General features: G+C 33.4%; 3 protein-coding genes across 4 annotated transcripts; 2 read left to right on the top strand and 1 right to left on the bottom strand.

Moving 5' to 3' along the window:
- The first annotated feature begins 6,338 nt into the window (after positions 1 to 6,338).
- Positions 6,339 to 8,284, top strand: LOC107888653 (pentatricopeptide repeat-containing protein At1g33350). The gene has a single exon (XM_016812822.2). It carries the CDS (start codon positions 6,511 to 6,513, stop codon positions 8,092 to 8,094), a length of 1,584 nt encoding a protein of 527 aa, XP_016668311.1. The 5' UTR covers positions 6,339 to 6,510; the 3' UTR covers positions 8,095 to 8,284.
- Positions 8,285 to 16,452: 8,168 nt separating this feature from the next.
- Positions 16,453 to 18,135, top strand: LOC121203100 (RING-H2 finger protein ATL46). 2 transcript variants are annotated; one of them, XM_041077504.1, is made up of 2 exons: positions 16,454 to 16,726; positions 16,886 to 18,135. In XM_041077504.1, the coding sequence occupies exon 2, from the start codon at positions 16,890 to 16,892 to the stop codon at positions 18,000 to 18,002; it is 1,113 nt and encodes a 370-aa protein (XP_040933438.1). In that variant the 5' UTR covers positions 16,454 to 16,726; positions 16,886 to 16,889; the 3' UTR covers positions 18,003 to 18,135. The 2 variants fall into 2 exon arrangements, with proteins under 2 accessions (XP_040933437.1, XP_040933438.1); XM_041077503.1 differs by having other exon boundaries at positions 16,453 to 18,135.
- A 1,374-nt stretch (positions 18,136 to 19,509) lies between these two features.
- Positions 19,510 to 48,023, bottom strand: LOC121206524 (potassium transporter 8). The gene is made up of 8 exons (XM_041077502.1): positions 47,543 to 48,023; positions 46,962 to 47,451; positions 46,833 to 46,886; positions 44,921 to 45,181; positions 21,495 to 21,547; positions 21,093 to 21,216; positions 20,755 to 21,009; positions 19,510 to 20,665 (listed from the first exon to the last, which is right to left on the bottom strand). The coding sequence occupies exons 1-8, from the start codon at positions 47,561 to 47,563 to the stop codon at positions 19,629 to 19,631; spliced, it is 2,295 nt and encodes a 764-aa protein (XP_040933436.1). The 5' UTR covers positions 47,564 to 48,023; the 3' UTR covers positions 19,510 to 19,628.
- Positions 48,024 to 72,089: the final 24,066 nt, after the last annotated feature.

Raw genomic sequence — 72,089 nt, forward strand, 5'->3', positions numbered from 1 at the left:
CCTGAAAAATACTCCCACGTGGATGCTTTTTTTCTACAGTGGTATCTGAGAAAATAATTTTGAGAAGACGCTTTTGAAAAAATAGTGTAAAAAACGCTTTAAGCAGGATGCACTGTCAGCAAAAGTATTGAAAAAAGCTCCCACGTGGACGCTCTTTTGATACAGTGGTATCTGAAAAAATAATTGTGAGATGACCTTTCTGAACAAATAGTGTCAAAAATGCTTCATGCAGTATGCACTTTCAGCAAAATTACTAAGAAAAGCTCTCACATGGACGCTCTTTTTCTACAGTAGTTCCTATTTGGCCTTAGACTATAAATGAGCCAAATTTCATTCTCAGGCTGCATAAGTTATAGCAAGAGAAACTGAGGTTAAAATAGAATAAAAACTAAAGATGAGTGAACGTATTAGTGTTGTTATTTACTATGATGATGAGGTCCATGACACCGAGAACGGTGTTATTTTTTTATCGGAGAACACAGCGCGACTGGTTTTTAACCAGAACATAGATTTGACAGAACTTCGAAAAAAATTTAGGCGTAAAATCTTCGGAATGACTCCAATAAAAGTTTTGTCTATTAAATATCGATTTTGTATGACTCATTCGACATTAAAGGTCCTCGTAGCTTGGAGGCAATGGTGAAGACTCATCTTGCTAGTGGATCACCCTACCTCGAGTTATATGTACAATTTGCATCTCCAAATAATGCATTTGCGACTTCAACATCTACTGTTGTTCAAGAGGAATACACGACCTCTACCTGAGACTCTGCTAGTGGTGGCAAAACACGGAAGCGTCCGTGTTTTGTAACAATATGGAATACACAACCCCTGGCCGAGACTCAGTTAGTGCATGGGACATGCACCTCGATGGGTCGACGTTTGATACTGGAAATACATACTGGGGAACGACATCAACTACTAGTGGTTGGCAATCAACATCTGATTAGGGACATTATGAAACGTCCACAAGAAGGGACTATTTACTCCCAACGACATCCACCGGCAAGAGAACTTCGTTTGTTATAGATGATGGTGGGTCGAATGATGAGTCCGATGTGGATCCACCTCGAGAGCTCGGGCCTGATGGTGCAGAAGTTGCATTATTTGCTGAACCGGAGCCTACTCTACCCATACCTGAAGATGTTGAAGGTGGTTCAGATGAAGAAGAATAAGATCCACGATTCAAGGCGTACTCGCCTCCAGCCCACATGCATAATGTCGATCTATCTCAAGATGATGCATTAGAGTTTTCAAATGTACCACACAGAAGACGTAACCGTGCAAGTTCATCATTGGATTCGGGTGAACTGGAAGTTGGTAAGGTGTTTTCCAATAAAGATAGTTTTCTTAGTGCATTGAAATAACATAGCATCATGGACGGGGTTAACTACAACGTGGTTAAATCCAAAACCGATAAGTTTGAGGCCAAGTGTACAGTGAAAGACAACACATGTTCATGGAAAATTATGGCCTCTTTGAAGAAAAAGACAGGCTTGTGGGAGATTAAAAAGAACAAAGGTCCACATACATGTGTTGGCGGTACAGTTTCACTAAACTTCTAGGGTTTCTGAATAATATTGTTATTACATAATGTTGCATTATTTAACGTACTTTGTTTACATGTGTTTCACAAGATCATCCAAAGATGGATTCAGATATGTTAGCTGACTTAATACTACTGACGATGAAGGCAGATCCCAGGACTTCAGTACAAGTCTTAATTACCAATATTCGTAGCCAATTGAGGTACACACCCTCTTACCGCAAGGCTTGGATAGCTAAGCAAAAGGCATTGGAAAAGATGCATGGTGGGTGGGATACTTCATATAATGAAGTGTGGCAGTGGTGTTAAGTGCTGGAGAGATATGTCCCAGGTTGCATAGCAGACCTTGAAACGACACCTGCGTACTACAACGACCGATTGCTCCGTGGATGCCAAGTGTTCAAGCGTCTGTTCTGAAGCTTTAAGCAATGCCGAGACGCATTTCTATACTACAAGCCATTGATACAAATTGACGGTACATTTATGTATGGTAGATATACCCATCGACTACTGCTAGCTGTGGCACAAGATGGCAATGGGAGAATCCTTCCAATTGCGTTTGCAATACCACAGAGAGAGTCAGCTGATGACTGGGAATTCTTTCTTTCTAGGCTAAGGAGGCATGTCTGCCCCCAACCTGAGATCTGCGTTATATCGATTCAGGGCACTAGAATACTAGCCTCAATTGAGCGTCAGGGTAGCCTATGGCATCGTACACACCATCGATATTTCCTAAGGCACGTTGCGTCAAACTATTACGGGTAATTTTGATCTACAAGTGAACGACGACAAGTGACCAACATGGGTATTTAATCTTTACTAATATAATTTTTTTTTGTAATATTCAATTTATTCTGAATGGAAGAGTGGTAAGTAATTTTTGCTATCATCTTATATTCGCAGGGTATGAGATAAATAAGGACCGTTTTCATGAAATGTTGGCGGTTTTGCGTTCAGTTAATGAAGAAGGCCATGACTACCTCCGTAACATACCTTTCGAACAGTGGACACAAGCATACGACGGCGGCCTACGATATGGTCAAATGACCTCGAACTTGGCTAAATGCATAAATTCTATTCTAAAAGAAACGCGTCATTTACCGATAACATCGGTTATGCGAGAGACGTATTTTCATTTAGCAGCACTATTTTCGAAGCGAGCAGCGAGGTATAAAGGCGAGATGCAGGGAGGTCATGTATGGTGCGCGAATATATTGCAAGAAATTAACAAAGCAAAGGCACGGGCCAACACCATGCACACAGTGTGTCACGATCGCGACAACCTATGGTTTTGTGTGACGGAGTTTGGCAACCGAACCAAGGTATTGTTGGCGGGTAATATCGTGTACACTTGACAAATAGGACCTGCAACTGTGGGAGGTTTGACGCACTTCGTTATCCATGCGCTCATGTAATTGCAGCTTGTCAGAATCTCCGTCTAAATCTCATGAGCTATGTCGACGAAGTGTACAAAATAGAATACATGTACAAAGTGTGGAGACACGTATTCCCACCGGTCCGAGATGAACATAAATGACCGTCTGTATCGCTTGCTCCGTTTAACTTGTTACCGGATAGAGATTTGCGTCGTAAACCAAAGGGTCAACCTTGCTCAACTAGAATACGTAACAATATGGATATTCGAGAAACAACCAACCAACACAAGTTGTGCGGATGGTGTAGGAACCCAGGCCATACAACTCGATCATGTCCAAATCAGAATAGTTGATAGTTGTTGTAATAAAATTATGTTGCATTATTTACATTTTATTAAAATGATGGAAAACATTGAAAATATTTCCTTATTCAAAACAACTTTTATTTTATTACAAATATAAAAGAGTAAATTATAATTAAAATTTTAAAAACAACTTTTATTTTATTAAATGAAAGAATATAAAAAATTTTATACAAGTATATTAAAAAAATTAATGTTGGTGCTGGTCGGAATCAGTGCCACATGGGGGTCGTCGACGGTTATGCGCTGGATTCCTCCTTGGTTCAGGTTCCAGAAAGGGTTCTGGTAGCTCCGGCGGGGATTGTGGTTCATCCGGCTGGAGATCTAGTTGTGGGTGTTGGGAGGATGAGCCACCTTGATAGAATAATGACTGTAGAGGTGTTTGCATCACCCATGGCGGAGGTGTTTGAATCCCATAAGGCGATGGGGTTTGGTAAAAAGAAGGGCTCCCGACGGCCTCTCGTGCGACAACGGCCTATAGATCGGTGGTTGATTCGGAGTAATTAGGAACGAAAATGAACCGGGCTATGTATTCCAACCTACCATATGACTGGAAAAAGGAAACATATAAGGGTTAGGATATATATAAGGGCTAGGATACGCACCTGGCATAATTTGAATAGGCTGTGATATGGGTGTCGTCGGTTGAAGTGTTGGGCCCGGTGACTGTGTAGGCGCTATTGATGGGCCAGCTGATTGTATGGGCATTGTTGATGGGCCTGGGTCATTATCCCTTCTTCTTGGATTTAAAGGGCCTTGTCGTTCCCTTTGGACACGAATTTGTCGTCGCCTCTCTTCTTCGGACAATAAATATGGCTTCCCATAGATCCTAAACCATGGCATGTATTCCGGCACGCACGCTAACTCAGGAATGATGATCGGTTTCCGAGTAGGTATATAATCATACCGATTCTCTCACATTTTGATATATGCTGAGTGGAATCTCGGCCAATCCATATGCAATTACCGTAAGTCCATTTTGTACTCATCATTGAACACCTCAGGTGCCACGGGAATCGGTTTTCGGAAGCCAAATTGCCGCAATACTCGATCTGACTGGTGCATCTCCACGATAGCATAGTTGACCAATGGGACCTTCACGTACCAAACATTCGGATTTTAAAATAATTCATCTAGAATTACTGCCCGAATTGCCGGATCCTCATATGGTGTCCATTGAAACTATATGAATATAATAAAAATATTAGTTGTATACATAATACTAAATACTAAATAGTAAATATTAAATATTAAATACTAAATACGAAACGAGTATTTTATTATCTATATATATTTTATTTAAAACTTACTTGTGCTTCCGACCGTTGGTCTAATAGAAGCCGTATATCTTCAAGAGATGTAGGTATTCCAACATAACTCGCCGAATGGTTCCACCTAATTAAATAAATTTTTAGTATACAATTATATTTTAAATCTACGTAATAATTGTAAAATCTAATTTAAAATTTACCTCGTTATAAGTGAGAATGTATATGGCTGGTCCACTCGAGGACATAAAAATGGAAAGCGAAACCGTGCCCATGATTGCAGTAGTGATAGGCAACCTCCTATTTTGGCTTTGTTCAGTCGCGTCGCCCCGCACATTTCCCGATACAATGTTGCTAACACGGCACACCCCCAACTAAGTTCACCAACTGCTCTAAAATCAACGAGTTTCAGCAGCCATCTCAGATGTACGCGGTTTCGTGACAAGTCCGGCATTAGATAACCTCCGATCATCTCAAGAATGTATGCCTGAGCATATCGTATTCTTTCTAGTTCAGTCGAATCATCATCTGGCTCCGGAAATGTGTCTCGTAACCAGCCCATCTCGATCCGACCTCCGTTAATATTGTCCGAAATAGCACCCAAAAGCTCGTAACATACAGCGCCCCAATCAGCAGAATAAGCAGACCCAGTGACCGCGTACCCATCCACTGGCAATCCCAATTGTAACTTCACGTCTTCTAAAGTGATAGTACACTCTCCGCATGAAAGATAGAAAGTGTACGTCTCGGGTCTCCACCTTTCTATCAACGCACTGATTAGTTTCGGGTCCAACTTGCACCCTCGGCCTATCTTGACCACGTGCCAAAAACCCGCGTCCCGCAGTTAACCCTCTATCAACGGTGAAGGAGGACCAGACATATTACAAATATAGCATTGCAACACCCGATCTACAGACTGTTATAAAAAATTATAAAATTAAAATTAAAATTGCATAAATGAAAAAAAAATATAAAATTGTATTGAAAAATTAATTAAAATTACATAAATTAAAAAAATATTAAATACTATTGAAATATTAAAATTATCACTTACCATTGTCATTTGATCGACGGAGATGTGTTTATTATCGAGACGAATTAATTCCCTTTCCATTGCAAAAATTTAATTTAAAATACAACTAATTCAAAAAAAAATTTTAAATAGAGGTTTTTTGCAAAAATTAAAGAGAGCTTTGAAAAAATTTGAGAGAATATGAGAGAATTTTTAGAAGAATTTGAGAGAATTTGGATAGGAGGACTTTTTTGTGTAAAAAATCAAGGGGAAGGGGGGTTTTATAGTTTTTTTTTACCGTTGGGGGCCCAACGGTCAAATTTTTGACTGTTTGAAAAACACGAGAAAGTGCGTCCCTGAGGAAGCGCTTTGTCCACATCAGCACAAATCGCGTCCTCAGGGAAGCTTTTTCTACTGATGTGGACAAAGCGCTTCCTCAGGGACGCGCTTTACTGGCAAATACCCTGACTTCGCGCTGACGTGGACGTGATTTCTCTGTTATCAGCCTATTCCAGTAAATAATTAAAAAATCGACCCATTTCTGTAAAAAAAAGTTGGAAATGGGTCTTTATTGGTAAAATACCCCTATTTTTACTAGTAAATTCTGATTTCTTAATAAAAATGACAAAATACAATTGGAATTTTAAAGAGAAACCTTGAATAATAAACGTACATATATTTTCGTAAAAAAAAAAAGAACGTATATATATGGCTTTTTTTTTTTACACAAAACGTATATATATCGCTGTAACCTGCAGGAGAGGGATCATTTGTGAGGAGTGAGTTTTGGCAAGAAAATTCATCCTCTTCCGGAAGACCATAAACGTATATATAGCTGCCACGACGAAGGGTCTCTCCACGACTACCATGTTAGCCGGCGGCTTATATAATCGAAGGGGGTAAGCTTCAGTTCTTTCTGTACAGTAGAAGCAAATATGCATGCTCCATGTATGGTTTAAACCAACTCAAAATGAACCAACACTTCCTAACAATCCTAGAAAAATGCATTAATCTCAGCCATCTTAAACAACTCCAATCTTTCATCATCTCTCAAGGCCACTCCCACACCCAATTCTACATCTTCAAATTAGTTCGCTTTTGCACACTCAAGATTTTCAACTTTTACTATGCTCGCTTACTGTTTGATCATCTTCCTTCTCCCAATATATACTTATACACTGCCATGATTACTGCTTATGCCTCTAACCCCAACCACCATACTTCCGCTTTTGTTCTTTACCGTCACATGCTTCGCAAAGGCAAGCCGGCACCCAACAATTTTATTTTCCCTCATGTCTTGAAATCAGCTCCTGAGGTTTTGGAGTCTAATGGCACGAAACTGGTTCATACCCAGATTTTAAAATCGGGTTTTGGACAATACCCAGTTGTTCAAACGGCTCTGGTTGATTCCTATTCGAGGACGGGTTCGTGCATTGGGATTGCAAGGGACGTGTTCGATGAAATGTCTGACAGAAATCTTGTGTCTTGGACTGCTATGGTTTCTGGGTATATGAGAGTAGGGGATGTTGGAAAGGCTGTTTCGCTTTTCGAGCAGATGCCCAATAGGGATATTCCTTCTTGGAATGCTGTTATTGCAGGGTGCACGCAAAATGGATTCTTTTCTGAGGCTATTTCAGTGTTGAGAAAGATGGTAATGGTGGGAACAGGAGAAGGGAATAGGCCTAATCAGGTTACAGTTGTTTGCAGTTTATCGGCTTGTGGAAACACTGGGATGTTTCAGCTTGGCAAATCAATCCATGGTTACGTTTATAGAAATGGTATTGATAATGATTGTTTCATAGCTAATGCTTTAATAGATATGTATGGGAAATGTGGGAGCTTAGATACAGCAAGAAGGGTTTTTGAAATGAGTTCCAAGAAAAACTTGACATCTTGGAACTCTATAATCAATTGTTTTGCACTACATGGACAAAGTGAGAATGCAATTAGTTTGTTTGAGGAGATGATCAATTGTGGTTTTGAGGATATTAAACCTGATGCAGTTACCTTTATCAGTCTGTTGAATGCTTGTACACATGGAGGATTGGTTGAAAAAGGCCGTGCTTATTTTGAGTTGATGACTAGTAGTTACAATATCGAACCTAGGATTGATCATTATGGTTGTTTAATCGATCTTCTTGGTAGAGCAGGAAATTTTGAGGAAGCAATGGAAGTCATTAATTGTATGAAGATGAAACCTGATGAGGTTGTTTGGGGCTCATTGTTAAATGGATGTAAAATATACGGTCGCCTGGATTTGGCAGAGTTTGCAGTAAAGAAACTTATCGAAATCGACCCGAACAATGGAGGTTATGGCTCTATGTTGGCAAATTTATATGGAGCATTAGGGAAATGGGATGAGGTACGCAAATTTAGGAAGAAGTTGAAGGAACAGAGTGCTTATAAGACCCCAGGTTGCAGTTGGATCGAAGTTGACGGAAAAGTTCATCAATTCTATTCTGTTGATAAGATGCATCCTAGAACTGATGAGATCTATGGCATTTTGGAAAGCATGGTTGCTTTTTCCTAAAGCTCGGTAAAAGTACAATGAAGGCTATTATATTAGGAGTTATATTGCATTTTATCTTATTTACTCAAAAAATGGATAAATTAATCTTTGTAAATAAGATTAAAGAGCAAATTGCTCTTTTCATTTAAAAAAAATCTATTGCTACTTATAAAAATTAACATGGTTGACGGGATAACTAGACAATTATATATGATATGCACCTTGTCTCATTCCAGCATACAATACCAGTTTTTTAACAACAGAAACAATTGAAATTTTTAATATAAAGGTGAGTTTACACTTTGATCTAATGTATAAAAATTAATTTTTTTTTTAATATACTTCTAATCTAACAACCTCCGAGATATTTTTACTCTAAAGCTAATAGTATTTTTGTTCACATCACTCTAGAATCCATGTGCAAAATAACAATTTTGATTATAGAAAACTATTGTTTCATGTATTTTTGTTTGACACTTAAATTTGATGCTTATTCAAATAAGCTAACAAAAATTTGACTCTCTAAAGAATATCAAAATAAATGAAAAATTTTTTTAAAAAAAATGAATAATTCGTATCTAGACTTGATCATGGATTGGATTGATATAAAATTTTATGTTCGTTTTTTAGACTCGGTTTAAAATTCTGTCTAAACTCGACCCAGATTAAAAATACTAAATTGAGTCCAACTCAACTTGCCAGTATTAATTTTTTTAGATTATTTTTTATATAAAAACGAATTTTTAAAAATATAATATATCAAATACATTAAAAATATTAAAATAAATGTTTATGACAAACTGAAAATACATTAAAAAATCTTTATACTTAAATAACATTAAAATAGTTGCAACTTAACAAATAAATACCTCTAAAATAATAGTAAAATTAACAATAACAATAAAACAGTAGAAATATAATAGTAAAATGGTAGTAAAACAACAATAAAAATAGCAGTAAAATAACAGCAAAACAATTGCTTTGGGTCGAGCTTGGGCTAAAAAATTCTACTCGAGACCTAATCTGTTTAAAAAATAGGTCTTATTTTTTGTTTGAACCTATTTTTCGAACTTATACTTTTTACCAAATCCTCCTATTTTTTAATTGAAACCTGTACCGATGTCCCAACTTATGATTAGTTGTACCTATATCCCTTTTGACTGTTGGCATGTCAACATCCTTGGATTAATGGGGCATTAAGTTTTCAATTGATGTGGAACAAATATGTTACCTCAAAGTCAATGGAGGTGAAAGTTCCAACAACAACTCAATTGGTAATCATGAATGAAAAGAAGGTACCAGCATTTATGTTATCTCAATTTTTCTTTATTTTTGAAGTATTTATATTTTCAACACATTAAGATTTGTGTATGAAATTTATAGAAAAAAAGTTGGAAAAAAATAAATACACTTATTAAATATATATATATCCATATCAAATACTTATCTCAAAATTTACATCTGGATAGAATTCATGAAAGCCTTTCAATATCCAAGAAAGATAATATTTGAATATATGCAAACTTCTTAAAATAAATATTAAAATTTTACTTTTAATCCTTGTACTATATTTAAATCATCAATTTAGTTTCTATATTTTTTAAATTTAAAATTTCAATCTTAACTTAAATAATAACAGTTAAAATTATTAGGTCAAATTCCGCTGTTAGTCTTATATAAAAAGTAAGTTTTAAATTTTTTCTTTATTCTCAAATTATGCTTTTTAATATTGAAATTTGAGTAAGCAGTTTACTAAACTTCCATAGCATCAGCCATTAACATGTTAATTGTTAGAAAAATATACTTGAGAAACAGTTTTGTTACACAGTAAAATTTTAAAACTTTTCATAAAACTGGATTTTAGTTGTGTTATCTATAGTAATAAATTTTACTAAATTTAGTATATATATTTCCGAGCTAGAGAGATTTTTCCAATCTTGGATCTAGAATACAAATTCTTTTAACTTTCAACTAAATAATCTTTTTCGCTATTCTCAAGCCATAGAATGAGATTTATTCCAAGAACCAAGCACATGATCAAAACCTAGACTTCTCAATGAAAAAAGTCGACTTTCTTTAGGGAAAATTCAAAATAAAAATAATTCAATCTATTAAATTTGAAGCATAATTGCTAAGGAATAGACAATTATAACCTCGCAAAATTGAAGCAGAAGTACTCACAAAAAAATAGAATTTATTTAAGTTCCAGGAAATGTCCCAAATAATTTTTCACTAAAATTCGACAAAGCATTCTAGTATATGTGAATCTTTTCCAACAACCCCTTAATCCCTATATATAGCAAAAAAATCACAAGAGCTCTAGAATATGAACAGGGAAAATAATATTTCAATAGAAAACTAAAGTCTTGGTAAAACTCCAACAGGATGGGCTGCACAAACAGGGAATCTCTCAGTAAAGTGTCCCCCATCCCCATGCTCATTAACTAGGCTCTTTAATTTCATGTATCATGTACAATTATACATGCAGTCCACTTTTAAATTAAATTAAAACAAGTCCATATAATTATTCATTCTAATAACTAATTTTTTTCTAAAATATTAATTAATTAATTAAAAATTAAATTAAATTATTTTTTAACTAAATTCTAATTTTGTCAGTCACGATGATTTTATCGTATTAGAAGCTATGAGTAAATAAATTTAATTATCCTATTCAGCGTAACTGAGATGACTAATTAATCTTAATTTCTCACTTTGAGCTCCATTATTCAATTTAATAATAATCTAAATAAATTAAATTAATTTCTAAGTCATCTTTTGTTATTTTGTGAAATTGCATTTATTATAGCTACTAATTTAGGCAATATATTTCTCATTCATCGTTTTCATCTATTTGTCAAACTTTTTCTTAATTTGCAATCCTTTCAAAATCATATTGAGCTGGAAAATGGACTAATCTAACACATATATAATTAGAGATCAAATAATTTGTAATTAAATTATTACTCTTTGTCTTTTAATTATAAATTATTTAGTCATGAAATCAATCTACTAAAAGTATCATGATTGAACTCCCATTATATATCATTACGAAATGGACTTAGATTTATGCTTTTGTCCACTAACCTTGTCATCTGTGTTACTCTCATAGAATATCATTGATCTTTTTATGTTAAATTAGTGCACCTAATTAGATCTTATTTTATCTCATAATCACCATTCCATTTTCCAAGATGAAAAAGATCATTATTAATAGATAGTAATAATCATTCATCCCTAACGAATAACTTGTGGCCATATTCATTTTCCATAATTCATGCAATGCTAGTGGGAGGATATTATTTACTTTTTAACCTAGCTATGAATTCCACTATTCTAAATGAAGTCATACCGTACATAAGTCATATTCCTAATATATCAATTTTTGGCTCCGATACCAAGAGAGCATTGACTTTCAATATATCAAAGTACATGAGTTATGTACACATAGTCAGTCACTTAGTTAGGATTTAGGTAAATCACACCATAAACATAACAAGTGAATAAATCCATAAACAGATCTAAGATAAATTTTATTTTTAGGAGTCAACTGTTTCGATACTCAAGACAATGTATCTCCCAAATTTAAACTTATAAATGACATAATAGTCCCTATGAATAAACTATTCATTTTTATTCTTATGTATTATGAACAATTTAGATTATCTCCTAATATAAGTTGTCTTCTCCCATCTTAATTATTTCCTTATGATGCAACTTAATATTAGTTAAAACTTATGTAATCAATGAGCGAATATTTGCTTATTCATTTTACTTTTCATGCAAAAATTATTGAGGACTATCATACAAAGATGAAATAATTTAATTGAATGGAAATTTATTTATTCAATTAGTTCAAAAATTACAAGTAGAATGAGAAAATCACTGCACTAAGGGAAAATATCCTAACAATATTCTACTTGCTCTAGTGAAATAAATGAGACATATTTTGCATACACATGCCCTTTACAGGTTTCTCAAAACTCCTAACCACTAGAGTATTGGTAAAAAGATTCGTAAGGTTGTCCTCGGATGCAATTTTGACTAAATCTACTATTTCACCTACTACCATCTCTCGTATAATATGATATTTGCAATCAATGTGTCCTATTATGATTTCTTTTTCCCTTATTATTAGCTATTGTGCAACGTTATCACAATACATTGTAATAGCTTCTTCCATACTAAAAATGACCTCAAGATCTGTTAAGAAAATTTGAAGCCAGACTGTTTCTTTCATTACGTCAGAAGCAGCCACATATTTGGTCTCTATAGTGGAATCAATAGTACAAGTCTGCTTAAACTTCTCAACACTATGGCTCCACGACCTAGAAAAAAAAAACACACTTCGATGTTGATTTCCTCAAGTCTCTACTCGCCTACAAGTCGGAGTCCATATATCCAAAGGGCGTTAGATCCCTTCTAGAATATACAAGCATATGATCTCTTGTTCTTCGTAAATACTTGAATATATGCTTAATTGCTTGACAATGTCTAGGTTTAGTATTTGCCTAATATTGACTCTCCATTCTTACTACAAAATAGAGATTTTTAAATGGGATGATGTTACATTCGGTACATGTTCTTTTATAAAATATCCAATGTGGTACCTCAATTATCAATATGTATTTTATTATAGTACATGTACTTTCATGAAATTTCTAATGTGGTATTTTGGTGTTAACACTATTAGTGAATTGGTAAACCAACAAATAAAAATTTAACACGTAGAATTTATATTCAAATCAAGTCTACATTATCTGAAAAACTAAATAAAACTTACATAAAAGTATTTGTACTTGATTCCCATGCCAAATCATCATCAGTATCTCATTTTTTTCGATTTAGTCAAATTGTATTTCAATCCTCCAACTTTTTAAAATATACAACTTGGTCATTTTTCTACATTTTCACATTTGCAACTTTCTACATCGAGTTCCATCTCCAATACCAATTTAATCCCTGATTCAACTCATTTTCCTCAAAATTTCATTGTATCTGCTCCTGGAATAGTACCAGATGTGATACCAAAAATTTTGAAGCGTTGCAGTACGGTTGAGCAAAAGGATTCAATGTATTCTAAAACCTTGGAATGAGTTTTGGGAAGGACAAGATTATGGATGATAGTTACAACGTACCAGATTCGTGTTCTCCATCCTGGTGGCTGACGCCTAATGCTGTAGCTTGGCGTCCATAATATGGCTTGGCTTTTGTCAAATGTTTATATGTTAGTTCTAATGTAGTGGAGCTTTATGCTTATTTGCTTGTAATGTTTTAAAAATCAATGAAAGTTTTGTTAAATATAAATAAAACTTATCATAAGTGCTTAAAAATTAGACTTAATGCATATTTTAGTTCTTGACGTATATCGTTTTTTTTTTTTTACTTTGGTTCTTAAAGTTTTTGATCCCTAATATTATCAAGTGTTTTCAATTCAGTCCCTAATGTTATCAAATGTTTTTAGTTTATTCTTTTAGATGTAAAAAAAAAGGGTCATCCAATGATATGTTGTCATGTATCGTACAATGACATAACTATGGCATCATCATAAAACCTTAAAAATATTTAAAAATTACTAAAAATTATAAAGAATTAGGAAAATTTATTAAAATTATTTAAAATAGAAAAAATATAAACAATTATATAATCACAAAAAAATTTACACAAAAGTATTAAAATTATTTAAAAATTGTGAAATTTATTAAAATTATTAAAAATAGAAAAAATATAAAATTACAAAAATTATATAAAAATATAAAAGTACTAAAATTTTTTAAAAATATCAGAGATTTTAGTATTATTTTAAAAATTTTTCCTCCTTATTTTTAATATTTTTAGTTGGATTTGAATTCTTTGAGGAAGAAAAAGCTGAAAATCAAGAGAAAAAAATCTGATTTGTTATTTTTCTATTGAAAATGAATAAGGATAACGTAAAATCACAATTCCATACTATTCTTTTTCATATTTAAAGTACAATCAAAATCTTATATATATAATTACAACAAATCAAAATATTTCTAATGACAAACTGTTGCTCACTAAATCCATAGATTCATGGCAGATCATCATCATATATCAACCAAATCATGTTTCTTTTTTATATTTACAAATTGAAATAATTAAAGGGAAAACATTCATTAATTATATGGAATGCCCAACTACAAGCAACCTTAATCACTTAAATCTGTCCCTTAATTACATATATCTTCCTTCAAATATCCAATCCAACCAATGTCTTACTGTCATCCAATCCTTCACCTAATTAGCCTTTTAACATTAAAAGATGAAAAGATTGAAGAAAGGTTTCACATCTCCCATACTCAATTACAAGTTAAACCAAAAACACTCAAGAAATGTGACAATTAAACTACATTTTTTGTGACCAACAATAACCTAAGATTCAGCTTTAAAACTCAGATCATTTCAATGAAGTGGGGGCTCTAATGTTCTTGTTTCTTGCATTTCTTTAATATTTTGTTTGAATGGAGACTGAGGATGCATTGGAGTGTGTATTTATGGAAATAAATGTTGGGTTTTTCTATTATGAATGGATATAGAATATATGCGATTGGTTTAAAAGATAGGATTCGATAAACAAGTGTTTGATAAGAATTTTAATTGTTGTTTTATATAAATTAAGACAATTTTTTTTTTTGAAAACATGGAAATAATTCGCAATATTCTATTTTCATTTCATTAATAAATATCTCTCATCAATTAATTAGGAAAAAAAATCTTAATATTGAGAAAGAAAATCGATTTTAGACCCAATAGAGTAATTAGATTGAAAATAAAATTATTACTTTTAATTCTCTTTGGGGATAGAGTGTAATTACATTATAATTTTCTATATTATGTTTAATAGTATAAATTTTAATTACGCAACTATATAGTTTTAAATTAAAAAAGAATATTAATTATTATAAAAATTATCCATAATGTTTGAGAAAAAAATTTCAAACAAGTAAAAAAAAAAAGAAAAGCTAAATACCAAATCATATGAAATATATTAGTCGAAGAAAGTATTTGACAAGACGATTGCTAATAAAATTAACAAGAAAAATAAACATGCTATGTAATTTTGTTTAATTACTCTAACATTCTATATTTGTCGGATTATTTCCTTTTTAACATTAAACATATTCTCCTTACTATCGATACTCAAGTATAAATAGTTAATAACAAACACAATGCAATTTAGTAAATTTAGTGTAATTAATTTACAATAAATATTATTTAATTATTTTGAACAATGCATGAAAATTTATTTTTTAATAAAAAAATTAAATTAGTAAAACATCATATAATTATTCCTTAAAAATTAAAATATATATTCTAAGATTAAAATATCATCATTATATAAAAGAAACTTTTTAAACTTAAATAATATATTGGTATATTTGGAAAGCAGTATGATAATTAAATTTAAGTGTAATTGCATTTAATTTAATGATATTTACTTAACAAATATGGCTAAACTACCTATTTAGTCATCTAAGTTTACCCGTGTTCCTATTTTGGCCACCCATTTAAATATTTTATTATTTTGTCACTCAAGTTAGATAAATTGTCAATTTTAGTCACTCCTATTAAATAAGTTGTAAATTTTAGTTACTTTACCGTTAAATGACTTTACTCACTAGACAGAATGTTGAAGTGATAATCTTTTGACCGGTATAATAATAAATTTAGCCCTTAACATTTTGAATATTCTGTCAATTTAGTCTTAATTCTAAAAAAAATTAACAAATTTAACTCTCAATATTCACACATTTTTTCAATTTAGTCAAAATTTTAAAAATTCAAAATAAAAAATTGAAAAGATATATTATTTAAATACATAAAAATATAAAATATATATATAATTCTTAACTTGAAAATTTGAAATGTATATTTAATTGAATAACAATGATTTTTTTTTAAAATTCTTATGTTTTCAGATAACAAATAAAACATCCTTTCTTTTGTTTAAGCCCAAAACTTTCAATTAACTTAAACTCATTTTAAGTTTTTAAAATTATAATGTTTTTGAATTTTTAGATTTTAGACTAATCTATTAAAATGTACAAAATGTTAAGGGATAAATTTGTTATTATACCAATAAAAAGATTACCACATCAATATTTTGTTAGTGACTAAAGATAAGACATTTAATAGTAGAGTGATTAAAATATAAAAAATTGACTTGAATAACTAAAATAGAAACGCTAATAAACTCGAGTGACTAAATAAATGTTTAACCTAAAAATAATTACATTATTAGGTGATTTTTTAATAAAAGTTAAAAGTTTTTAGGCAAGCTAGCCCAACCTCTGAGAAGACCCAAACATTAAACAAGACAAGGACAGCATCAAGCTGCCTGCTTATGGTTGACCCTTTGAACCCCACGCGCTCATATTGGGAAGTAGGGCCAATAATCCAGCTTTTCTTTTTGGCATCCTTTAACCTTGCACTTTGGAACCTATTGCTTATGTTCTGCCACACTCTCATGGCTCTTTTTTTTTTTTGTTCCCACCAGAGAAGCTAGAAGAAAAGGAAAAGAAAACCCAAATACCAATAGTGTTTTTTGACATTGGTTTATTTTGATAAATACTTAGATTAGATACCTTTCTCCCATTGTAACGCTTTTTTCTTTCTAAAACTACAGCCTTTGGTAAGTTTCAAACACTCAACCTTTGGTAAATTTCTTCCCTTTATTGATAATGTAATGTTTTTTTATGTTAGTGCAAAGGAAATGTTTTGCTTTGAACATTTTTTGTTAGGCTGAAATTTTGGGGGTTTGGGGTTTTGAAGTTATGGTCTTTGAGTGCAGATATATGATCTGTGGGATGTTAGAAAGCAAAGAAAAGAGTTGGGTTTTGGAACATAACCATTTGAAGATGTCTTGGTTTCACCATTATCATCAAATCAAGCAAAAAGATGGCTACTTTCAATACCCATCTCCTCTTCCTCCACCCCCTTATACTCCTACTGGTTTTCATAAAGATTCAAGCCCTTCACCACCATCATCATCATCTGGTTCTAGAATCAGTCCAGCACTTCTTTTCATTATAGTAATCTTGGCTGTCTTGTTTTTCATCTCTGGTCTTTTACATCTACTTGTTAGATTCCTTACAAAGCATCCACCTTCATCCACATCTTCACAATCTAATAGATACCCTGAAATCTCCACTTCTGATGCTCTCCAAAGACAGCTTCAACAACTCTTTCACCTCCATGATTCTGGGTTAGATCAAGCTTTCATTGATGCTTTACCTGTTTTCCACTACAAAGAAATTGTTGGTTTGAAAGAGCCTTTTGATTGTGCTGTTTGTTTGTGTGAATTTTCAGAGAAAGATAAGCTTAGATTGCTTCCCATGTGTAGCCATGCTTTCCATATCAATTGTATTGACACTTGGCTTTTGTCAAACTCAACATGCCCTCTTTGTAGGGGCACACTTTTCACTCCTGGGTTTTCAATGGAGAACCCAATGTTTGAATTTGATGAGATAAGGGAAGATGAAGGACTCCATGGTCAAAAAACAATGGAAATAGAAGAAATTGTTGTTGACAAAGGGGTGTTGCCTGTGAGACTAGGCAAATTCAAGAGGCTAGATGGTCAACCAAGGGAATCATTAGGTGAAACAAGTAGCAGCAATTTGGATGCAAGAAGGTGTTTTTCAATGGGTTCATATCAGTATGTGCTTGGTGCTTCAGATCTTAGGGTCACCCTCTCTTATGATAAACGCCATGGATGTGATTTTAAGCCATCAGTAGAAGGGAAAAAGATTAGCAGTGCAAGTAAAGGAGAGAGCTTTTCAGTTTCTAAGATATGGCTTTGGTCTAAGAAAGGCAAATTGTCAACTTCTTCTTCAGATGAACAAATGGGTATGCCTTCTTCTCTTAGTACAGAACTACCACCATGGTTGGTGAAAACACAAGAAAAATGAAATGTAATTTCTCTTAATAGTATCTGGTTTTAGACATTGTTTAATTAGATCATGCTTGTTATATGTGCTTTTGCTTAGCTCCTCTGAAATTTTTTGATGTGCTAATTCTAATATCATGATTAGTTTACAATGATGATTTGCTCTTTGTAACTTGAATGGAATGACGGGATAGAATTCATGAACGTAATCCCATGTTACTCTAACTTGTTTCTCATATTATTTAGAGGGTCTTTGAGGGTCATACCGCTATAATCATGTCTGAAAATATGCCCGACATAAGTGTCGGGTAAATACGATATTACGGCCGTTTTCGGCTCAGTCGTAACTGAAAAACACTTGTGCAACTGCAATTTTGAATTCTTCCCGTCTGTGTAGTGTGAAAATTGTGTAGGTTATTTCATAGGTTAATTTTGGTAAATGTACCATATAGGCCCTGTATTGGGAGTTGGATTGCATTTTGTCCCATTTACTAAAAAAAATTGGCATATTAGTCCTTATACGTTAGAACAAAGAGCAAACTGATCATTTTTGTTAAAAATTTCATCCATTTCTACTATTAAAAATTAGTGTCACTAACTGAATAATCAAATAGTTATACAAGGCATGCCATGTGTACCTCATGTTGACGTATAGAATTAGTTTTTAACAGTAGAAATGAATGAAATTTTAATAGAATGACCAGTTTATTCTTTGATCTGATGTACAGAGTTTAATTTGTCTATTTTTTAAATTGAGGCAAAATGCAAATTGACTCGTAATATAAAGGCGTGCATGATACTTTTACCATGAATTTTGTTATAGTAAAATTGTATGATTAAGGGTGAGAAGGTTCTAATTTTACCATTTGTAGATCATGCCATCTTTCATTGTTTCTCTCTGTTGTCTGTCCCGTGTTATGTTACTCGAATTCGGGTATATTCAAAACATATCGTTACGCACATGTTCGAATATAAATAAGACATGGGTATTTCGAAAAAAAATGAAGAGTACTAGTTTCAAGTTTGAAGCATGGGGGGTGTCCCCTAACTTGTAGGAATCATAGATCTACTTCAAGGCGCAAACTTTTCATTCAATGTTTACTGTTTTTATGGCAAGACAGCCAATTTGATGGTTGGATTGATTATTTGCAATCAATTTCAACACTCCTATAAAAAGAAAAAGAAATCATGTTAGTGCTTTTGCTTTTTTTCTTGGGCTTTTGATGTGGCGCTTCAGTTTTTTTTCCCCTTTGTCCCCTTTTCTTTTTCTTTTTGAAAACTAAATATCAAATTCTATAACTTTAAGGATAATGTGCACTCAATCTGTTGTTTCTAAAGAGTGATCTTTGGCTTTGGAAGTGGGCAATGGATGGTGGGATCCATGAAAGCTCCCCCTTTTTTTTCTTTCGTTCTTTGCTTAGAAGATGAATATCCGTGTCAATATCGGTATTCGCTTCGAATCCAAATAGATAAAAATGATCACGAAAATTCTTATAATAGAACTCAGATTGCATTTTACCTTTTTTATCTAAAAAGTAAGTAATTTAGTTTTTATATATTAGTTTTTATACAATAACATTATTTCGAAACCAAAGCCTCGAAAAAAAAAACCTTTAAAGGAAGAAAATAAGTTAATACATAGAAATATTTATACCAAGTATACCATCCCAACTTCTAATGTAGACGCATGAGGAATGTTTAAAGCATAAGTTGGCTCTCTGGAGTTTCTTCTCAAGAAATCATATCCATAATTTATCACTATTCTCTTCATCAAATTTGATCCTTTCTTTGCTCTTACATATGAATGCCCCAATATGAATGCCATACCTGATTCCCTAGCTTCCATCAGTTCCCGCAATTCCTCTCTCGCCTCATTGTCGATCCGGGGACTTTCTGGGACCACAAACCTCACCCTCTTCCTTGGCTTCTCGGGGGACTTTGCGCTTACTATTTCGGATGAATCTTCATGATCATCACCACCATCTGCACAAATTGACACACCTTGTGAATTCGATGATGATGTCCCAATAACTGTCATTTTCTCATCGTTCTCCATTCTGGTAATATGTTCGGGCCGTTCTGACCGGATGAATTCCGCAATGCTGCAAGCGAGGTCTTTCTCGAATTCAATATCATCTTTGTGAATATCTCGATATCCATACCGTGCAATACACCGATAAAGCCTATACCCTTTTGGACCAGCTCTTCCGACTAGGAACCGTTCCCCGGGACTAACATGGGGCACTGGAACTGATTTGATGCAAAGAAACACAACTACTTGGTGGAAAGCTAGAAGGTTGGTGACAAAGTGAGAAAAAATAGCCGGGATCCCGGAAACAAGCTCAGTATGTATAAGCCCGATGCCACGAACCCGAACGATACCCAGAGTCGGACCGAGAGCAAGGAGCCAATTTATTGAGACCTTATTCTGAACATCAAACTCGTATTTCTTTAGTGTTCCATAGTGCCAAACGTACATTATGACTGAAAATATTAAAGCAAGGGCTATGGGAACCCAAGCCCCTTCAAGGAACTTCATGAGAGATGCTGAGAAATACAGTGCTTCAATGGAACCAAAGAAGAACAGAAAGAAAACAGCTAACAAGACACTTTTATGCCAGCATAACACAATAACCAGAGACATTAAGCATGTTGTAACCAACATAACTGTAATAACTGCCAAACCTGTCATATAAAAGAAGATGATTGTGTAAAAATAATTGGAATAATCAAATCGAAATTGAACCGAATTTAATAAAACCGACAATATGTACCAGAGGCATTCCCCATGCGTTTGGTGTCTCGAAAACCGATGGTTACAGCCAAGCATAAGAGCATCAAAGTCCAGTTGATCTGTGGGATGTAAATCTGGCCATGGATTTTGGATGAAGTGTGGATGATTTTGATCTTAGGGAAACAAACCCAAGCAGAACATTGTTTGATAATAGAGAATGTTCCAGTTATGATGGATTGACTTCCTACAACTGCTGCAAGTATGGCTATAACCAGAACTGGCCATCTTATTTTCTCTGAAAAACATCACCAATGGTGCCTAAACTTAGCAAATAACAACTTTGAAGATTGAAGAACATCGGTTTCGTCGAACACGTACCTGGTACCGACACGTAGAATCCGATCCTGTAGCCGGTTTCATTGATATGGTGCTTAGAAAGATAAGCAGCTTGGCCCATGTATGCAAGGATTAAAGAGGGGTAAACCACAAAGGTGAAAGCAACCTGCAGGACAAAAAATTGGATCCTTGTTAAGTCACTGCATCAAATATTACGTAGGCATTGGGAAATAACTTGAATACAGAGGAAGTAGATGGTATTCTTCATCCTCTACCTATCAGTTGTTGATCAACAATGCATTCATGCATGCAACTAAGTTATGTATCCAACTCGAGTTTTAGCTAAGTTGATTCATATAATGATTTTTAAGAAGTGGTATTCAATAGGTTTGAATTCGAAAAAGAAAAAAAAAAAACTTATGAGCCTGAAAACAACTAAAATACCTTGATAGACAACTGTGAAAAATGTCCAAGATCAGCAAACATAGCTTCTGAGCCTGAAACAATGAGAAGATGAACATTAGCACAGGAAAATGGCAATCAAGTCAACGTCAAAAGATATCGTAAAGTTCTATGATACCAAGATTTGGGTTTAACTTGACACTAGTACAGATGTTAAAAAGTTATTCCAAATATATAATTTTTTATATATACAGTATTAAATATTATATCTTCGTATCCATATTCAAATATGTGTCGTATATAATTTTTTATATATATTTAGAACATAGTATTAAATATTATATCTTCGTATCCATATTCAAATATGTGTCGGATTAGGAATGACAAAACAAAAATCTGAATTATCATGTTAAAATCCATCCCACCATTATAGTTTTTTTTTTAAAGAATTGGATTTAAAACTAAGGTGCCTAAATTATATATAAAGGGCAATATCCATCTACAATATATATGAAATGATTGGTTGAGTTGGTATCACCCTCAATCAAGTCTTAACTTTATTAGAAAATTATCAAAAACACATTTATTTAATAAAGTTAATATATACAAAGTATTTGAACTTGACAATTTTTATCTATTTAGTACTTAAACTTTTTTTTTTGGACCTAATTCATATCTAAACTTGAAAACCCTAAGTTAATTTAGTGTTTTTTTGGCTTAATGACAAGTTTGTTCACTAACGTTTACACATTTCGTCAAAATGGTCCTAATTATATTTTTGAGCTTTTTTATGCCATTAACTTTTCTTTTTTTCAAATTGTTTTTTTAACAGATTTGATGAAAGTACCGTTAAAAAAGTTAACGGGGACGATGTGGAATTTCATATGTGGAATATTTTTAATGAGATATAATTTATTACTTAAATAACTCAATAAGATAATTACATGTGGAAAATAATAAAATAAATAAATAATACATTAAATTTTAAAAATAACTCTTAATTTAAAGAAAATAAACGTAATTATCTAAAAAAAATAACTCAATAGAAAAACTTCTCAGTAAACAAACGTATGAAAGATTGAAACCTTTTGAAAGAAAAGAAAAATTAAAACCTTGAATTTATACATTAAATCTATTAGAAAAAGTGGATTGAAAAAAAAAGAATAAAGGTTGATGGCAAAAAAAAAATTCAAAAATACAATTAGGACCATTTTGACAAAATATGTAAACGTTAGTGACCAAATTTATCATTAAGCCTATTTTTTTTTAGGTACCACACTAACATGTAAAAATATGTTGATATGGCATGGAGACACGTGGAAAAAAATTAAAAATATATCACTTTTAATATTTTTACATATAAAAAATAAACTTGAACAAATGGTTGTCAAGTTTCATTTCAATATACACAATCATTTGTCCAAGTTAATTCTAGACATACTTTTTAATATGTTTTATATATTTTTAATTTTTATAACATATTATATTTTTATATTAATTACTATTTCAAAATTTAAAATATACAAAATCTAATATATATTTATAAAAATATTAAAAATATTATTTGATATTAGAATGAATTTGGACAAGTGGTTGTCTAGATATATTTTGAACTACGACAACTATTTTTTCAGATTCATTCTAAACATGTTTTTGAGTAATTTTATATATTTCTATATTTTTATAAAACATTATATTTTATATTATTATTATGAAATTAAAAATATAAAAAATTTAAAATATATAAAAATGTATAAAACATTAGATTTTATAAGATATCAATTTTTATGTATTTTTAATTTAATAAAAATATAAAGATATGATAATTTATGAAAAATGAAGAAATATATAAAATTACTAAAATAATATGAATGCTTCTAGGTTGTCTAGGTTTATTCTAGTGTCAAATAATATTTTTAATATTTTTATAAATTTTTAAATTCTTTTTAGATTTTATATATTGTAAAATTTAAAATAATAACATTAAAATTTTGAATGTTATAAAAAAATTAAAAATATATAAAAATACTAAAAAAAGTGTCTAGAATGAACTTGGACAACATTTGTCTAGGTCTACTCCCTCTGTGTAAAAAAAGTATAATTTTTTTTATATAAATTTTATATATTATTATAATTTTTTTTATTTTTTTTCACGTGTCATAATGTGAAGCTGCCCTATATCGTCATGCTATTGATTGTCAGTGCCACAGAAGCATGTGTTATTGGTGTTAGTTAGTTACCAAAAGAAAGTATCAAGTTAGACTTACAATTTTCAAATTCAAGTACCATTTAACTCTAAAAAAAAATTTTATGTAGATACCTCAATATATATTAACTATTTTATAAACCAACAATTATTTTTATATTTTAATAAATCTAGAAATATATATATACTATGTTAATCATGGGATTTGACTCCTTACATCAATAATTTAATTTTACCATTTCAATTAAAGTCATGTTTGCTTTTTATATAGATTTTTTTTTATATTACACAAATATTTTCACTCAATAATATATTTATATTTTCTTATTATCTATAATTAGATTTTGAAAAATTTATAAATAAATTTATAAAAAATAAAAAAATAATTTCCCTATTATCTATAATATATATTCATATATTTTATTTGCAATTTCTTATGTTTATAAGGTTTATAATATATATATTGTAACGCCCTGAATAATTTATTCCTATTTCTGTAAATATTTTATACAATAGTGTATTTATTTAGTGGCTAAGTGTTTCGGGTGTGTGTATGAGGTCTTGGGTTCAAGTTCTAGATTTGTTAATTTTGTTATTTTTTATCTAAGCCTTGCCTTTATTCAGTAGGCTTATATTTAATTGCCTATAAATTTATATCAGAATGAGCCTGTTGGTTTAAGTGGTAAGGGAATTCGTGTGTTGGAGGTCTTATGTTCATATCCTTGCACAAGTGTAGATGTTATTTTTGCTCGGTTATCTGAAAGAGTTTCGGTGGAATTTAAATTCTGTAGTGGGAGAGATATGGAGGATTTGTGTTAGTATTTTTTTTTCAAATTTCATTTTCTCTCTCTTTTAAGAAAATTTTGATGTGAGTTTTTCCTCTTTTCTTCTTCCTTTTGTCAATCTGAGTGATTTTCTTTTTGTGTTCCTTATGTTATACTCGGATTTGGGCATTTGTCGTGGGTTATAGGTAAGAGGACTATTCCCGTTTCAATTTTTCGTAAACTATTAGATATACTCTTTTTGTAAGTGCATTTTTGGCATAGTTTAAGGATTTGATTCCTGCGAAATTCTTGTGTAGGAGAAGGCGGTGGTGAAGGAGATTCACTTTTACAGTTTAGATCGTGTCGATATCTATCTGGTTGACGGTAGGTTTCTTGCGCTATTTTGGGATTATGAGTTGACTCGTTAAATGGTTGCTAAGTGATCAATAGGTTTCTGTTTTTTTTATGTTTCGGAGGGCTTAAGGTTGTTGTAGCATCTTAAACAAACTAGGTGTGTACCTGAAATGCAAAAAAACAAGCTTCGACGAAAGCCAAAGAACCTCACTGTCGACGCCACATGGGCGTGTACCTGGCCGTATGCAAGACACGACTGTGTGATCAATGAAGGCATGACCGTGCGCAGGGCACACCCACATGGGCACGTGGACCCATATTTCTGTAATTTTTCCTAGGGTCGCACGGGTCATTCCGATCGACTATGGGCCTACTGTAGGGTTGGTAAGGGCTAATTAAACCCTATTTTGTGTGGTATGATATTTTGATAGACTGAACTGAGTAGGATACTAAGTGTATGTCTGGCTGTACTGCAATATGTATATCTGTATCTGTATATAAGCATGCTGAGCATGTTTAATCTGTTATATCTGTATCTGATTTTCTGTATCTGTTATTGGGGTGAGATTTGTATATGAGAAGGAAGTGTTTTGTATGGCGGTCATCGCCCATATTCTGGCAGCTTGGCTGATAATACTCTAGAACGACATATTTTTATGTGTTAATTGTATATTTATTTTGAGTATGATCCTACTAATTTGGGCTATTTATGGTCTTTTATCTTTTAGGGACTAAATTGAAGGAAAAAGTAAATTTAAGGTCAAAAAGCATGAATTTAGAGATAAAGTGGGCCAACATGCGACATAAGAAAAAAGGTGGTGCCGAAAATGCAAGCATGGAAGACATAAGGACAAAAATGCAAAGAAGAGATATTTTATAAATATAAGACTCTATTTAATTTTAATTATATTAGGATAATTTTTAAATTTTATTATTTAAATTTTATTTTAGCTTTTATCTTTATCTTTAATTATCTTTAATTATCTGTATTTATATTTTAGAATTTAAGTAGGACTAGACTAGTTTCCTAGTACTATAAATAGGGGATGGAGTGACTCAAATTAGATATCATATTTTCTGTAAACACTCCCTCTCCCAAAAACATAGCCTCTGTTCCTTTGATATTTTTCAATAAAATTTCTATTTCCATTACATTTATTTCTTTTTCCCCAAAAAGCATAATTTTCGAAATTCCCCAAAAAGGATTCATGAGGCTTAGAATCCGCGCTTAGTCTTCTCAATGAATATTCATCATTTCTCTGCATTACGGGGCTAACGCTTCCGTCCATGTGACAGCCTTAATTTGACCTTAGTCGGAAAGTGGTTTCGGGACCACAAAATCGAGTCATAAAAATAATTAACCGTTATATTCTATGCTTATTGTATGTGTACATGAATGTGTGAAAGTTTCATGCTTTAATTTTGTCATTTGTATGTGAAATTTATTAAATAGGACTTATGTGAGAAAATTTTGAAATGTGATAGGTAAATTTAAAAGTGGCCTATTAATGCATGTTATAAAAGGTTGGGCTTACATGTCAAATATCCATTTTGTTTATAGTGGCCGGCCATGATGATACTTTTATATTAAAATATGTATTAATTATTAGTTAAATGGCTTTATGTTTAATAATATAGATGAATAAAATAAAATAATGGATGTTCATCTTCTTTCTTCATTTTGCCAAATTTGAAAAAGAAAATTTTAGAAGAAGAAGCCAAGGCATTCGACTATGGTTATCTCCATTTAAAGGTATGTAATGTAAATTTGCTTGGAAATTGATTGTGAAATTAAATGGATAAATACATAGCATAGCTAACCCATGGTCTAAATTTATGAATCAATGAACAAGTGTCCATTCGGCAAGTGCTAAATTTTGTGTTATTTTGATAAGTTTTTGGGAAGATGTTAGTTATGTTTAATGTGTTAAGTTGCTTGTTATTTTAGCTTAAAAGTTGAGGCTAGTATTTGGTTTATAGGGTATGCCGAATTTGTATTTTGGGAGAAAAATAGGTAATCGGTCATGCTAGATTTTTGATGAAAAATTATTTTAATGCTTTATATGTTTTATAAATGAGCTTGTAAGTGATTTTGAAGATTTGTAAAATTTTGGATGAGAAGTGCTGAATGAAATTTTTGGGTGTGACTTAAGGGATAAAAATATGGTGGCTTGAGTTTAGTAATAACTAGCCATATGTGATGATATATTGAGCCTTGTATATTCGGTCTTATAGGTATGTACTTATGTAATGATATAATGAATTTGGTATATCCGGTCATATAGGTAAGTATTTATGTGGTGTTCCAATTGAACTTGTAAATTCGGCCACATAGGTATATATATATTTGTAAAGATATGTTTGATCTTGCATATTCTACTAAATAAGTGATGATGGTATATGAAGTCAAACGTGGTTTTGTAAGCTTGTATAGATGTGTGAAAGTATATTTTAATTTATAATGATATTTGGCTTTGGAAGTGGTAAGAAAACTTACAAAATGCTAATCTTATAAGTATTCGACCAAAATGGTAGATATGATAATCATGTGTGGTTATGGAATTGTTAAGTTAAAATTTATTATACATTGATTTAGTAAATTAGTTTATGAAATTCGTAAATTAGTTTATGAAATTAGAATATGCAAGGTAATAAGTTAGTAAAATGTTCCTTGATAGTTTTAATCTATCATATGGGGATAAATGTAGTTGTTGATTGTAGCCTAGTAATATGTTCGATTGTGCATGAGTAGGGCATATGTATGATGTTTAAGTAGCTAGTTAGTAAAGTCATTTGTACCTTAAATATATGATATACATGTATTAAATTAAATTGCTTAATTGATAAGTAATTGAATAAATCTATTTGTTTTAAATCAAGCTCAAGAGCAAAAAGGGTCGAAATCAGATAGGGGAAAAGAGAAAGCAATCGAGTAGTCTATCCGTAACTGTTCAAATATATCTGAGGTAAGTTTTGAGTAGTCTCCTTTATTATATAATTGATGATGCCTCTATACGAGTATATTAGGTGAATTGCGATCTTTTGGTTTGTACTTAAATTAGGTTGTGAGTTAAATAATTCATGTATATGACTTATAGTCTAATGGTCACTTTGGGTTTAAGCTTGAATGGTGAAATAAATATGTGATATTATGTATGACTCTTGAGCCGAATAGTGAATGATGATATGCATATTTAGCTTATATCCGAATGTAGCAAATGACTACTAAAGTGATAAGTCGAATGAGAATATGACTAAGAATGCATGATATTTGGAAACATATCCGGACTTGAGGTCTGCAGGCTACGTGCTGGAATATATCCGGGCCTAAAGTCCCGCAGGCTTTATGCTAGTAATTGGATTCGAGTTTTAAAACCTAGCAGCCTTAACGCCGGTGATTCTAGTAAGATTATGAATTCGAATATTCGAGGAAACCACTATTGATTATGTATGATACATTAAGATGGCCAGGTACGTATTATGTTCTCATATGTAAATTGATTTTTAAAGTGAATTATTATTATCAAAGAATGATATATATATGAATATATATGTGTGGATGATTACCGTATCTACGAATAAGAGAATGGCCTATTCGGTCGACGACCATCGTTATATGAAAGTATATCCCTAAATTTAATTGTATGAGCCAAATAGTATAGTGAAAAATGTGCTGGAAATCTCTTGAGTATTTATATATATATTCGGCCAATAGGTCTTATAACTAGTGTACTTATGTATAATCGGCCAAATGATTTACAATTTGAATTCGAATTTTGTGATACTTAATGTTCGATTTTAATGACAAGTTTTTTTTCTTTAATTGTTTGAAATGCTTAAAACTTACTAAGTATAGAAATGCTTACTCTGTTGCCCTTAATTCTCTGTTTTATAGATCTCGTTTATTAGCTAGGGTCTCGGGGATCTCAGAGTTGAAGTACACTATTTAAGCCTATTCGGTACTCTAGTAGTTAAACTTTGATAATGGCATGTATAGGCTTGACTTTTGTTGTTAAATATATATCTTTTTGATGTTGTATATATGTATAGTTATGCGAAAATGGCTTGTTAAGTTACTATATGTATTCCACATAGTTAATGTGAATGTGTGGTTGATATTTGATTAATTTTTTCAATGTTTGAGGTGAATCGAACTTAAGAAAGAATCAATATACCTATTACCTGGAGATGACTCTTTTATAGGTGTGCCAACGGAAGTTATTCAAATAAAGTTAACTGGAATTTCATGCTTGTATGGCAATACTCTTTAACCCTCCGGCGACGGGTACGGGTTAGAGGTGTTACATTCTATTGGTATCAGAGCTGCGGTTTAGTCGATTCTAGGACTAACGTAGCGTGTATGAGTCTAGCTATACATACCATATGGTGTTAAACGATAGTGTGACGATTTTTGACAGTTAAAAATGTGTTTTTGTATAGTAATAGATCCCGATCCCAATCGAGCGGTAGCTGATGATGCTGAGAGTGTAGCGCCTGCTCCTGCGCATGGGACAGCGCCGATGGACTCTCAACCTATTGCGAGCAATCAAAACGATGAGGCTAGACAGGTTTTTTATAGTGTGATGAATGATTGGTTCAACCAATACATTCGAACTAATACGGCTGCTCCACAACCCCCACTCCCGAATAATACGCCCCCTGCACCCATGATGCCTCCGGTAATGGATCAGATGAGGTTGAATAAGCCCTCAGTTGATAGAATTTGAAAGCACGAGGCTACTGAATTTAAAGCTACAGACAATGATGATGCCGAGCAAGCTGAATTTTGGTTGGACAACACTATTCGGGTACTTGATGAACTATCTTGCACACCTGATGAATGCCTGAAATGTACTATATCCTTGCTACGTGATTCTGCTTATTATTGGTGGAATACATTGGTTTCTATTGTACCCAGAGAGCGGGTGACGTGGGAGTTCTTCCAAACTGAATTCCGAAAAAATTATATCAGTCAGAGGTTCATCGATCAGAAATGAAAAGAATTTCTTGAACTTAAACAGGGTTCCATGTCAGTTACCGATTATGAATAAAAGTTCGTCAGACTTAGTAGATACGCTCGGGAATGTGTATCGTCTGAGGCTATCATGTGTAAACGCTTCGAGGACGGGCTAAATGAATATATTAAAATGTTTGTTGGCATTCTCAAAATCAAAGAGTTCGTAGTACTTGTTGAACGAGCTTGCAAAGCCGATGAGCTTAGTAAAGAAAAAAGGAAAGCTGATGTTGAAGCTGGAGAGTTTCGTAAAAGATCTTCGAAAAAGCCTTTTCAACAATCATTGAAGAAATTTCGAGATGATTCGGGCCGATCTAAGAACACTTCGGGCTGTTCCAGACGAGACCGTGATCGACCTCCTATGAGTACGCGAGCCACTTCAGTTGCCAGTGTTGAAAATGATCGTCGAGATAGGACCGACTGTAAGTTTTGTGAAAAATGGCATTCAGGGAGTTGTAGATTTCATGATCCCTCCTGTTATAGATGTGGATCATCCGACCACTTCATCAAAGACTGCCCGAGATTGTCAGAGCAAAATGTGAATCAAGTGGGAGACTGAGTACTGCTACAGTTCGAGGTAGACCACCTAGGAATACAGGGAATGCTAGTGGCGGTCAGAGAGGGTCTAGAGATGCTACGACCAGATCCGAGGCTCGTGCCTTTGCTAGAGCTTATGCTATACGCGCACGTGAGGATGCTTCTTCGCCTGATGTTATTACCGGTACATTCACTCTCTTTGATACTGATGTCATTGCTTTGATTGACCCTGATTCTACTCATTCATTTGTATGTGAGACTTTAGCATCCAGTAAGACTCTACCTGTTGAGTCTACTGAGTTCGTGATCCAAGTATCAAATCCCTTGGGTCGATATGTGCTAGTCGATAAAGTCTGCAGGAAATGTCCCTTGATAATTCGAGGTTCCTATTTTCTGGCCGATTTAATGCTTTTACCGTTTAATAAATTTAATGTTATTCTCAGTATAGATTGGGTGACCGTACATGATGCAGTTGTGAATTGCAAAAGAAAGACTATTGATTTGAGATGTGCAAATGATGAGATAATCCGAGTAGAGTCTACTGATTTGAATGGATTACCAGCAGTAATATCCTTGATGTTGGTTTAGAAATATGTAAAAAAGGGGTGTGAAGCATATCTTGCGTACGTACTTGATAGTAAAGAATCAGAAAAGAAGCTTGAATCAGTACCAGTGGTTTGTGAGTATCCGGATGTTTTTCCCGAGGAATTACCGGGGTTGCCACCTGTCCGGGAGGTAGAATTTGGCATTGAACTTATACTTGGGACTACACCAATTTCGATAGCTCCATATCGTATGGCACCAATGGAATTGAAGGAATTGAAAACTCAGTTGCAAGATTTGACGGATAGAGGTTTCGCTCGACCGAGTTTCTCACCTTGGGGTGCACCAGTATTGTTTGTAAAAAAGAAAGATAGAACCATGAGAATGTGCATCGACTATCGTCAATTAAATAAAGTGACAATAAAGAACAAATATCCGTTACCGCGTATTGATGATTTGTTTGATCAGTTGAAGGGAGCATCTGTGTTTTCAAAGATAGATTTGAGATCGGGTTATTATCAGTTGCGAGTTCGAGACTCAGATATACCTAAAACTGCTTTTAGAACGAGATATGGTCACTACAAGTTCTTAGTGATGCCGTTTGGGCTCACTAATGCCCCTGCGGTATTTATGGACTTGATGAATCGAATCTTTAGATAGTATTTAGACCGGTTTGTAGTGGTGTTTAAATATTACATCTTTATTTATTCGCGCGATGAAGCTGAACATGCCTAGCATTTGAAATTGGTATTACAGATTTTAAGAGACAAGCAGTTATACGCGAAATTCAGTAAATGTGAGTTCTGGTTGAGAGAAGTTAGCTTTTTGGGACATGTAGTATCCGCATCGAGTATTCGAGTTGATCCGAGCAAAATTTCGGCCATACTCGATTGGAAGCCTTCGAGAAATGTTACTGAAGTTCGGAGCTTTTTGGGACTTGCCGGTTACTACAGACGGTTTGTAAAAGGTTTCTCGATGATAGCCACACCACTGACGAAGCTACTTCAGAAAGATATTAAGTTCGAATGGTCAGAAAAGAGCCAGAAAAGTTTCGACCAACTGAAAACTTATTTGACTGAAGCTCCAGTGTTAGTGCAGCCCGAATCCGGTAAAGGGTTTGTCATCTACAGTGATGCATCCTTACATGGGCTGGGTTGTGTATTGATGCAAGAGGGTCGAGTTGTATCTTACGCGTCGAGGCAATTGAAGACATTACTTGTTTGGAGAGAGATGTCATGTATATTCGGTTCATAAAAGCCTCAAATAGTTGATGACTCAAAGAGATTTGAATCTGCGACAAAGACGTTGGCTTGAATTGTTGAAAGATTATGAGCTCGTCATTGACTATCACCTGGGAAAGGCTAACGTGGTTGCCGATGCTTTAAGTCGCAAGTCACTGTTTGCTTTGCGATCGATGAATGTACACTTGTCCGTTTCATCCGATAATGTGTTAGTAGCAGAATTAAAAGCTAAACCGTTATTGATTCATCAAATATGTGAAACTCAGAAAGTCGATGATGAATTGGTTGCTAAACGAGCTGAATATGTCTCGAATGTGGATTCAGAGTTTCAAATTGACGAAAATGATTGTTTGAGGTTCAGAAGTCGATTGTGTGTTCCAAGAAAATCAGAACTTATTTCGATGATTTTGAATGAAGCTCATAATAGCCGAATGTCGGTCCATCCTGGTAGCACGAAAATGTACAACGATCTGAAACATCAGTTTTGGTGGCCTGGTATGAAACGAGACATTTCTGACTTTGTTTCAAAGTGTTTGATATGTCAACAAGTGAAAGAAAAACATCAAGTACCTTCGGGATTACTTCAGCCGATCATGATACCCGAATGGAAATGGGATCGAGTCACGATGGATTTTGTATCCGGGTTGCCATTATCGTCAAGCAAGAAAGATGCGATCTGGGTTGTTGTTGATAAATTGACAAAGTCGGCTCATTTTATTCCCGTACGTACGGATTATTCACTTGACAAGTTAGCCGAGTTGTATGTTTCTCAGATTGTGAGGTTACACGGGGTACCTATTTTTATTGTGTCGGATAGAGATCCGAGATTCACGTCGCGATTCTGGAAGAAATTACAAGAAGCATTGGGTACCAAGTTGCATTTTAGCACCGCTTTTCATCCCCAGACTGATGGTCAATCCGAGCGGATCATTCAGATACTCGAGGATATGTTGAGATGTTGCATCCTTGAGTTTAGTGGTTCATGGGAACAGTATTTGTCTTTGATTGAATTCGCTTACAATAATAGTTTTCAATCAAGCATTAAGATGGCACCTTAGGAGGCTTTGTACGGTCGTAAATGCCGTACACCGTTGTTTTGGACCGAGCTTAGTGAAAATAAAATCTTCGGGGTTGATTTGATTAAAGATGCTGAGCAGAAAGTAAAAGTGATCCAAGAAAGTCTGAAAGCAGCTTCAGATCGTCAGAAGTCGTATGCGGATTTAAAATGAAAAGACATTGAATATCAGGTCGGAGACAAAGTGTTTCTTAAGGTTTCACCTTGGAAAAAGGTGCTTAGATTTAGCCGTAAGGGCAAATTGAGTCCGAGGTTCACCGGGCCGTATAAAATATCCGAACGAGTTGGGCCGGTCGCATACAGATTGATTTTACCCCCTGAGCTTGAAAAGATTCACAATGTTTTTCATGTTTCGATGCTTCGACGTTATAGATCTGATCCATCGCATATAATTAATCCATCTGAGGTTGAGATTCATTCTGATTTGAGCTATGAAGAAGAAGCGGTTCGTATTTTGGCTCGTGAAGTAAAAGAACTACGAAATAAGAAAATCTTATTAGTGAAGGCACTGCGGATTAAACATGGGGTTGAAGAAGCTACTTGGGAACTGGAAGACTCTATGAAGGATCGATATCCTAACTTATTCACCGGTAAGATTTTCGGGGATGAAAATTCTTTATGTGGGGGAGAGTTGTGACAACCCTAATTTGACCTTAGTCGGAAAGTGATTTCGGGACCACAAAATCGAGTCATAAAAATAATTAACCGTTATATTCTATGCTTATTGTATGTGTACATGCATATGTGAAAGTTTCATGCTTTAATTTTGTCATTTGTATGTGAAATTTATTAAATAGGACTTATGTGAGAAAATTTTGAAATGTGATAGGTAAATTTAAAAGTGGCCTATTAATGCATGTTATAAAAAGGTTGGGTTTGCATGTCAAATATCCATTTTGTTTATAGTGGCCGGCCATGATGATACTTTTATATTAAAATATGTATTAATTATTAGTTAAATGGCTTTATGTTTAATAATATAGATGAATAAAATAAAATAATGGATGTTCATCTTCTTTCTTCATTTTGCCGAATTTGAAAAAGAAAATTTTGGAAGAAGAAGCCAAGGCATTCGACCATGGTTATCTCCATTTAAAGGTATGTAATGTAAATTTGCTTTGAAATTGATTGTGAAATTAAATTGATAAATACATAGCATAGCTAACCCATGGTCTAAATTTATGAATCAATGAACAAGTGTCCATTCGGCAAGTGCTAAATTTTGTGTTATTTTGATAAGTTTTTGGGAAGATGTTAGTTATGTTTAATGTGTTAAGTTGCTTGTTATTTTAGCTTAAAAGTTGAGGCTAGTATTTGGTTTATAGGGTATGCCGAATTTGGATTTTAGGAGAAAAATAGGTAATCGGTCATGCTAGATTTTTGATGAAAAATTATTTTAATGCTTTATATGTTTTATAAATGAGCTTGTAAGTGATTTTGAAGATTTGTAAAATTTTGGATGAGAAGTGCCGAATGAAATTTTTGGGTGTGACTTAAGGGATAAAAATATGGTGGCTTGAGTTTAGTAATAACTAGCCATATGTGATGATATATTGAGCCTTGTATATTCAGTCTTATAGGTATGTACTTATGTAATGATATAATGAATTTGGTATATTCGGTCATATAGGTAAGTATTTATGTGGTGTTCCAATTGAACTTGTAAATTTGGCCACATAGGTATATATATATTTGTAAAGATATGTTTGATCTTGCATATTCTGCTAAATAAGTGATGATGGTATATGAAGTCAAATGTGGTTTTGTAAGCTTGTATAGATGTGTGAAAGTATATTTTAATTTATAATGATATTTGGCTTTGGAAGTGGTATGAAAACTTACAAAATGCTAATCTTATAAGTATTCGGCCAAAATGGTAGATATGATAATCATGTGTGGTTATGGAATTGTTAAGTTAATATTTATTATACATTGATTTAGTAAATTAGTTTATGAAATTCGTAAATTAGTTTATGAAATTAGAATATGCAAGGTAATAAGTTAGTAAAATGTTCCTTGATAGTTTTAATCTATCATATGGGGATAAATGTAGTTGTTGATTGCAGCCTAGTAATATGTTCGATTGTGCATGAGTAGGGCATATGTATGATGTTTAAATAGCTAGTTAGTAAAGTCATTTGTACCTTAAATATATGATATACATGTATTAAATTAAATTGCTTAATTGATAAGTAATTGTATAAATCTATTTGTTTTAAATCAAGCTCAAGAGCAAAAAGGGTCGAAATCAGATAGGGGAAAAGAGAAAGCAATCGAGTAGTTTATCCGTAACTGTTCAAATATATTCGAGGTAAGTTTTGAGTAGTCTCCTTTATTATATAATTGATGATGCCTCTATACGAGTATATTAGGTGAATTGCGATCTTTTGGTTTGTACTTAAATTAGGTTGTGAGATAAATAATTCATGTATATGACTTATAGTCTAATGGTCACTTTGGGTTTAAGCTTGAATGGTGAAATAAATATGTGATATTATGTATGACTCTTGAGCCGAATAGTGAATGATGATATGCATATTTAGCTTATATCCGAATGTAGCAAATGACTACTAAAGTGATAAGTCGAATGAGATGTGTTCAAATATGACTAAGAATGCATGATATTTGGAAACATATCCGGACTTGAGGTCCGCAGGCTACGTGCTGGAATATATCCGGGCTTAAAGTCCTGCAGGCTTTGTGCTAGTAACTGGATTCGGGTTTTAAAACCTAGCAGGCTTAACGCCAGTGATTCGAGTAAGATTATGAATTCGAATATTCGAGGAAACCTCTATTGCTTATGTATGATACATTAAGATGGCCAGGTACGTATTATGTGTGGATGATTACCGTATCTACGAATAAGAGAATGGCCTATTCAGTCGACGACCATCGTTATATGAAAGTATATGCCTAAATTTAATTGTATGAGCCAAATAGTATAGTGAAAAATGTGCTAGAAATCTCTTGAGTATTCATATATATATTCAGCCAATAGGTCTTATAACTAGTGTACTTATGTATAATCGGCCAAATGATTTACAATTTGAATTTGAATTTTGTGATATTTAATGTTCGATTTTAATGACAAGTTTTTTTCTTTAATTGTTTGAAATGCTTAAAACTTACTAAGCATAGAAATGCTTACTCTGTTGCCCTTAATTCTCTGTTTTATAGATCTCGTTCGTTAGCTAGGGTCTCGGGGATCTCAAAGTCGAAGTCGTCCACACTATCTAAGCCTATTTGGTACTCTAGTAGTTAAACTTTGATAATGGAATGTATAGGCTTGACTTTTTGTTGTTAAATATATATCTTTTTGATGTTGTATATATGTATAGCTATGCGAAAATGACTTGTTAAGTTACTATATGTATTCCACATAGTTAATGTGAATGTGTGGTTGATATTTGATTAATGTTTTCAATATTTGAGGTGAATCGAACTTAAGAATGAATCAATATACCCATTACCTGGAGATGACTCTTTTATAGGTGTGCCAACGAAAGTTATTCAAATAAAGTTAACTGGAATTTCATGCTTGTATGGTAATACTCTTTAACCCTCCAGCGATGGGTACGAGTTAAGGGTGTTACAGTCCATATCCCTTAATAGGTGATATTTTCAACTTGTGCAAGGAACGACCACTTTGTACGTTTTGAGAAGGTTGCAAAGTCGGTTTGTTGGCTTATTTCTTTAGAGGTTGGCGAGCCCAAGAGACAAAATGGCGTAGTATTCGCCATTGGGAAGTAATAATCTAGCATAAGATAGTCCCACAAAAGTGATTGTTGGCTAGAGTCAGGTTCTACCAAATCGTAAGTCTAAAATCTTGGAGCTGGTGGTCGTAGGCGTCCTCTTCCACTATAACTGGCTTATTCTGCTTGAGAATGATCACTTAAAAGTCGAGGATTGAAACCAAGGCGGATCGAGACAACCGGAGGCTAGAAACTCTCCATAAGAAATCTTTTTCCTCAACTTTATATATCTCTACTATTTTGATTTTAATTTTTGCAATTTCAATTCAACTTTTAATTATGTTTTTACTTTTTTTCTAGATCAAAATTTTTAATTTTGTTTTTTTTTGGAACACAGGTTTTCTTGGGCACGACTCTGTCTGGGATTTAGAGAAACAAGCATTTGTGCAAATCCAGTCCCTAAGATTTGACCTTACTTCCCTTATACTATTCTTTTTCATTATTTTATAGGGATATGATATTTTTGGTGCTCTCAAAGACCGCATCAAATTTTGGCACCGTTGGCGAGGATCGGTTTTTCCCAGCATCACGAGCAACTAAGTTAAGAAGGGAGATTGTGGGAATAAGGCAAAATTAAGCAGAGTCTCTTTACGACTATTGGGAGTGGTTTAAGAAGTTGTGTGCAAGTTTCCCACAATATGGTATAACGGAACAATCTCTTCTCCAGTACTTTTATGAAGGCTTAAAACTCATGGAGATGAATATGGTAGACGCCACTAGTGGAGGAGCGTTGGTCAACATGACTCCCCAACAAGCAAGAGACTTGATATCCATGATAGTTGCAAATACTCAGCAATTTCGAGGCAATCTTGAGCCCCCTAGAAGGGTTCACCAGCTAAGTAATCCGACCTTAGAAGATAAAGTTGATAGACTTGCTAATATTCTGAATTCTCTTGTTGTAGAAAAAACAAAACCAGCCTGGTTATGCTAAATCTGTGCTACACCTAAACATACAACAGATGTTTTCCCTAGTCTGTATGATAATACTATGGCTCATTTGGATGCTGTGGGAAACTTCTCTGGACCACCACAAAGGCGATATGACCCCTACGCTAATATCTACAACCCAGGATGAAGGGACCATCCTAACTTGAGTTATGGGGCTAACCCACGGTATAATCAGCCATACCAAAATTAGTTTCCACAACAACCACAAGATTCAGGTGTTTATCTAGAAACCATGGTTAATAAATTAGCAGCTAATGTCCTCGATTTCCAACAGTAAACTCTTAATTTTCAAAAAGAAATGAAGGCATCTATAAAAGAATTGACCTTATCAATTGAGAAATTGAACTCTCAAGGGAAGCTGCCTTCACAAATAGAACCTAATCTAAGACAACACACAAACGCAGTAACGTTGCGAAGTGAAAAGGTACTGGAACCAATTCCTGACAGAAATCTTGGCCAAGATTTCGCCTAAAAAAAGCCCGAGAATGATGAACAGGTCTAAACGAAACCTCTATTGCCTAAAATTCAACCTCCATTTCCAGGAAGGTTATATCAGTGTCATAAAGGTAAAAAGGACAAGGAGATTCTCGAAACATTTAGAAATATCGAGATCAACATACCACTGTTGGATGCCATCAAATAAATTCCGCGGTATGCCAAGTTTCTTAAAGAGCTCTACGCCAACAAGCGAAAATTAACAGGTAATGAAGGGGTAAACGTTGGTGAAAATGTATCCGTAGTGTTACAGCGGAAGATGCCAGCGAAATGCAAAGATAGGGGCATGTTCGCAATACCATGTAAAATAGGTCACTTGGAAATTAAAAAAAGGCTATGTGTGATTTAGGGGCCTCCATAAATGTCATGCATTTTTCTATTTATAAATCACTTAACACGAGTTTTTTGACGAAAACAGGTGTTATCATACAGTTGGCGGACAGGTCTGTTGTGCATCCCGAAGGAGTCCTCGAGGACGTATTAGTGAAAGTTAACAAGCTTATTTTTCCTGCAGATTTTTATGTGATAAAAATGGAAGAGGATAAAGCTCATGGGTTTTCAGACATCTTGTTGGGGCGACCTTTCCTTAGTACTGCAAATACTAAGATTGACGTGCGTAGCGGAACCCTCACGATGGAGTTTGACGGAGAGATCATGAAGTTTAATGTTTACGATGCTATTAGTTACCCAAGTGAAATCTTGAACGTAAACCGTGTCGACATAATTGACTCATTAGTAGAAAAAACTTTTGAGTCATTTTATGAAAATAAATATAAAATGATGTTTGATAATTTTTCTATTAATAAATTGTTGGCTCCTATGGTTACTAAACTTCTACCTTCTGTTATGCAGGTACCAGATCTAAAATTAAAATCACTTCTCAAGCATCTCAAACACACATTTTTGGAGAATGATGAGACCATTGTCGACTTAAAAGGGATTAACCCATTGACAGGCACACATAAGATTTTCTTGAAGGAAAACACAAAACCAAGGCGAGAGGTGCAAAGATGGTTGAATCTGAATATGGTGGATGTGGTAAAAAAGGAGAATTTCCAAGGTCATACGGACGAAAGAATTCAGTTGGAATAGCCCCAATACAAGTTGAGGTGTCAAGCTAGCGACATTAAACAAGCGATTGTTGGTAGGCAACCCAATTTTTATTTATTATTATTATTTATTTTTCTTTTATTATTTATTATTTTATTTTTGGGATATTAATAAATTTCTTTTCTTTTATCTAGGTATATCGGGGAGAAAAAAAATTCAGGAATTGTCATACTTTAACAAACAGCCTTTATCCTATCCTTATTCCAACCATGAATAGTGCATCCCTGCCTCATGACTACCTAATACTTACCTCCAAATACTCACCTTTCAGCCAAACACCATTTCTATACACCTCTCAAACCCTAAAAATAAACTCATTTTTACACCAAAAATCCCATCAGCCACCGCACCTTCTTGCCCACCCTTCCATTAACTATTTTCAGCCACCATGGTGAGAACCCGAAGTCGAGCCACCGCTGCACACATCACCTATCCCATCGCCACCCCTTGCCGCTTCGCCTTATTCTTCTCTTCTGCATGAAACCACCACGCCATCGCCCTCCTCTCCGCGTGCACCGTCTTCTCTAACAGTAATTACACAGGGAGGTCTTCTAAAATTTTTCCACCTATTTGTTTATTTTCTTCCATATTGAGGATAATGTGTTTTAAGTACGGGGAGGCATTCCTCATTATTTCTATTATTTATCTACTATTTTTAGTGCTGTGTTGCTATTGCTGCTGTCTTATACTCGTTTCTGCCCACATTTAGTTTTTTAGAATATTTTGTCTCTTTTCATGCCCAATATTTTTACCAAGAATTGCCCACTGTTTGACCGACAAGCATGATTTTTGTCTTTTGAGAAAATTATGATTTTGCTATAATTGATATCATCTCCACTGTTTTATTTATATTATGTTAAAATAATTATGATTAATAGAGTTAACCCTATTTTGCTTTTAGTAAATTTGATTAAGCCTAAATACAAAAAGAACACTTAATACAATTGCATGCTTAAAATATGTTCATGACTATTAAGTTGGTTGCTGAAACTTATTTTTGACACTTGATTGTTGCTCCTAAGTCCTCCAAAATTAAAATTTCGTTTAATAATAATGTTTCTGTGGTTATGAGTGCAGCTTAAAATGTGACTAGCTAAGTAACCGGGGTAGGGTGCTTGGGTTGTCATCCTACGTCAAAAAGGTTGTGTGACGTGTTAAGTAACTTCGCTAACCAGGATTAAATAATTTTTTTAGGAATATATTGCGCTGAGTAACCGGGGTGGGGTGCTTGGCTGTCATCTCTCTTCGCGTCAAAAGGTTCAATATGTTCTTAAGAAAAATATAATAAATTAGGAGTATGTTGGGCTGAGTAACCGGGGTGGGGTGCTTGGTTGTTATTTTTCTTTGCGTCAAAAGGTTCAATTTATTCTTAAGCAAAAATAAATAAATTAATTAATTAAAAAAAGAAAAAAAAAGATGTATTAATAAAATGTAGGGACTAAAAGTAGAAACAAATAGGGTGTCTTGGTAGGTTTGGTAAATTACCTAATTTTCATGAAATAACCTAAGTCGATCTTAATTTTTGTGTGTGTTAATTGAAATACTTTTTCAATTTTACTTAAAGCAAGCTAAGGGTTCTCTTTATTTTTCATATGCATTTTGACTAATTTTTATAAAACTTTGGAGTGGTACTTCTTTCTACAAATTCTAAATTTCATAGTGGATAGGAACCATACCTCAGGGCAACCATGGGCTAAGTAGGGGGAATTTGATAATACTCTAGAACGACATATTTTTATGTGTTAATTGTATATTTATTTTGAGTATGATCCTACTAATTTGGGCTATTTATGGTATTTTATCTTTTAGGGACTAAATTGAAGGCAAAAGTAAATTTAAGGGCAAAAAGTGTGAATTTGGAGATAAAGTGAGCCAACATGCGACATAAGAAAAAATGTGGTGCCGAAAATGCAAGCATGAAAGACATAAGGACAAAAATGCAAAGAAGAGATATTTTATAAACATAAGACTCTATTTAATTTTAATTATATTATGATAATTGTTAAATATTATTATTTAGATTTTATTTTAACTTTTATCTTTATCTTTAATTATCTGTATTTCTCTTTTAGAATTTAAGTAGGACTAGACTAGGTTTCCTAATACTATAAATAGGGGATGGAGTGACTCAAATTAGATATCATCTTTTCTGTAAACACTCCATCTCCCAAAAACTTAGCCTTTGTTCCTTTGATATTTTTCAATAAAATTTCCATTTCCATTACATTTATTTCTTTTTCCCCAAAAAGCATGAACCACTAAATTTATCTAGTCGAAGGTTGTCGAAATTCTCCAAAAAGGATACATGAGGCTTAGAATCCGTGCTTAGCCTTCTCAACGAGTATTCATCGTTTCTCTATATTACGGGGCTAACGCTTTCGTCCATGTCCCTTAATAGGTAATCTTTTCAACTTGTGTAAGGAACGACCACTTTGCACATTTTGAGAAGGTTGCAAAGTCGGTTTGTTAGCTTACTACGTCAGAGGTTGGCGAGCACAAGGGACAAAATAGCATGGTATTCGCCATTGGAAAGTAATGATCTAGCATAAGATAGTCTCACAAAAGCGATTGTTGGCTAGAGTCAGGTTCCACCAAATCGTAAGTCTAAAATCTTGGAGCTGGTGGTCGTAGGCGTCCTCTTCTACTATAACTGGTTTATTATGCTTGAGAATGATCACTTAAAAGCCGAAGATTGAATCCAAGACGGATCAAGTCAACCAGAGGCTGGAAACTCTCCATAAGAAATTATTTTCCTCAACTTTATTTATCTCTACTATTTTGATTTTAATTTTTGCAATTTCAATTCAACTTTTAATTCTGGTTTTATTTTTTTTTCCAGATCAAAATTTTTAATTCTGTTTTTATTTTTTATTTTTCAGGAACGCAGGTTTTCTTGGGCACGACTCTATTCGGGATTTCGAGAAACAAGCATTTTTACAAGTCCAGTCCCTGAGGATTTGACCCTACTTCCCTTATACTATTCTTTTTCATTATTTTATAGGGATAGAATATTTTTGGTGCTCTCAACGACCGCACTTGACTGTGTATTATATGATATGTGTTGTAATGACACAATATGATGTGTAGGGTTGAGTGGGTGTTTTTAACCCCACATGGTGTGATGGGATGGTTGGAGATGGTTTGTAAAGGATGGTGGTAGGATTCTGATTATTTGATCTGTATATCTGTACCCGTATCTGTATCTGGGATAGACATCAGTCTGAATCTGTATCTGATTGTATATATATGATTTTTGTATGTTTGCATGTTTAATTCTGTTGGGTTACATATTAAGTTTACGAAAACTCATATCTGCTTGTCTGTTTTGTTCAGATAATCCACAGACTTAGGCGGATCGGTGCGGCGGAGACTCAGTGGTGACCACTTGACCGTAAACTGTTAAAACTTGCTCATTTATGGTTTTGTTAAGGTTTTTGGTTTCCAATTGAGAGTTTGTAATTTTTGGGACTCTCTGGACTTTATGGATTTTTAATTGTTGGCTTTGGTTTCATTCATTCTATAATGTGCATGCTTCAAAAAACGTATCTCTTTTAAAACGACGGTTTTTATGCAAACAAAAGTTTTCTAAAAACATGACTGTATTTTTGAAATATAACGGTCTTAAGGCTTCCACTGAAAGTAGAATTGTGAATGTGTGTGAATTATGAGACGTGAACAATTTGACAAGACAACTTTGTTTTCAAAACCCATTTTTTGTGACATCTTTGGATTTGGCCATAACGTATAGGCCAGGTTTGGTGTGTTATATATATTCAGTTTAGTTTTGTAAAATTTTGGAACAGGTTGAGGAAGGATTCAAGAATCGTTCTAGGGTCGGGGTTGAAGTTGAATGGTAAAGTATTAAATAAAGATTAGGGTAGGTGGGTGGGTGGGTGGGTTGACTATATATAACTAAAAATCTAGTCTGAGTTAAGGTTTTTTCGAAATTTACCGGATTAGATTGATTTTTCAAAATTTATTGAATTAGGTTAATTTTGAAGAGGGAAGGTTAGATGAGTTTTTAGCGGAATTGGTAGGGAAACGCTTCTAGCTAGACGCGCTTTCTTGTTCAGTTAGCAAAGTGCTTCCAGCTGGACGTGTTTCCCTTCTCTCTCCACCGTTTTCGTTTAGGGGTTTTAGGGTTTTTTTAAGGTTTGAGTTTGGGATTCTTTTAAGGGTTTTTATTTAGAGTTTGTAAGAATTTTGGGAGTTTAAGGTTTAGAGTTTTTGTTTTAGATCCCAAAATTATTATTATTTTAGGGGATTTTTTAATTTTTATATATTCTTTAGGATTTTTTATAATATTTATATGTGGTGAAAATTATAAATTTTAAAATTGTTATAAATATTTTGAGTTTTATAAATAACATTATTTTTAAAATTTTGAAATTATTCTGAAATTTTTGTCATTATTGTGAGTCCAATTTGGCAATTTTCAAAATTGACAAGTACCAAAAGGGAATTTATACCAATTTGCTATTTTAATTATTCGAATTGTAAAATTTAGCTCGATTTGAAATTGAAACTTGAACAAAACATGAGAGTGAACTAAGAGAATTGAGTAAGAATTAAGAGAGGATTGAGAATGAATTGAGAGAGAGTTGAGAGTGAATTGAAAAAGTGAAAATTTTGGGGTTTAAATAGGGAAAAGAAGTTAATGTTAAGGGGACGGATTCGTTGGAATTCAACAATCGGGGGTAGCGGGAAATACGTCCAACTGGACGCACCTTACTAATTCAACAGGAAAACGCGTCCAACTAAACTCGTTTTCACAAAATCAATCTAATCCGATAAATTTTAAAAAATCAGTCTAATCCAATATTTTTTTATTAAAAATCAGCATTTTTAAGTAATTCACCAAAAAGAAAAATGGAGAAATTGAAAACGGTTCCAATTGTAGTATTTGGTTCCACTTCAATTTCGTTTATTTTTTAAATATATTCTATTCAATTTAATTTTTGATTCGCAAGTTAAAAAAAAGTTATTTTTATTTAATTTTTAAAATATTTTTTTATTTTTTATAATATAAAAATAAATTTGTATATGCAAATGAGTGAAAATAACTTAAAACACTATAAATCGATGAACCAAACTCATCCGATACAATATTTGTTTTTTTGTTTTTTTTATATATTTGGTTTAACCTTTTAAAAATCGGACTAGATCAATTAAGTTGGGAACTAGCTGATGTACCAGTTTGGAGAGTGACAAAATTATTTGACCCAAAAATTGATACGGACTAGTTGAACCGGACTAAAAACCACAATTGAATCAATTTTATAATTTTTAAATTCATTTTGAATGTTTAATAATTTATTTGTTTTAAACTAGATGATCCGATCAAATTAAAAATTGTTAGATCGATTAATTTGACCATTGATTTGGTTCTAAAAAAAGTGAGGATAATATAAGTAGAGTTGAGTTTGTACCTGTAATACAAAGCAAGATCCCACCAAGTGACATCCAACCTTTCTTTTGGGTCTTCTTCAAGAACTTGTACATGTAATATGGAGAGAGTGCTTGGTAGACATGGGGGTTCCATTCACAAATGTTGTAAATCCCAATTGCACTGATGCACAATAGCCATGTTATTACAACGGGTGCAAACAAGAACCCCACCCGGTTGGTCCCATAATGTTGGAGTGCAAACAAGAATACCAATATGGCACAAGCTGCTGGAACTTCTACATCTGCACAATCAATACAACTATGAGGAAACACAATATTAAAAGCACATAAAGTAGGCTTTTTTTTTTAATCACCCAATTTAACATAGTATTAGAGCTCTTGAGTTGATATCCTAACAGTCTCGAACCATTTTTTATTAGCTTGATTTTTTACTGACGTGTTCAATGATCAGATTATTCACTCAAATACGAAAATTTGTCCACAAGATTTAAATAAAGATATTAAACTTGAAATATAGATTTAAGCATAAAAAACCCTTAACAAGTTTGATTGATAAAATTCTAAAAAATTATATATTTATTTCTATAGCTTAAAAGGTACAGGCAGAACTAAAGCATTGATACAAATCTCATGTTTTAAAAGAAATATTTTTTTAATATTTGTATATTTCATATAATTAAAAAAATTATTTTGATTGAATTTTAGATAAATAGTTATCGAGATTCAATATAAAATTAGACAACTAATTATTCAGATTCATTCTAAACTTAAATTTTAAATAACCTTTTATTTATTGATGTGACAATTGATATTTACAATTAACAATCACATTAGTGATATAATAGTCAAAAGATGAAAAACGTTGGTTAAAAAATTTAATTAAATGCATTTTTCGCAACAAAAAACCAATTTCACAAAATTTAAAATACCAAAAAAAAATTTTAATGTATTTCTCGGATTATGATTCTTATCCTTAAAACAAAGTTAACTTTTTCTTGCATTACAACGACAGCTTAACACATGAAATTTGACACTTTCTATAATCTTCTTCAGATTTATGAAATCGAACTTCTTTTCTTAGCCACATGTTCCTTATTTAACCTTTAGTTTTTATTTTATATATAAAAAGCTATCAACTTGATCCTCCACACTCTCATCTACCTAATCATAATTAATTAGATTGATAGTGATTTGAGTTTTATTAAAGCAAGGAATCTGCCTTAAGCCCTTAATTACATTTTGTGGTGGCCCCACTCTAATGCAGAAGCTTATGACCATTTTGATAACCCCTACTTTGTCCTTATACTAAATAATTCACATTATATATTTGGTTAATTCCATTAAACGTCCTTGAACTATTTCCTGAATTTTATATTTAGTCCTAAACTTCAAAAACAGTTTACCTGAGTTCCCAAAATATAAGTAGGTTATTCTTTCAGCCTACTCGTCAATTTAGGCGTTAAATGCGTGATCAAATCTAATATAGAGCATATTTAAGATCCACGGGTCAAATTATATGTACATGTGTGCTTACTGCATGGATAACATGGATCTATCATATTTTTTTGAAAAAATTGTCAATAAAAGTGAGAAGGTTATTTTTTTTTAACATGTTATATCCAAGCTGGTAATATAGTAAAATGCACATGTATTCACAATTTAATCACATATTTTAAATATGCTTCAGCTCAAATTTAAGCTAACATTTAACACCGAAGCTAATGGAAGAACTTGATGGATAGAATTTTGAAGTTCAAGGACCAAGTTATACTCCCATTCATAGTTTGAGGATATCTGCTGAAATTAACCCTATATATATATATTTGATACGATGCTATGTATGTGTTTTCTTAATTATCAGTTCACTAATACTAATGATCTGCAAAATTGCAATGAGAAATACAAAATAGGGCTTCTAAATTAGGAACTTACAACGATGTTGTTCTTTGGACATTGAAAGCTCCAATCCTGACACTGCTGAAAAAACTGCACAAACCAAGAAATCTCAGGTCACTAATGAATCCTATTTAAAAAAAAAAAACCCAAAATTGAAAGTTGTACCAGAAATTGCAGGTGTGAGGACACCATCTCCAATGACCATGCAAGTCCCAATCAAAGCCAAAACAAGCAAAAGCCTTTGCAAAAGTTTGTGTTTCTCTAAAGTTGATTTCAAACTAGACCCTAAAAAGCTCTTACTAATTGATGAAATCCCATCTTTTTGGTACTCTGATAGTTCTTCATCTGCAAGCTGACAATTAGGCAATGAACAAAGCCTTGCATGTCTACAAAGCAATGAATACAAAGCAAAAGTGCCACCTTCACCATTATCATCAGCTTTGAGCACAATGAACACATATTTCAACAATGGCATCAATGTTAATGTCCAAAACACAAATGATAAAACCCCATAAATCTCCTCATTTGTCTCAGAGTGATGAATATCTTCAGCAAATGCACTTTTGTATACATATAAAGGGGAAGTACTTAAATCTCCATAAACAACACCTAAACTTTGATAAGCCAATGTTAATACATTCTTCCATGATTCCCTCTGCAAACACAAAACAAAAACAACTTAAAATGATTTTTTTTCTTTTTGAAGGTTTCATCCTAATGAATACCCAGTGTGCCACATGTCTTACCTTGTTCCGTCCAAAATCCATCCTAAAAACTGTCAATTGGACCACTCAAAATCCATTCTTTCAGCAAGTGAAAAACCAAATACAAAGAACTAGGCAATGTAGACAAAACATCAAACACCTAACAGGTGAAAAATCTTTATAGAGAGAATGGTTTTCAGTGATACAAGAATCAAAGAATATTATGGGGAATGTTTAGTTTTAAAGTGAGAAAACAAAGACAAGATGGCTAGAGAGGAAAGCAAATGGAGATATTTTGAAGATTAAAAACTTGGGTTTTTCTTTTGGCTCTCCATTTTGTTGGGTTTTTTTAGGAAGAAAAGAAAAGTAAGTTTGTTTTTGTTTTGAGTGGGAAATTGAAGGACCAATTTGTAAACTGGGAATGCACTAACTGAAAATTGAATTTAATTTCTTTTCTCTTTTTCTATGAAACCTAACTTTGACCACTCACATTGATATCTCTTTTTTTTCTTTTTTTCCTTTAATTGTTTTCCTGAAAGAGTTGATGAAACTGTTTAATTACTCTCTAAAAAATTGGGACCATCAAATTATGTGACTCAGAAAATTGTAATTCCTTCTGTTTTCTGGTCAACAAAATTTTCATAAGGATAAAATATCACAATCTAAATATAAAGAGTAAATTACACATAAATTCACTCAATTATTAGTAGGTTTATGTTTTGGTTTTAGTCATTCAACTTCGAAAAGTTATAAATTGGTCACTGAACTCTTCGGAAATTTTCATTTAAATCATTGAACTATTCAAAAAATTTTATTAAGGGTGTGTTTAGTATGACTTCCAAGAAGCACTTTTGAGACAAAAACACTCTTAAAAAAGTTACTTTTTGAGAGAAAAAGTGCTTCTCCCAAATAAAAAATCGGCCTAAAAGAATTTTATTGAGAAGCTGAAAATTTTAGCTTTTGAGAAAAGAAATACTTTTAAGAAGCATTGCTAAACTAAGCCTAAATCATTGGGGTTTTTTTTTTTAGCAAGCTCTAAATGACATTTCGATAATCAAAATGATGAATCAATACCAATGGACGAGTAGAAGAATATACCTTAGGTCGATTGAAGAAGAAAGCTATTTGGATTTTGGTCCATAGATTTGTGACGTTCAAATGTATTTTATGAAAAGAATGAATAAGGGGAGGATAGCTTTCAATTGGTGTATACGATGCAAACAGAGAAAGGCTATACAATAACGGTTTTACTATTCTAGTGACTCAAATGAAAACTTCCAATCAGTTTGTAATTTTTTAAAGTTGAGTTACCAAAACGTAAACTTATTAATAGTTACGGTTTAGTGATGTTGATTGTAGTTTATCCAAAAATAAAAGAAGACAAAATTGTATATATGATTCTGTAAGCTGGTTTTCTTTTTACTTACGTGAAAAAAAAATATTTTGATTAAAGATAATACGCTTCAGCGCAATTAAATTTATATTTTTCTACACTGATAATAATACTGATGCTCAATATATATAATATATTCATAAAACAAAATTAAAACATAATCATGAATAAAATTATGAAAATATCCAGAAAATCTGAATTTAGAATATTAAAAACACTAAATAAATTCTTTAAGCATGAATGCAAAGTAATGGTATATAGGATAGCTTTGGCTGTTAGAATAAATACTCCAAGAATCAGATGCATTTAAAACCAAAGGAAGTTGTGAAATTTCACAAGGATCGGAGCTCTGCAACTTTCAACCTTTATTGTTCCAACCCTTGGAAAAATTGTAATTTATGAGAACTTTTAGGTATATTCTTTTTTGGTAAATATGAAGAGTTGAATCATAAAATTATGGTTTCATATTCTATTTCATGAGACTTTTACAACGGTATATCATATGCTCAAAAATGTTAAGTGATGAATGAGAAATTGATGTTTAAATTAAGCTATTTGTAAATATTTGTTGAGGAAAAGAAAGCTTAAATCTCACATTGGTGATATATATATATATATGAGAATCTCCTTAAATAATGATAAAATGACAAAACTTGGAATATTGCCTTGCGCGCAAGGGGGTTCAAGTTTAAACCCATCAGGGTTGGGGCACAACCCCACAATGTGGGCGACCTGAAATGTCAAATCCAAAATAGGCTTGCAAATATTTTGTATTTGATTTAAAAGGAGATTTTATTTGAATTTGATTCTAATCAATTTGATTTGATTTTAATAAAAATGATTTAATTGCCCTTTTAATGTTAAAATTTGTCTCCTTATACATGGATATTTCTAAAATTCCTCCACTTTGAATGCTTATAAAAGGCTAAGATTTCTTCAAAAATTTTTGCTCAATCTCATTGCAGATTTAATGTAATTAATCTAGCAAGTAAGCAACAATATATAATCTTGAGATTTGTATACATAATTTATCGTAAGTTTTCATTGTGGGTGTAAATAAGTGTTATTGGTTTATTATCTAAAAAAAACTTAAGAGTTGAGTGATTTAAAATTTTAAGTACAAAAGTGAGGTTGTTAATTTGGTGTGTGTGTGTGTTAAAAGATGATAGTCCATTTATCTTTTTAGAAAAGGCTTCACAGATGTAAAGAAACCGAATTACGTAAACATCTCTGTGTTTATTTTTGTTCTTAGTCCCACAAACAATTGGCACTACTAGTAGCATTGCTCCCCTGTTTTGCAATTATCAACTGTGTTCTTCAAGATTTATCAATTTTAACCCAAGTTTAAAAACTTGATTAATCTCAACCCAACCCAATGCAAATTGATTATAAAATCTCGAATCCAAGACCATTTGAATTTGAAATGATTTCGACCTGAAATGATTCATAATTAAAATGATCTAAACATGAAATAATCATAACTTAATTGTTAAACTCGAACGAAAAACTCGGCAAAAACCTAAAATTCCAATTGAAAATTCTTCATATTTTCTAATATTTAAATAATCATATCCTAAAAAGAATTAAAAAAAAATAAAGAGCATAATCAACTTTGGCACGCGGGATATTACAGAGACGGTGTGGCAAATTTTGGGATGGATGGTACCATGGCCCGCCTTGGAACTCCACTTTCATATAATTTGAAGAATATAGAATGGAATAGATCCATGGGCAAATAGTGGTGAAACTAGAAATTCTTTTTTGAGTGTTAGTATTAAATCTTAAAATTGAGATAAAAAATATTTTATAATTTTTAAAAAAATATATAAAAAATATTTTAGAAGGGTTAAAGTCTCTATCTTCTTACTTAGTAATAATTCTTTTGGGTTCAAATGATGGGTTATTTAGTCTAAAATTTTATATTTTCTTACTAGTCAAATATATTATATTTATTTTTTTTACACAATGTTTATAATTAATTATAGTTCCTTCCTAACCCATAAATAGGAGGATAATGCGTTTCAACGCATTCGAACTCACGTCCTCCTATATTTATAATAATACTTATACTAATCAAATTAAGACTCAATCGATATATTTTAAAGGATTCGAATATGTTAAATATTTGTAAGTAATAAAACCTTGGAAAATTTATAAATATTAAAAGAAGTCAATTTCGTATGAGGATCCACTAGGTATGTATGTCATTTGACAAAATATAAAAATGGTTCGAAGGAGGGTGCAGAAGCAGGTATTTGTCATGTCAATATATATAGTAGTGGATGAGACTACTTTCCACTACAAGTTAATGTCTTTTATAAGAGCCCTACCTTTTGGGTTTTTTTCTTTTTTGCTTTTGATTCGAGATTTTGTTTTTCTCACGAGAATCAAGTTGGATTCCTGTTTCTTTTTTCCCCACATGCTCATTTTATCCTTAGTTTTTTCATACAAAAATAAAGAGGAGGGAGTCGAGGTAACGGTTCACCTTGGTAAGATGGAGAGCCATAGTATTTGAGTGGTTGGAATGATGGTAAGAGTGATTGAGAGGACGGAGAGAAGAGCTAGTAGAGAGATGCCTTGGTTTCTATTTGTATGTGTTACATACTTGCCATTGGTGAAATGGGAAGGCTTATATATACGAAATAAAGGACTAGCCATGTATTAAGATGTCATTGACAGCAACGTTACATATTGTCTTCTTGAAGGGGTAGATGTGATCCTATAGATTGGTGATGTGGTATCTTAGGATGACTTAGTAATCAATGGGTGTGAGGTTCTATGTGATGTCTACGGAACTAACTAAAAATTTAACTAAGATAAGTATGCCTATCAATTAATAGTATAGTTGCGGTGAGAAAAGATATCGTTTCCATGAAGACTAAAAGTACTAGTAATTACCCTTTTTACTAATATTTAACCGAATAATTCAAATAATTGATTAAAATTTAAGTTAACAAACGAACAAGAAAAAAGACAAAACACAAAAATAATTGATTAACAACCAAGAAACAAAATAATACTCAGAAAATAATCAACCTAGATTTCATCTGCCACTATCAATCTAAATTACGCAATTTTTTTACTTAGTATCTTGGTTGTAAAAATCTCTAAATTATGCTAATATCTCTTTCGAGCATAAGAGCAACAAACTCTAGGTTGATTAATTGAATTTTTTTTATTAAAACCCCTATTATCGCATTAACTCGTGCTATTGATTCCCCTATTAGATTTGACTCTAATCCAGTATATTTATGTTGTCTTATTTCTGGGATTGCATGCAACTCCACTCTATTAAGCAATATCTACTCTTAAATAGAGTCTATTCAACCACTGATTTAAGCACATCAAACATGGATTAATAATCTAGAAATATTAAACCAAAAATTAAGCACACATAATTGAGAACAAGAACTAAGTATTTATTGCGTAAAATAAAAATTAAACGAAAAAATCTATTATAGGATTCATCTCCGTAAGGTATTTAGAAAATTAGTTCATACTTGAAAATAAAAACATCCAAGATACAGTATAACCGAAAGAAATGCGAATCTTTAACCTTAATGGAAATCTTCTTTAGAATAGACTTCAATGGTGTTTTTCGAGTTGTTTTCTTGAATATTCTTTGACGGCTCATCCTATCTTCTTATTTAGTCATATATATGTCTTAGAAAATCCAAAAAACCTAAAAATCATGATTTTCTATAGTTCGGTGTGTAATTCCGTAAAATTGACATGACTTATCACACACCCGTGTGGGTCACACGGCTTTGTGGTTTGGCCATATGGAATGGTTTAGCCCGTGGAGCTCCTACAACTTGCTTCGACGCTCCAATTTTCACTCATTTTTCGCTCCTTTTTCTCCTAAGTGCTCTATTAAGCATTAAAACATGAATTTAAAGGATTAAGAGGATAAAATTCACAATTAACATCTAATAATTGCCCCAAAACGCATTTAGAATAAGGTTAAAACATGTTACTTTTAGCACTTATCAAATATCTCCACACTTAAGCGTTTGTTTGTCCTTAAGCAAAATTCTCAACCCACATTCAAGTTAACTTCTCCTGATTTATTGTTTTCATCGATAATGTCTTAAGATAATTTACAAATTATAATGCAATGGAAATTTAAACTAAAATGACACTAAAGAATACAAGCAATCCAAACAGAAACTTTTAAAGCACAAAAACATAGACGTCTTCCTTATCTCAATAATTACCTAAAATTCAACTTAACAAAAATGAACACCCTCACTAAGGTTCCCTTAAAGCACTCAAAGTGTTTAGGGTTCAAGTAATGTGCACTCAATAGTCGAACAAGAAATATTATTACCATAGGCTTGCTTGAAAATCAAATCTCCACCACTATATAACAAGATGACACACCAATTAAGATGTCTTTACAAAGTTGTAACAGGACTTAGGTTAAGAGTGCGGAAAAGGTCAGAAAAGTTGGTTATGAATGAGAGTCGAGTTAATAAGTTACCAAACTAGAAAGAATCAGTTTTTGAATTAAAAAGAATTTACATCAACAAGAAATAAAAGGCGGGTGTGAGCTTTTATATAAACGATGAGACTCACGATTCAATCAATTTTTTTATTTATTATTATTTTTCAATCTTTTTTATTTTTAGAATAAGGAAAGAATTCAACGATGTAAATGATGAAACATAGTCAAGTAACTAAACAAATCAAATCTAGACAAAAAATGAGTAAATAAAAAGGATGATTTACAACATTAATATGGGTTACGGGTTAACACAAATGGATGATAAGATAAAAATGTTAGGATCAATAGGGTTAACTAGGGGTTAATTCAACGAGTAAGTTGTTTATAGGTTAAGCGGGTTAAATCCTAAGCACCTTTATCATCTCAGTATATCAAATCAATAATATGGCCTCGACATGTATAACTGAAGCAAATTCTAGAATAATAAATCAAGTTAACATACTCACAACAAAAAATAAAATGAGCACGAAATAAAATGTATGCTCTATAGGCTCAAAAGCTCACAAAAAATAATGGTTTTGATGTTAAACTTGTAAATTTAAAATTTCAAGATAATGATTCAGTTCAGAGAGACAACTTAAAATAATAATTTCTGTAAAAAAAAACTTATCATGCTTAACTCTCTTGTGTCTTAAAGTATAAATCACACAATGCATAAAAATTCACAAATTAATCCTGTAACGCCCCTACAATCGGCCTAGAAGTTTGGACCAGATCTCAGAGGTTACATTGATCACTGAAGTGATCTGGAAGTAATTTTACTAAACACGTTGATGAAGTCTCATTTCAACATGAAATAGCTTGACTCTAGCTAAACCGTTCAATTATTTTTGGGTTAAACAGAAAACTTTAGATTACGACAAAAACGTTCAGAGTTATAATTCTACAGTTTTCAAAATTTAGTCAAAATGGTACTTTACAAAATTAGTCCAAGGTTAAAATTTATAAAGTTCGAAATTAAATTTAAACCATAGTTCTTACAGTTCAAAACAATTTATCAAAACAGGAACTGAAAGAAGACTTATTAACTTGCTTTTAAACGCGACTGTCCAATACCTCCGATATGCCGAGTCCAGCTTCATATTATGCGAGTACTTGAAAAAGAGAAACTGCGGGGGGTGAGCTACACGAGTTCAGTGTGAGTCTGAAACCAAACTAACAATAGAATCATAGAAGAGGATGTCGGATAGTAGTTCAATAGTGAATCGTACTTACAGAGATATACAGAACTAGAAGGTAAACATGGAACCAACGTCCCCACCGTACGTAACAATTCAAGCACATTATATTAGACACTAAAACTCAAATGAAAAGCCCATCAACGGGTTGACACCAAAACACTTATCATCATAGACACAACGTTCCAAAGTGTCACTATGCTAACACCTCAATACATGCAAGACCAGTCACAAATGTTAAGGCATACAGACAGATACATGTAAATGCACAAGTATTAAAAATCTACCCATCTAGCCAAACACCTCGCCGTCCCCCAATCACACCACAAATGAGCTTTAAGAAGCCCAACCAACCATGCACACCCCATAGGACCTCGAAAGGCTCATCCAACCCTACACATCACGTATGTGAAACTGAGCCACATAAATATCAGTATGCAGCTGAGCTGCCAGAAGTATCGTACTCTACGGTAAACTGCTATATAGACGTTTTGCCGTTAAAATTGCCAAATTAGATCAGACTTCCTTCTCTTCATATCCCAAACCTGAAATTATAATGCAAATGTAAAAATGCACACTATACATTATCAGTCACACAGATACAGAGTCAATTACAGAATCGATGTACATAGTTTCCAGACAATCACACACCAGATAAACAAAATCGGAAGTACGCACGTTCAATCAATCAAATTCAGAATCTTATATCATAATATTCAAAGATTAAGCAACATCACAATAACGAGTCACTTAACTAATGCAACGATTGCTTATAACATATATGTATGAGTCAAAACAGAATCCTAACCATCCTTACTAAGGCCTAACCAAGGGTCGGAACACACTGGATCACAAACAAGTTAAAAACAGACACAGTACAAAAGTTGGCGACATAAGGCCACACGGCCGTGTGACTCGGACATGTGGAAAATGCCCAGGCCATGTGGGGGTTTACACGCCTATGTGGAGGCCACACACGCAGTGTGAAAGCCACATCCGCCCGTGTGAGCAGCTCGTGTAACTCACTGTTCAAAAGTGCTAAAAATTAAGAGTAGAGGAGACATGGCTATGTGATGATCTCACACGCCCGTGTGAGGACATATGCCCATGTGGCCGGGCCGTTTGGCACCAAAAATCATTTAGAGCCTTAATTCCCAACTTCACACGGCCGTGTGACCCTCCCTATGAGGCACATGCCCGTGTGGCCACTCATGTGGTCACAAAACCACATTGAAACAACCTGAAAAACACATAATTCACCACCAAACCAACCCCCCAATTACCTAAACCGAAAAGTATACCAGAAATTGCAGATTTTCCTATGATACACCATCAAATCAAAACAAAACAACACCTATAGAAAAAAATTATGGAAACACACCGAAATTGTCAAATATCGCAGAACCCAAGCAGTAATTCGTTAAAGGAACATAAGGGTTTTCAAACACACATTTGAATTCGCGATTAAAATACCCAAAATAATCGACGCCTCAAATCCACCTATTCCAGAACCCCTGTCTACGGAATTACACAACAACGCAAAAGAAATGGAGTTCCAATTGATAAAAAGAAAAAAAAAACAAGAACGTGCTAAAAAGAATGTGAGAGAAGAAGAAAAGAAGAAAACGAATGGAACGTGAAGAAAAGAACGTGAAAAAGAACTTGAATTTTTTCCAAATAGAATAAAATTAAAACTAATAAATATTTCTACTTTTAAATCAAAACAAAACAAAACAAAATAAAAAAATAGTTTTTCAAAACACTCTTGAGGACTAGAACCAGAGACCCAAAGGCACACTAACACACTACCAACCATCGACCAGCAAGCCCATTCTGATATTAAAACACAACAATAAACCCAATTGTCCAATCTAACCACTGACCCTACCTATAAATCTCAAAACTTCTAACCCCATAAACCGGAGAGTTACAAATCCAAACAGAATCAATATAAACTCCAATTTTTTTTTTTTAAAAAGTAACTTTAATGTTAGGTTTGAGAAAATTACTTAAACACAAAAAAAAATTTCAGGGACTATATCGCATAAACATATAAAATCCTCCCTACACTTAATATGTACATTGCCCTCAATGTAAAAATAAATATAATCACAAGAAGAAAAATATCATAAGTGAGGAATAGAACTAAAACTACCTTGAATTTGGATGATTTCGTCGGAATAGTGAAATTTAGAATCGTAAGAGATCCTAAATTAAGTACATGGTTCCGAAGAAACTAATAAGAAGATAGACAAAAATAAAATAAAATAAAATAAAGAGATAACAAAATAGAAAAACAACCAATAAAATAATAATAACAGTAAAGTGCATAATAAAGTAAAAGAAAACATATAAGTTTGAAAAATAACAATAAAAATAAAAGATAATTTGGAGGACTTTTGGGTACGCGACGACAGTAAAGATAAAGCAGTGGATAGGGCTTGGGTTTGGTGAAATAGGGTAGGAAGGAAACAAAAAAAAAACTATCTTTAGAAAAAAGGGTACATGGCCATGTGTCAGTCCATGTGGGCCACACGGTCGTGTATCTTTTTGAGGCAATGCGGTCTATTAAAAATTTTGAAAAATTACTCTAGTGTTCACCACATGCCTGTGTGTCTTGGTTATGTGCACCACTTGACTATGTCGCTAGGCCGTGTAAATCCACTCAAACCGCGTGTGTCAAAACAAAATTGAAAAATTGGCTATAGTATTCACACGATGCATGACACGTTCGTATGGACAGGCCATGTGGATTTATTCAGATCTTGTGGGGTTAATTGTCCGCTTCTACTACGGTTGTATCAATGGGTGTGTGATATTTGTCTATTAATTGTTATCTCAATGAAAAATGCTTGAAAAAGATTATAACAATGGACAAGATTGAAATTTATTGGGAGCAAAGCTCGAAATGAATAGATTAATCAAAGATAGCAAACATTGCTAAAATACAAAATGAGTAAGATGAAAACAAGTGCCCTAAACATCGTAGCATGAGCTTTTCTGTAGCAACTTGAGCTTGAAATGTGTTTAGGAGATCTAGAGAACTTTGTTGATGCCCCAAGATATAATGTTTCTCCTTTTAAGAAGACCCGACCATCTTACCTTCAATCTTCAATCCAAATTCAAGCTACCCTTTATTGGGTTTTCAACTCAAAACCCTTTTTGTCTCAAGGCGCCCTTTGCGGGTTTTCATATTGGCCTCTCCTTTTTTTTTTAAGTGAAGTATTTTTTCGCTAAATTCAAATTCACATGATTAAACAAGTTTTTGCCATCCATCTTGGTCAAAATTAATGCTTCTTCAGAAAAGGTTTTCTTTACCACATTAGGTCCTTCCCAGTTTGACATCCATTTTCCTCTGAAGTCTTTTTGTATGGGAAGGATCTTTTTCAATACCAAGTCCCCCTCATAGAGTTCTCTGGGGCGAACCTTTTTGTCATAAGCTCTCATTATTTGCTTTTGGTACATTTGACCATGATGGATAGCTTTCAACCTCTTCTCTTCAATCAAGTTCAGGTAATCATATAGGGATTGAATCCATTCTGCTTCATCAAAAGTCAATTCTGAAAAAACTCAGAGAGAAGGGATCTAGAATTCAATGGGAAAAACCGCCTCTATTCCATAAACCAATGAGAAATGTGTTGCCCCGGTAGAGGTCTTGACAGATGTTCGATACTCATAGAGGGCAAATGGTAACTTCTCATCCCAATATTTATAAGTTTCAGTCATTTTCCCCACTATATTCTTAATGTTCTTATTGGCTGCCTTCACCGCACCATTCATTTTTGGGCGATATAGTGTCGAGTTGTGGTGTTTGATCTTGAATTGACTATAGACCTCCGCTATCATACTGTTGTTCAAGTTCAACATCAGATATAATCCTTTTTGGCATCCCATACCGATATATAATCTTTTTTTTCAAGAATTTACTGACTTCTGACTTCGTGACATTGACGTAAGAAGTGTCCCTTACCACTTGGTGAAGTAATCAATGACTACAAAGATGAATTGATGCCCATTGGAAGCTTTTGGCTAGATCGGCTCAATACATCCATACTGCACATAGAAAAAGGCCAAGGAGAAGTCATAACATGAAAAGGTAAAGGAGGAACATGAATTTTATCTCCATAAATTTGGCACTTATGGCATCTATTGGCAAAACTTATACAATCTCCTTCCATGGTAGACCAATAATACCCATATCTCATGATTTGACAGGCATAGTAAAACCATTAGAATATATTTTGCAAACCCCCTCGTGGACTTCTTCCTAAATCTTCTTGGCTTCAATGGTGTCCACACATCTTGATAGCACCTGATCTTTTCTTCTTTTATACAGGATCTCCCCATATAAGACATAGTCATTGGCCAGTCTCCTCAGCATCCTTTTATCATTCTCGGTCACTTGATCAGTGTATTTATGATTCTTTAAGTATCGCAGTATATCGTGGTACCAAGGGTGATCATCCTTTTCCTCTTCCTCGATGTTGAAACAATGAGCCGAAGCCTCATAAATACTCATTTGGATAGGTTTTACATCATCTTATTTGTTCATTTTGACCATGGAAGCTAAGGTAGCTAGGGCATCAGCTATTTAATTTTCATCTCGCAGAAGGTGATGTCATCGAATGCTTTAATTAACTCCAAGACCAGCCTCCTATACTGGATCAACTTGGGATCTCTTATCTCTCATTCACCTTTGAGTTGATAGATCACTAATACAAAATCCTTATATACCTACAGTACTTTGATCTTATGTTCTATGGCTGCACGAATACACATGATGCATGTTTCGTATTTTTCCATATTGTTCGTACAATCAAAATTTAATTTACTAGTAAAGGGATAATGATCTCCATTTGAGGATACCAGGATTGTCCCAATTCCGTTACCCATAGCATTTGAGCTTTTCAAAATTTAGTTTCCAAGGATATCCTTCTTGAGCATCTTCTTCAGTGGTTGCAACATACATCAGATCGTCATTCAGGAAATTAAAGTTCAAAGGCTCGTAATCGTCTAGAGCTCTACTGGCTAGAAAATCTGCTATTGCACTCCCTTTTACTACCTTCTGGTTCACATAAACTATATCAAATTCGGAAAGCAGAATTTGCTATCAGGCCATCCTTCCATTCAAAGCAGTTGACTCCATCATATACTTTAGATGATTTATTTTTTAGATGAGCCAAGTTGTATGGTACAACATGTACTGTCTCAATCGTCGGGTTGTCCAGATTAAGGCGCAACACAACTTCTCAATTGGTGAGTATCTTATCTCACACTCAGTAAACTTCTTACTGAGGTACTATATTACTCTTTCTTTTTTCCTTGACTCATCATGTTAGCCAAGCACGCATCCCATGAAATTCCAAAAAGTACCAAGTACAGTATCAGCGGCTTATCTAGGCTAAATGGCATCAGCATTGGGGCATTGGACAAGTATTGTTTGACCTTATAGAAAGTCTTCTGGCATTTCTCACCTAATTCACTTGGATTGTGTTTCTTAAAGAGACGAAATAAGGGATCGTATTTCTCGGTCAATTGTGAAATGAGCAGGACGATATAATTTAATCTCCCAACCTCAGACCTTTTTTTGAGTGCACGATGGAGGCAACTCTTGTATAGCCTTGACTTTATCTGGGTCAATCTTGATCCTCTTTTCACTGACTACAAATCCTAACAATTTCCTCGACCTAGACCTAAGGGTACATTTTTCCGGATTGAGCTTTAGCTGGAATTTCCTCAACCTTAAGAACAATTTCCTCAGGACTTGTATATGTTCTTTTTCTGTTTGGGATTTGGCGATCATATCATCGACATAAACCTTGATTTTTTTATGCATCATATCATGAAACAGGGTTACCATGACTCTTTGATACATTGCTCCCACATTTTTTAGTCCAAATGGCATCACTTTATAGCAAAATGTTCCCCACACAGTTATGAATGTAATTTTTTCCATATCTTCAGGATGCATCTTAATCTGGTAGTATCCGGAGAAGCCATCCATGAAGGAGAACAGTGAGTAACGTGCCGCGTTATCCACTAAGGTGTCGATGTAAGGCAACGAGAAATTGTCCTTCGAACTGGCTTTGTTTAGATCTCTGTAGTCTATACACATTCGTACTTTCCCATCTTTTTTAGGGATGAGGACTATATTAGCTACACACTCCAAGTATTTAACCACTTGTAGAAAACCAGCATCAAATTGTTTCTTGACCTCTTTTTTTATTTTCAACAGGACGTCGGGTCTCATCTTTCGTATTTTTTGTTAAATTGGCTTGCATTCCTCCTTTATCAATACCAGGATATCAGTACTTAGCTCAGGCATGTCTTGATACGACCATGAAAAGATATCTTTGAATTCTTGGAGTAACTTAATGAGGTCTTGCTTTGTCTTTGCGGTAATGCAAGTTCCGATCTTCACCTTTTTTCTTTTCTTGTTTGTCTCCTAAACTCACAACTTCTACTGACTCTTTGTAAGGTAGGATTTGTTTTTCATCTTGTTCTACCATCCTTAACAAATCAAGAGATAGGTTACAATTTCGATCCTCTTCAAAGTTCTGAGGTTTCTCTAGACACATATCTTGCTCAAAATGATATTTTGAGTCAGTAGCAGCGTCGCTCATATCATTGATATCTAGAGAACTGTTATAAGAATGAAGGAAGACCCAAAGAACAAATGAATCTAAGAATAATTATTTGTGCAGTATAAGTATAAATGAAATGGAAAGAATAAAAGAATATTTTTCAAAATGAGACACAAAGATGCATTTTATTGAAATAAAAAATAATGGGCATATACCTTTTTCACAAAAGGATTCTTATTGTTCTCAAGCTTAGAACTATAAGAGTGTTTTGAACATTACCCTGAATTAGTTCTAAAAATTACAGGGATCTCTTCCGCAGTCCAATTTTTCAGAACACTTCCGGGGATATAAAGACGAATGTTTCACAGGTTTTCCCTAATTCTTTCTTTGAATATAACATTAATGCTCAAGTTTCCCAACATTCCTTCTGGGCTTTCTTTTCCTGCTATTATTCATTTAAGATCAATGATTTATCTTGACATGAACGTTTTGGATATATGTGGAAAGGTCATCGGTTCCCATTTGACTTCTCCCCCACTCAGTCACGCTCTTCTTCTTTTTTGTTTTTTTCCAACTCCCTCTTCTTTTGCCTCGCATTTGGCTTGTATCTTAAGCCAAAGAGGTCTAGTTTATCCATCAGCATTGGTGCCTCAACTCTCTCTTGAAGGTATTTTTTGAGTCATTTTCCAAGTAAGGCTCCTTATTCCAATCGTCAACTGCAAGTCCATCTTCGTGGTTTTGGATATTCTTGGTACCAGGATCTTGTTTCCTTCAACAATGAAAGTTACATTAACAAATTCCAGTAATCGAAAGGAACATTCTATTGCCTCATCATTCGCTCCTATGTAGGGTGCGTCATTAGTTACGGATGCAATGAAATCCTTTTCAGCGTTTATTGTCACCAGTCGACCCTCCGTTACCAACTTTAATTTTTGGTGTAGTGATGACGGCACTACCTCAGCCGAGTAAACCCAAGGTCTTCCCAACAAGAAATTGTGAGAGGGCTTGATATCTATCACAAAAAAAGTCTACCTCATATGTGTTCGAACCAATTAAGAGAGGCATTTCAATCCTTCCCATCACCCTCCTTTTTATACCATTAAATGCTCTCACTATATTTTGGCACGTCATCATGTGAGAGCTATCCACTGGCAATCTATTCAGTTTGGATAGAGGCAAAACGTTCAGCGTAGATCCATTGCAGTAGGTAGTGATATGTAGGACCTTCATGGATCCCATGCCCCCTGGAGGTATTTCATCATCATTGAAAAAGATAAATTTTTTTGGTACTTATATTATTAACCAGACAGTCTAGCTTATTCACAGAGATATCATCAGCAACATAAGTTTCATTCAACACATTCATCAGTACAGTATGATATGTCTCTAAGCTCAAGAGCAAAGCTAGTTGTGATATGCGAGCTGGTTATTTATGTAGTTGTTCTACAACACTGTACACATTATGCTTTAAGAATTTCAAGAATTCCTTAGCCTCGTTCTCAGTTATTGGCTTGTTAACTGGTGATTCAAGCCTAACCGTATTTTCTTTCATGTCTCAACTATCAGGGTTTTTCCTTTAATGGGCTCGATTCTTGCACTTGCAAGATCATAATGCCTCCTACTATGCGTGTAGAAACCAATATTCTGGCTCTCTTCTGAAGTGCTAATCGAATTCTCCTCTCCTAGGATCATCACGTTACAGTCATAATTACATTGAACCCTTTTACTGTCCTTATAGGGAAAGCCATGGGTTTCTTAATTATGACTCTCGGTGTAACTTGTCTTCTACTTCATTATTTGTTGGTCGTGAAATAATCACCACTAGGTGGTTGACCTTGTAGACCTTCTCCGTTGATCCTTCCCCTGAGGTGCAAACATCTCCTTCTTCCGAGTCATTGGCATCTTCAAAGAATTTCATCTTCTTTTTATCCATCAGACTTTGTACCAAAGCTCTGAATTTAGTACACTCATGGATCTAATGACCTTCTTCAGCGTGGAACTCACAGTAGCTCCTCATCCACTTAGGTACCTCCTCTAAATTTTGAATGATTAATCCTACGTTTATCATTTCTTGCCAAACCCATTTTAGCGGGGATCTCACTTTCATAACATCAGTTTTGGTCTTTTTCCTCCATTCTCAATTATCGCGTTTGCTCCTTGGTCTGAATGACTGGATAATGGATTTCCAGCCACATTAGATCTTAAGGGATCATCGAACCTCACGATTCCCATCTTGATGAACATTTCAATCAAATTTTTAAATATAGTGCAGTTTTCAATTGAGTGTCCTGTTATTCCTGCGTGATACTCATATTGAGCATTCACATCATACTATTTTAGGAACGGAGGTTGCATGGGTTTTAAGTAAAACGGGGATACCACATGCGCATCGAACAAATTCTGATATAACTCTCTATATGTCATCGGGATGGGTGTGAATTGGAGTTTTTCTGCGATTGGCCTTGAGTTAGATTCTTGCTTTGATGGGCCTTGATGGCTGGTTGTCTCGGTCTGTGGTTGGCCTACAGTAACCAGTTTTGAATAGCTCTTATTATACACACTTGTAGTACTCACTTCATTTTCTTTCTTTTTTGGAGCTGATCTTTTAGCGTTTTCCTTCGCATCTATTTGCTCACTCCTTACTTCATTTTCAATCATCTCTCCGGACATTAATACATCTGAGAAGCTCTTGGTAGCACTTTCCAATATATGGTTAATGAACGGGGCTTTTAGAGTGTTTATGAAAAATATTGTTGTCTCATTCTCTAGAAGAGGTGGTTGGACTTACGTTGCCACCTCTCTCCATCTCTGAGCGTACTACCTAAAGCTTTCATTTTGCTTCTTCTCCATGTTTTGCAACGTAATTCTATCGGGTATCATGTCGGTCACATGGTTGTATTGTTTCATGAAAGCTAATGCCAGGTCTTTCCATGAGTTGATTTTGGCACGGCTTAACTGGTTGTACCACTTAGCGGCTGACCCAATCAAACTATCCTGGAAGTAATGAATTAAAAATTGGTCGTTATTGGCATATCTCATCATTCTTTGGCTTAATATTGTGATATGGGCTTCAGGACAGCTAGTCCCATTATATTTTTCGAATTCTGGAGTTTTGAATTTTGATAGGAGCACTAGATCAGGGACAAAGCTCAACTCTTAAGCATCAACCCCGCAAAGGTAATCAGCATTCTCCATGGTTTTGAATTTCTTTTCCTACCACTTGCACTGATCTTCTAGTTGTTTTGGTAATTTCACCTTTACTCTATCCATTTTGGCCATGCTGTCCAAATCTAGAATGACAGGGCTGGTCGGATTATCCCCGAGGTTAGGACCTAAACTTTTTGGGTAATTTGTCGGTGCTAAAGTGCCGGCTTGATATTGTTGAGGTCTTATGGTAACAGGTACCCTTTGTGGATATATATCTAGTTGGGCTTGGACATTTACTGGGGTAAAGCCTGGGGGCTATATAAGGTCTTCATTATCATTCCCAGAGTTATTTACATTATTTTTCCCTTTTTCAGTCCCTCCGGTCAGCAACTAGGTCATCTAACTTATCATGCTTCGTAGGGACTCTTGTATTTGATCCCTCATGTCTTGTTGTACCTTAGCTAATTGTTCATGTAGTTGTGCTTGCAACTAATCTTGCATGTCTTTTTGAATTTTTTCCAATCTCTCTAACCTTTGATCCATGACTTTGGTTTTACCACGGGTACTGTAACGATATTCGATTGGCAAATTCTTGTTTGTTTCTAGGGTAACTATCATAATTTTGATTAACTAGGGTCTTTTTATGAAACTTAATGCATATGATGAAATGCAATGCTGATGAATGAAAAATGATTGCAAAAAGAGACTATGATTCTGGTTTAATTCTATTAGAATAACTTTACTAGAAAACGAATCTATTTACATAAAACGAATACATTTTTCCATATACGGTCTTACCCTAATACTCAAAGCCTTGACTTTCTTGAGAAGCCAAGCTAATTCTCGGTGCTGATCTAATTCTGATTTGTATTTTAAACTCAGTATGTCGGCTTAAACCGTTAGGGTTTGCAAATGGTCAGCTACTTCCCGTACTTAAGTCACAGCTTTGCCCATGATGTAATCTCTATCTCTAATCTGACCTTAATAGCATTGGAATTGCTCTTTCTAGTGTTCATTGTTCGTTTCTAGAAGTTTAACTCGAAGTTTACAATTTTACAGTGCGGTCTCGAGCTCTTCTATCTTTCTCTTCAACTCTTCAATCTTATTTAAACTTGTTTTCAACTTAATTGCAGAGTTGGGACTATGATATTGACGTAGTAACCTTTCTAGTTCTGCTACCCGGGCTCTTAATCCAACCTTTTCTTTTCAGCTTTCTAACAAATCCCTTTCTAAAGCATCTTCTCAAACTTGAGCATCTTGGAATTTCTTTTCCCACTGCTCAGCTCTAATCTTTTCATCTTTGATCTCTTACTGCCACTGCTCCTATGTTTTACCCAACCCAACAGTCCTTATCGACAAGCGCAACTTCTGATAATCTATTTTTAGATTGTCTAAATCTTTCTTAGCCTTGTTCTTTCCTTTTCTCATTTTCTCAACTTCTAACTTCTGGACATCGGCGTCTAATCCTAGCTGCATCTTTTCCTTTTCCAACTGTTTTATCTTTTACTCCAGCTCTGAACTCCTCTTTTCAAAGTCTTGTTTTATGATCTCTAGCTCAGACGGAATCACTTGTAAATGTTCTTCTATTGGCTGAGTGTTTTCCTAACTTGACATAGGGACATTGTCATTGACTCTTTTACCCCACCACCGGTCATATTCGGGGGTCGTCATGGGATTTGCAACAAATCTATTCATTCTGTGGGTTTGGTTCCAAGCATTCGATATTTCACGAACCTTCTTCTTGTAATTATCACATTTATACGAAAACTTACACTAAGCTAACCCTTGCGTTGCCAGTATAAACTGCCTTGACCTATACTGCCTCAATACAAGTAAAGGGGCATATCCAATAGCTGCCCATATCCCAAGTAAATAGACCTAATCGAAGTCTCCATATCGATATAAAATCTCACCAGGGATCATCTAAGGGGCCCTCTATTCAACGTCTTCGTCTTGAAGATTTTGGAGAATTGTCATCCACTTTTCTTCAGAAATGTTGTCTCATCTTGGCATAGCCATGAATTCTTTCAATGGAGAGTAGTTATTGGAGAATACTCAATAAGAGACCTTTTCTACCTTCCAAAAGTGGCTGTGAAACCAGGCTAGCAAGAGTTGTGCAGACCCAATAAATCTTCCTTCACCCGCTCTCCAATATGCACTCAAAGATCTGAAAGTTTCGGGCAAAATTACTGGGACGGGCGTGACCCTTTTGTCAAGCTGATCAAATAAATCTAAAATTGCCTTATCTATGTGCCCTAGTGCTTTGGGGAAAATATCCCACCCGTAAATAATCAAAGCGAAGACATTGACCCTTTTCTTCGTATCCAGATGTGCCAAGATCAAATCCCGCAAGCTTTTCCAATGGATACATTTACTATCTTCCTTTTGTTTAATCCAGGCTGTAACCCATTACTTATTCATTGCAGTGATGCTCATTAACTTCTTTAGGAAAGTCAGGACATTGGCGGCTCTAGAATAAGCCTTGTCAGCTTGGATCCTCGAGTAACGAAGCAAAGTTGTATACTCCTCTATGGTAGGCTCCAAACCTACTTCCCAAAAGTAAAGCAACTATAGGCGAGATTCCAATACTAAGCTAGAGCTCGGAACAAGTGCTTATCCACTTTGATGTCGAGTAAATAAGGTAAATCACCATAGTTATAGTGGAATAACTGATTGATTTCGTCATCCCATTGGTCCCATATTTCTTTCAACTCTTTGAGATTATTCTGAGTCACATTGATGTGAGTGAAATTGCACAATTCTGACACGTACCCCTCCGTCAGACTATCACCCTTCTCTTGTTGCGTCCTCTTGGACCATATTCGAACAACCGCATTATATTCCACTTTATCAAGAAATCTCTTTTCCATGACAAGTTCTCTATTTAGCAACTGAATGTGAATCAACAATCTTTTCTATAATGAAAATGCAATGCAATCACAGTCAAAACAAAACGAAACAAGTCAGTACATTTCATACAAAACTAGAATTTAAAGCAAGAAAGAAATAATAAATAGCGCACATATTCAAGTGACCGCTAGGGGTTAGGTGTGGTTCTAACTATGGTAAGCTCTTAGGGCTTATTATATGTGGTTCGATTCTAAAGTAAAGATACCTGAACCAGCAGATTCCTCGATCCTCAGCCATTATAGGCTCATATGGACCGACTTCAGTTCAAGGGAATACATTTCCCTATGGCTATACAGAGATGAAGATCTCACGAAAACATAGGTACGGATGTATCCCGAGTGATCCACTATCTTATATGGAGGTGAAGACCTCACGAAGGAATATTTTCTCACTCCCAATTAAGAAGGGCAAAATCAAACAATTATGCAATGCAATATGCAGAAAACACACAAAAGGAAACTTTGGAACCAATAAAATAGATATAGTAGATCGCTATACAACCCGAGATATCAAAACATGAAGGATGAAATGCAATAAAGGGATCGTAAATTTAAACTAAATTATCAATTTTCGACAAAAAGACCAAAAGTAATCAACTCGCGGCTTGACTTTCTTATTTTGTCCCCAATGGAGTCACCAAGCTGTCGAATTTTTTTTTAAATCGACTTATATTTTGAAAACGAAGATGGAGTCGCCACCAATCTTCTTTATGGGATGTGATCGGATCACCTTGTAATTTGATTGTTTTAATAAAAGGCTTGATTTACTAAAACAATGAATTTTGGTTTACAAAAATCCAGAAAATGGGTTCGGGAGTCGTTACGCACGAGAAGATTAGCACCCTTGTTACGCCCAAAATTGGTAACTAATTGATTACTCGATGTCTTAGTATCAAAAATTAAAAATTTAAAGAGAATTTAAAACGCGATCCCACTTTGCATAATGTTATTTTTAATTAAAATCACTTGAATAAATCAAAAAGTATGTAAAATGTCCTCTTATCTCGAGGTAACACAAGGTCATATCCCGTAAGTTAGGACATGACATCTCGAATCCTCGAAAATAAGTTTGTTCTTTATTTTAATTACTATTTAAATTTCATGTGTTTTAATTTTAAAAGGAATATTCGGTTGTCTAAGTTGAATGAGAAAGTCGAACCCCATAAGTTAGGGCATGACTTTTCAAATCTCTAAATACGGAACATTGCCTTAATTTTAAATTTGTCTTCTTTATGCATTAAGTAAAAAATTATATAACACTTAAAATAATGTGTATTTATCTTATTTGGGTATAATACAACCATGGATAAATATATCTAAACACGATTCATGACGTGATTATAAAGAACTAAAATGAAATGGTAATGTATAAATCAATCAATGATATACGAAAAAATAAAAAAAAATATCGTGCTAGTGAATGACAATAATGTAACTACGATAGTGATAACACACCAATTTGTAATGAAAATGGCAATTATTGTATTGTAACTATTATTCTAATAATAATAGAAATAATCGAAGAAAGGTAAGTAATAATAAGAACAACAACAACAACAAAGGTGCAAGAAAAACACGTAAATAATCTAGTTTTTGAAAGCATAAAAGGTAATAAATAAATAATGGAATAATAATAACAATAATAAAGGCAAAAGAAAAAAAAGTAATAAAAAAACCAATTTTAAATATTAAAAAGTAAATGAATAATAAATAAATAAAATAATATATAAAAAATCTATATAGGGTCGAAATTAAATAAATAAGGGTTAAATCGAAATTGAAATGAAATTAAGAGCCCAAATTATAATAAAATAAATGCATAAATATAATAAGGACTAAATTGAAACTTAAGTGGAATTTTGGGGCCAAATCGGGATAAAATAAAAATAAAGGACTAATTTGTAAAGTGCGAAAAAAGAGGAGGGACCAATTGCGAAATTATTCCTAGACCCTCGAACACTCCGTTCCATGAGGGACTAAAATGAAACAAAACCAAAATTAAATGGTAAAATTAAAAAAAGAAAAAAAACTAAATAGGACTGGATTAAAAAATAATTAAAAAGCGGAAGGACCAAAGGCACAAATAGACCATTTAAAAAAATGCCGATCCTAAGGTGGGCAGGCCAGTTTTTGGGTCGATCTTCAAAATGACGCCATTTTGGCGTCTATGACTTAAGCCCAAAAGGACGTCATTTTGAAGGGCTATATAAGTCAAAAAGTTAAGAAAAAATTTTTATTTTATCCATTTCAAAAAAAAACTTTAGCCCATTTTCTTTTCTCTCTGCCCTCCCCCACTGCAGTCTTGGCACCGGCAAGCTTCCGCCGTGACGGCCACCGATTGCCGGCTACGGTTTCACCGCTCTTAGTGGCCAAAAAACCCTTTTTTGGCCCCCTTTTTCGTAGAACATAGATTTGGGAAAAAAATCCCCAAAAAAGCACCCCTAAAATAATAAAAAAATTGATGAAACCTTTTGCTTTCTTGATCTTTTTTTTTTTAAAAAGAAAAACAAAGGGAAGGCCCCTACATCTTCGATCCGACGAAGGGTTTCCCCCATCGCAGTTAAAAAATTCAAGCCCTTTTTATTTTTCTTTTTCGAAAATAAATAATAACTAAAATAAAATAAACTACCTTTGTCTTTTAGAAATTTTGTTGTTTTCTTTTTTTGTATTTTTCTTCATTTTCGTATTCGCTCAAAAAATCCCCGAAAACCTTACAAAGATTCAGCTTTTATAGCCCTTTTTCATATTACACTCTTTTTCTTTTTTCTTTTCTTTTTATCTCTGCTTGGCTACTGTTTATTGCGTGTTGTTTCTTCGTGTTTGGTTTCTGTCCTTTCTTCTCTTTCAACAGGTGGTGGTTGGCGATGATGGTGGCAACGCAGGCTATGGTGCGGTGGTGGCATAGGCTAGGGTTAGGTTTCTGTTTCTGAAAAGATGTTTAGGCTATTGGGCTTGTAACTTTGGGTTAGAGTTTTTTTATTTGAAATTATGCTAATATCTCTTCTGAGTATAAGAGCAACTGACTCTTGATTAATTAATTGAAGTTTCTTTTTTATTAAAACCCATATTATCATATTAATTCGTGCTATAGATTCTCCTATTAGACTTGATTCTAATCTGGTAGATTTGTCGTCCTATTTCTAGGATTGCATGCAACTCCACTCAATTAAACAATATCTACTCTTAAACAGAGTCTATTCAACCATCGATTTAAGCACATCAAATATTGATTAATAATCTAAAAATAATAAACCAAGAATTAAGCACACATAACTGAGAATAAGAACCAAATATTTATTACTTAAAATAAAAATCAAATGACAGAATCCATCATAAGATTTATCTCCCTAAGGTATTTAGAAAATTAGTTCATGCTTAAAAATAAAAACATCTAAGATACAATATAACCGAAATTAATAAATAAACTCATGATGACTTCCTAAGAAATAAAATGAGAATCTTCAATCTTGACAAAAATTTGCTTCAGAATCGGCTTCAATAGTATTTTTGAGTTGTTTTCTTGAATATTCTTTAACGGCCCACTCATATCTTTTTATTTTTATCATAGATATGTCTTAGATGCCCGAAAGACTTAAAAATCGCGATTTTCTACACTTCGATGCATAATTTCGTGAAATCGACACGACTTACCACATGCCTGTATCGGTTACATGGCTGTGTGGTCTGACAGTGTCGAATGGTTGAATAACAATTGAAGTTATAAAGTAACCTCGGTTGAGGGTGTTGGATAGGCTGGTTGGGACTAATTGAAGCTGGTCAGAATTTAAGAGTTTGTGAGCTTTGAAATTGAGATAAATGGTGGTGCGTTCATTGATAAACTCAGCTAAATATAAAGGTCTGATTTTCTCACTAATGTTTATAGACTTGGGACCGTTAACTTTTTGGACCATATAGGATAACATACTTTTCAAGGCTGTAATTAAAACCCCCAAGAAATTCAAACATGTTGCAAAACAGGAAATAAGTAAATACTAGCATTTAATAACCATATTAACTGCCAAATGGACCACTCAAGTGCACATTAAACCAACGGTCGAAATATATGAAACACTATTAAAAATTATAAAATTTACAGAGGAAATAATGTTAAATTTCATTCTTATTTTTTATTTTTTTTTTCAATTTAATTATTTTTCAGTTAAATTTAATCATTAATCTTGTAAAAAAAATTAATTTTATCATCGTCCAATTATCTTTTTAATGGAAATTCTTATTAAAATATTAAAATTTTAAATTAATTCTTTTACTTTTATGAACTTTTATATTTTTATTGATTTTTTACTTTTTGAATATTTTTATATTTTTAATTTATATATTGATGTGATATATAAAATAATAGTGTCATGTCAACATGAAATACATGTGAAGTACCACGCGAGTTGCCACATCAACATGGTTAAAAAAATTAATTTTTTAATCGGTATTTCTATTAAAAAAAATAAGTAGTTTGACTCTTTTTAAAAGATCAATATCAAATTTAACTAAATAAATAATGATTAAATTGACAAAAAAAAGTAAAAATTGAAGGCTAAGTTTGACATTATACTTTCATTTTTATTTACGAAAGAACTTTGAATAATTTTATTATTCAATTCTATGATGTTAATAAATAATATTTTAGTGATCTAATGCTTGAAAATTGTGAAATATGTACGATATTAAAATTTTAAATATATATATATTAAATTATTTATATATACAAATGATGAAAGTAATAAAATCGGTATAATAAAATTCAAATATATAAAAATATGAAAATAAAACTTTAATTGAGTAGTAAGTTAAAAGATGTTACTAATGTAATTGGTTCGGGTTCAAATTTCACCATATGAAAATTTTTATTAGTTTTT

Source organism: Gossypium hirsutum, chromosome A09 (genome assembly GCF_007990345.1).
Source record: "Gossypium hirsutum isolate 1008001.06 chromosome A09, Gossypium_hirsutum_v2.1, whole genome shotgun sequence".
NCBI lineage: Eukaryota > Viridiplantae > Streptophyta > Magnoliopsida > Malvales > Malvaceae > Gossypium > Gossypium hirsutum.

Excerpts from the sequence above, each read along its gene's own strand:
- LOC107888653 (XM_016812822.2), top strand. The coding sequence starts at position 6,511 with ATGTATGGTTTAAACCAACTCAAAATGAACCAACACTTCCTAACAATC.
- LOC121203100 (XM_041077503.1), top strand. The coding sequence starts at position 16,869 with ATGGTCTTTGAGTGCAGATATATGATCTGTGGGATGTTAGAAAGCAAA.
- LOC121206524 (XM_041077502.1), bottom strand. The coding sequence starts at position 47,563 with ATGGATTTTGGACGGAACAAG. Across the intron at positions 21,217-21,494 it reads TTTCACAGTTGTCTATCAAG|GTTGCTTTCACCTTTGTGGT; the intron begins GTATTTTAGTTG and ends TTTGTCCTGCAG. Across the intron at positions 20,666-20,754 it reads ACGCATGGGGAATGCCTCTG|GTTTGGCAGTTATTACAGTT; the intron begins GTACATATTGTC and ends TTTATATGACAG.